Raw genomic sequence first — 72089 nt, forward strand, 5'->3', positions numbered from 1 at the left:
TTTCGTTTTGTTGTTTTCTTTCTTTCTCTCTTCTTTTTTTTTTGTTGCTACTGATTCCGAACGAGAGGTATGAAAGAAAATAAATAAGGCTCAAAAGGGGTAACGAAGGATAGAGTGTTTGGGTAGCAGAACAAAATGCCTTCGTCATTCCAGTCTTTAAAACATGCCAAGTGCAAACAACACAATTAAACAATAGATTTATAGTCTCTTCCGATGGTGCTGGACTTGACAATTATGTTAAGCATTTTATCTTTCCTTTGTCATTTCTAAAACACCGTTGGGCGACACTCTCATCATCATGACCGACCCTCATGCCAATTTTGCGAATCTTGCTTTTAACGGTTTTCTTTGTGTTTAACTTGCCCCAGTTCCACATGACTCGAGCTCTGAATAATCTCAAACCGTCCTTATTTTCTTTAAATGGTCTGATCGCCTTTTTGGGGTTTTATGATTAACTTTAAAGACTAGGCCCAAACTGTGTGCACATGTCATGTCACTAGAATCGGCATTGAATAAAATGACAAAAGAACTAAACAAAGAGATGACTGGAAATAATAAAAGACCGGATTTGCTTTAGACTACCGGCGAAATGGTTTGAATAATAAAACAAACAAAACAAACCAGAATGAAATCCTAAAACAACCTGGACAAATTTAAACAAACCGCTATGACAAAACGGAAAGATAAGCGGAAAGATATTGACACAAAACAAAATCCGAATTACAATCCTAATAATCCGAACAAACAGAAATGACAACAAAATAAGCCACCACAAGCTTCTCTCTTGCTAACCAAGGAACGGAGCGTTCTCCCACTTTATCAAAATTGGCATCTTAGCCACTGAGCTTCGTATCAGTATTGTCCAGACCATTGCCAACTTTAATATCATCAACTTCCGTCAACAAGTTCCCGCTAGGATTCAAGTGCTTCTGTTATCAGGCCTGATCCCCGCAGAGTGTGTATCCTTAGGTGAAAGTAAAGGATCTTGGGTGTCATTGTCCGGCTTACCGCAAACCAACCACCTAAACTTCATTTGCGAAACAAACAGGTTAGAATGGACTCAGTCGGTCCTCATTATTAATAACATCTTTTTTTTCCTTTTTTTCTTTTTTTCGATTTTTTTTTTTCATTTTTTCCTTTTCTTTTTTTCTTTTTCTTTTTCATTCTTTTTTTTCATTTCTTTTTTTTCATTTCTTTTTTTTGCTTTTCTTTTTGTTGTGGTCGAATCTTATGGAGATTGCCTACGTATCATGACCCCGCATGAATCAGACCTTGCGTAGTTCGTGCCAATAAAAGATAAACAATAATGAACATTGTTTTTCAATTTTTATATTAAAACAAACTGGGTTTCAAGGATTTAAAGATGACCCACAAACTTGAAAATCAAACAACCCGCATATTCTAATCAAAAGATTTACAAACTCAAAACCAAACGGCCAGCTTCCTTTCCCCGTTTGACAAATGCAACTGAACGGTTATTTTTTGCAAGCGTGGCCCCCTCCAAATTTCACATGAATTTGAGGCCGGGGAGGATTATTTTGACACTTTACAAACTTGTCCATTCTTTTACAAAAATAACCTTTCGACAACTGAAAAATACTCTAAGGCTATATCGGTAAGAACGGTTTAAGACGCGGCCGAAGCTGGCTCGGCTTATTTTTGACTAAAAAAAATTCAAACGGTATTCATCTAACCGCTGACTCTTTTTTTTTTTTAAATTACAGTGAAAACGTGATGTTGCAAACACGGCCCTTTAGCGCCTCGGGGACGAAGATTATTAAGGCTGTGTGGGTCAATTGGATCAAAAATCCTAAACATGACCCACAAGGTGGCCGTTTATGCAAAGTCAGCCTTCTGGCGTCCCTTTCGGGAACATTCGGCTGTTTATGACAAAACAGCATCACCTGACCTATTCACGACTCTTTTTATCGTTTTTCAAATTAGAAAACTCAATACTGCAAACACGGCCTTTCAACGTCTCGGGGACGAAGATTTTTAAGGTTGTGTGGGTCAACTGGACCAAATCTTAAAAAAATGACCCAAAGATGGCTGTTTATGCAAAGTCAGCCTTCCGGCGTCCCTTTCGGGAACATTCGGCTATGTCTTGATAAAACAGCGTCACCCGACTTCTTTATGAAATTAAAATTTTGACATGTTTTTATTTATTTGTTATTTTAGCAAAAGGTGGGGTTGGACATCACCCGACTTATTTATGACATGTTTATTTATTTATTTATTTATTTATTTATTTATTTGTTTGGCTTTTTAGCAAAAGGGGGGGTTGGACCCGATGAGGGTTGCCTACGTATCTCACATCCGGTGAGAATCAAACCCGCGTAGTTCGGGTAATCAGGAATAAGTAGATGAACTAACTCCTTTTTTTGTGAATTTGTGAAAGAACTGCTTTAAAAGAAGAAATGAAGTATATTTTTTTTTGGATTTTTGATTGATCATTTTTTTTTTTTTGAAAGAAATACTTCTAAGATATATTTTTGAATTTCATTTGCTTTTTTTTTATTCTAAAGAAGAAGAAGAAAATATTTTTTGGAATTTTACCTTTAATAAAAGAAATGCCTAAAAAAATATATTTTTTGAACTTTGAATTTTCTTTTGAATTTTTTTTTTTTGGATTATACATATATTTATTTTGGAACAAATAATAAAATCACGTTCAACGCCCGACTCTTTTTATATTTTTATTTATTTATTTTTGGCATTTTCATAGACAAGCAAAATAAAATAAAAAAAATATTTTAAAAACCAGGCTCTTTTTCATTTTCATTTAATGGCAAAACAAACTATTTTCTTTTCAATATTTTTGAAAAAAAAAACAAGACAGAACAATGATGATTTTTTTTCTATTTTTCCTTTACTTTCAATATAACAAACATTTTTGGATTCCACAATGATAGACATTTAATGACAGACATTTTTTTTCATTTTCTCAAAATTTCGGCAGAGTTTCGATACTACTCGGACATTGGTTTCTTTTTTCTAACAATAAGTAGCCACATCTCTACACTGTTATTTTCTCCTTTTTTCCACTATTTTCTCATTTGTGGATGATGAAAACATACACGATCCTTTTTTTTTGAATTTCCAATGCTTCTTTCTATATATATACATATATATTTTATTTTTTATATTTATTATATTTTCAAAAATGTGGCATGGGGGACATAGGGAATTTCAAGACTTCTTGGATTCCGCAAATGTTCCCCATGTGCTTTTCCCAAAAATGAAGCGTGGGGGACATAGGGAATTCCAAGACTTCTTGGATTCCACAAATGTTCCCTAGGTGCTTTTCCCAAAAATGCAGCGTGAGGGACATAGGGAATTCCAAGAATTCTTGGATTCCACAAATGTTCCCTAGGTGCTTTTCCCAAAAATGAAGCGTGGGGGACATAGGGAATTCCAAGGCTTCTTGGATTCCACAAATGTTCCCCATGCTTTGATTAAAATAACACCATGCTGGAAATGACCAAATGACCCATTCGCCCTTGACTAAATACAACATGTAGCACATAGGATGCCAAAAGCTGGTCTATTATTTTCAGGTTGCTTGTCCTAGACGGACCCAACCCCTGTGTTGAGTCCCCTAAGTCAAATGCACATGATGCAAATAAACGTTCCTACTAGGGATCCGGCATGTGGCTTTGTTATACTAGGTTCAGACCTGGGTGTTTGTTCTAGACCTGGCTTACCCGAGCGGACAACTCCAGCCGAGGGGGGGCAGCGTACCGGGAATACAGAAGCTTCACCGGCTTAGCAACTTGTCCGAACCTCGTTCTAAATTAGGATTTGACACTATACAGAAAAGAAGTCGTACGAAGTACACCCTTCTTCATGATTTAGAAGACTCAGAAAGGATATGGGTTTCGGCACAGTTTATATACAGTTCACGTAATATCAAAGCGGTAAAAGGCAACCAATTAGCACATTAAGCACAGATCATGTAACAAAATCAGATAAAGCTGAACATAACAATGGCTACATTGGCTGCATCCTGGAAATAAATCTCACTCACTGTCTCCTTAGCCATCTGGAATCTGATAGGCTGAGTTAGTCCCTCAATAAACCTCCTCACCCTCTCTCTCTCTCGGTGGAAAGTATAATAAGAGCATGATGGGCCAAGGCAATAAATCTAGTCTCGTACTGAGTGACGGTTGTCACACCTCCTTTTTCCGCACCCGTGGGGGTACAAGGGAGTTTTTTTCAATTAAAGGACAATCGAAATGGGATTTGTTTATTTAGTTCAGAGTCGCCACTTGGGAGATTTAGGGTGTCCCAAGTCACCAATTTTAATCCCAAATCGAGGAAAAGAATGACTCCATATTACAGTCTGCATACCAGAAATCCGGATAAGGAATTCTGTTAACCCGGGAGAAGGTGTTAGGCATTCCCGAGTTCCGTGGTTCTAGCACGGTCGCTCAACTGTTATATTTGGCTTATTTATCTGATTTTTAATACAATATGAACTTATGTGCAGATTTTATCTTTCAACCGCTTTGTTATTATTGTTTTTAAAAGAAATGTGAACATCGCTTAAAACACGTCTTTGGACTGCATCACATGAAATGCACCCACAATCCGGAACACATTTTATTTGATGTTTTGGGATTTGGATACGGGTCGCATGAAATGCACACCCAGGCTTAAGAAAGTAAAATATTAAACACGCGCCTAAAGAGACTATCGCATTGTTATTTTGGGGAAGCCATGAAATTCGCTAAACGACCCTCCTGAATTCTAAGTAATTTTAAACAAGTATTTACTGAGGGCCCTGCAATTTGTATTTTTATTCGGCGAGGCTCATCTCATTCTTATTTTTTAGAGGAATTTGCAACGTCGTGGACATGCATCTCGAACCACGTTACAATCAATGTACCCGCGATTTTAGAGACACATTTCAACTCCGCTGAGATTTGGATTTGGGTCACATAAATGTGCACCCGAGTTAGGGAGAATAAATTATTAAAGGCGCGCCTAAAGCAACTAGCGCATTATTATTTTGGGTGGGGCCGTGAAATCTGCTAAACGGCCCGTCCCGGAATCTAACTATTTAATATATACATTTAGAGGGCCCCGCAGCTTGTATTTTCTATTTGGCGAGGCTCGTCTCATTTTTATTTATTTATTTATTTTTCTTTTTTTTTCTTTTAGAAATAGGACAAGGCTAAAATAACTATGTTTTGTGCTACTTCGCGAGATCATAGGTTATAAATTGAACTTATTTGATGAAGCGAGTATTTTCCCGCGGAATTAAAATTGCTACTATAATTTCAACATTACTACCACATGTATAAACAATTATTAAGACAAACTAAATAATTAACACCTTTCAGAATATGTGCAAACCCCTATTATGACAAATATTTGGATAACAACAGTTTAACACGAAGAAACAAAATGGCAAATAGCTACTTAAAATAACGAAACAACGGAAAAGAACTAGGATACCATACGGAGTTAATTATCAAAAATAGCAATTCGCAATCATCATGTATATATGTCTCGCGCAATTTCGCGTACTATCCGCATGAACTAGGATTGTATTTCAACAAAACACATGTACATATTACTAAACAACAAATATGAAGGACACGGACAGAGATGACCTACTTGATATTATCGTCTGATGCGTTGGACCTGCGACGAAACCTCGGACAACAAACTTGACGTACCGGACCTCGACGAACCAAAGGCGACCTCAACGGACTGCACGACGACAGTGAAAGAACAACGATAACCTGGGCTGGTTGGTTGTCGCATTTGGACAGTACAGCTGGAGCAGTGGTGTTTGGACGGTGTTCAGTGGTCGTTTGATCCACTGCTGGGCGTGAGGAAACGATGGGGAGACTGGTGGTGGCGTGAAGTCGAGCTGGAGGTTTGGTGGTGTACGCCGGTGGTCGACGAGGCTAGGTAGCAGGTGGTCGTGGGCTGCTGTTTGACGGACGTGCTGAAAACGAACAGCAGCAACAATGGCTGCTGCTCGACCGACGCAGCAATGGGGTCGACGATGAACCTAGGAGGATGAGGAATGGTCGTGAGCTGGTGGTTTTTGACTGTAGGGTCGAGGGTTATGGAGGCTTGGAGGCGAGGAGGGTGACGATGAAGCTGGTTCGTGAGGGATGGTGGGTTGTTGATGGTGGTCGCGAGACGGAGAGGGAGCTGGGGCGACGACCGGGAAAGCAACAGTTGTTGTTGCTTGACAGATGCTGGACGCAGTGGAGGAAACGGTTAGCGGCAACAATGGTGGGTTTCACGGAGGTGGTTTGGTGGTGGGAGTTGGTTGCGATGGGGGGATGGAAGGGTCTACTTGGTGTAAGGTTCCGACTGGGTTTTTGTTTGGTGGTCGTGAGGGCAATGATCGACGGAGAGCTCCTAGGTTTTTCTCTTCTTCTTCTTTTTGAAGAAGATGTACAGTACCCCAAAAATTTCCAAAAAATTCCCTCCTTCTTCTTTTTCAAAAGTCCCCCTTTTGTTCAGCAAAATGTCCGTGTGTGCCAAGAAAAATGAGCCCCACGCGTGGTGGGGTTCAAGGCATATGTCCCCCATGCGTGGTGGGGTTCCCCACGTGTCGTGGACTCGGTTTATTATGGGCTAGGTCCGAAAATTAGGCCTAAAACCGGGTAGTTTGAACCCGAATATTATTCTTTTGCCCGGACCCGAGAAATAGGAACACGACGTTGCTTAACTAGTCCTATATAAGCAAAATAGCTACTAAAATAAGACTAATTATTTAAAACAAAACTATATTATTATTTTCTTAATATTTTTCAAGATTTAAAATAGCTACAAAATATTAATAAAACTATTTTTTGTAATTTTCATTTTTTATATAAAGATAAAATATAAAGTAATATTTTTGCATTTTTTCCAAATTAAAATGACTACAAAACCTTAATAGAATTATATTTTTTTTGTAATTTTCGAAATTATATAAAGTACAAAAATAAAGTGCAATTTTTTGATTTTTTCAAGTTTATGAGGGATACATAAACTAAAATTTATATATATATTTTTTGTAATTTTTTCTTTTGCGAGAAAAATAAAGTAAAAATAGTCAAAATAGCTATATTAGTCCTAAATTAAATATTTAAGCTAAGAATGTAAAAATTCCCGGGGAGGGTCAAAAATCACGTGCTTACAACGGTCATAGAACCTTGTTGGAGAAGTTCAAACTGCCTCCGATAATCCTCCCTCTAAGTGATAGGAAGAAACTTCTCCAGAAATAGCTGAGAGAACTGGTCCCAAGTCAAAGTTGGTGACCCAACTGGTCTAGCCAAACAATAATCTCTCCACCAAGTCTTGGCGGAACCTGACAGACAAAAAGCAGCAAAGTCAACCCCATTGGTCTCCACTATCCCCATGTTCCGCAGAACCTTATGACATCTGTCCAAATAGTCCTGAGGATCCTCTGAAGATGTACCTCCATAGGTAGTAGTGAAAAGCTTGGTAAACCTGTCCAACCTCCACAAAGCATCAGCAGACATAGCTGCTCCATCGCCGGTCTGAGCTACAACACCCGGCTAGACTACTCCAACTGGCTGAGCTGCTGGAGTCTGGAACTGACGATCCATTTGCTCCGGAGTGCGAGTATCGGGAGTCTATTCTCCTCCCCCAGCTTGAGAGACGGCTGGTGCTACAGGAAGCAAGCTGCCTGGGTGACACTCTCCATAAGGCCCACTAGACGGACTAGAGTATCCTGGAGTACCGGGGTAGCGATGAACCCCTATAGAACCTGAGCTAGCCCTGCTAGAACGATCTGGGCTGGAACCTTATGATCAAACTCTACCTGAGGCTCCGCCGCTGGTGCTGTTGCTCTAGGCTGAGCCCTGCCCCTACCTCGACCTCTAGCATAGCCTCGGCCTCATCCTCTGCCCCTCGTAGGAGTTGTCACTGGGGGCTCGGGCTGCTGATCAGTGGATGAAGAAGCACGTGTTCTAGCTATCTGCGAAAGAATAGAGTAGAAGTTCAATTAGCATTGGGAAGTCAAATCGCACGACAGAGATGAATATATGTGAAGTTATTCCTAAACTCTGTAGCCTCTAGGGGATAAGCACAGACGTCTCTGTACCGATCCCTCAGACTCTACTAAGCTCGTCCGTGAATTGTGATACCTAAGCAACCTAGAGCTCTGATACCAACTTGTCACGACCCGAATTTCCCACCATCGGGACCGTGATGGCGCCTAACATTGAACCTTTTAGGCAAGACAACATTTTTGATTGTTTTATCTTTTTCCTTTGTCTTTAACAATTTACAGATGATATAAGAAAATCAGCGGAAAACAAAATGCGGAAGAACAGAATTTAATAGTTTAACTGAATACTAATACGAAATCCATAATAAAACTCCACCCAAAACTGGTGTCACAATTTCACGGACTGTCTACGAATACTACAAACAGTGGTCTGAACAAGAAAATACAAATTTGTCTCAGAAATAGATAAAACAGAAAGGAAATATGATAGAAAGGAATGCCAAGGCCTGCGGACGCCTGCAGGACTACCTCGGGTCTCCATTGGACTAAAGGCAGCAACCTCAAACTACGGTCCGTAGGGTCTAGTACCGGGATCTGCACAAAAAGTGTAGAGTGTAGTATCAGTATAACCGACCCCATGTACTAGTAAGTGTCGAGCCTAACCTCGACGAAGTAGTGACAAGGCTAGGACACAACAACCATATAAACATGTGCAGTTAAATCATATACGAGAAGCAATAATAACAAGAATTTAGCAGAATAAGACGGGAAAATGGGGAACATGCTGAGGGGGATATCAGGTTATGACAATAATAAAGTAAAGCGACAAAGTAAGTATCAAACTTTAAGCAACGGAAATAATAACACAATAACAAGTGCACGACATCACCCTTCGTGCTTTTACACTCGTCCTCACCATGGAAATCAACAAAAACGGCACGACATAACCCTTCATGCTTTTACTCTCTCATAATCATGGCACGGCATCACCCTTCGTGATTTTACTTTCAATAATGTGGCACGGCATCACCCTTCGTGATTTTACACTCACATAATCGGCACGGCATCACCCTTCATGCATTAACACTCACTCACGATATCATGCACGGCATCACCCTTCGTGTTTTACACTCGTCCTCACCCAAACAACAGAAATAATAACATCCCGGCAAGGAAATCAACAATAGAAACAATGTCGTCCCGGCAAGGGAGTCAACGATAGAAACAATATCATCCCGACAAGGGAATAAGCTATAACCAATCTAGTTTCAACAGTTACTTCACAAAATAAACCTCAACTTGAGCCAATACTCGACAATGGTCAATTACCAAGAATTTATCATAAGTCTTGTTCCATAATGCTAATCATCAATTTAAGCATGAACAATACATAATAAAAATCATTACAATCCTAGTATAAGACTCACGGGCATGCTTGACACCAACGTATAGATACTCGTCACCTCACCTATACGTCGTACTCGACACTTGCACATAGCAAATAAGATACAACACCTATTCCCTCAAGCTAAGGTTAGACCAAACACTTACCTCGGATTCCACGGTCAAACTTAAGCCTCAAATACCGCTTTCCCTTTAGATTCCACTTCCAATTCACTTGTATATAGCCATAATTAACTTAACAACATCAATAAATGCTAAAGAATTCAACTCCAATGCTTAGTTACAGATTCTTTATCATTTCACCCAAAAAGTCAAAAATCGACCCCGGGCCCGCTTGGTCAAAACTCGAGGTTTGGACCAAAATCCGATTACCCATTCACCCACGAGCCCGAATATGTAGTTAGTTTCGGAATTCGACCCCAAATCGAGGTCTAAATCCCCAAATTTGTAAAATCACCAATTCTCCAACCTAATTTTTACCCTTAAAGAACAAGATTTAGGCCTAAAAATCTAATGGGTGTAGATGGAAAATGAAAGGAATGAGTTTAAGAACACATACCTATAATTTTGTGTTGAAATTTCTCTTCAAAAATCGCCCAAGGTCGGATTCTATGGAAGGAGATATGAAATTTTGAAGAAATCTCGACCTTAGTTCTGTTTTAAATTCGCTGGACAGGTCTTCTTCGCGTTCGCGAGAAGCCTGTCGCATTCGCGAAGCATTGGCTAGAACAGCCTTCGCGTTCCAGAGATATTGTATGCGTTCACGGAGGTTCACCCCCCTGACTTTCGCGTTCGCAAGCCATTCGCCGCGTTCACGTAGAGTATTTTCCCCCTACCCTAGGTCTCTGCCAAAATGGCCTTCGCGTTCGGGATAGCCAGGTCGCATTCGCGAAGGGTAACGCCCCCAATGCTCCGCGTTCGCGATCTGTGCCTCGCGTTCGCGTAGAAGGATTTTTCCTTCAGATAATTTTACTCTTCGCGTTCGCGGGAGTTCTTTCACGAACGAGAAAAAGGAAACATCCGTGCACCTGCAACAGCAAAACAACAGAAATCTCTAAGTCCAAAACATTCTGAAACCTATCCGAAACTCACCCAAGCCCTCGGGGCTCCCAACCAACATGCACACAAGTCTAAAAATATCATACGGACTTACTCGTGCGGTCAAATCGCCAAAATAACACCTAGAACTGCGAGTTTAGCATCAAAATCAAGGAAAAATCTCAAGAACTCTTAAAGTTTTCATTTTCACAACCGAGGGTCCGAATCATGTCATATGAATTCTGTTTCTTACCAAATTTTACAGACATAACTTAAATACCATATTGAACATGTACCGGGCTCCGGAACTAAAATACGGGCCCAATACCATCAAATTCAAATATCGCTAAATTTCCAAAAACTCTTATATTTTCAGTTAAACAATTTTCTTCAAAAATTCATTTCTCGGGCTAGGGACCTCGGAATTAAATTCCGGGCCTACGCCCAAGTCTCATATTTTTCTACAGAACCTCCGGGACCGTCGAATCACTGGTCCGGGTCCGTTTACCTAAAATGTTGACCGAAGTCAACTTAAATTCAATTTTAAAGGCAAAATTATCATTTTCCTCAAATTTTCACATAAAGGCTTTCCAGATATACACCTGGACTGCGCATGCAAATCGAGGTGAGACAAAAGGAGGTTTTAAGGCCTTGGAATACATATTTGACTTTTAAAACAAGAGATGACCTTTTGGGTCATCACACCTAAATACATCTGAAGTGAATTATTTTCCCCCTTAACAGCTGATGTGGCGAAGAAAAAAATGAAAAAAATTTGAAGCACGTACGTAATAGAAAATAAAAATAAAAAGGTGGGGGCCATCTTCTTTCTCCTTCTTCTTCCTCACCCCCTCGTCCCTTTCTTCTTCACATGTAGTACAGTAAAATTTTGAAGCTTTAGAGGAGCAGTAGAGGAAGCATTTGATGAAGATTCAAGCCAAAGGGAGTGTTGTTGAAGTATTCTAAAGATCAGAGCGCTTCAGTCGTTTTCCGGCTGATCCACGACGAGTCGAGGCAGACGAAAACTGTCTTTCTACGGCTTGTGGTAAAATTATGGGGATGGCGATAGTGTTGTACGCCAGATATCTGAGATGGAGGACGGTGCGAAGGTTCTTGGAAGATCTTGGATCGGTTAGCGATGAGGAGAAAGAAGTGATTGAATTGGCGATTAAGCATATATATTCTCCCGATCTGAAATATAGGTCGGGTACTCTTGTGGTTCAAGAGTTGTAGCTGTTAGCTAAGAAGGAAGATCGAGAGGCTCTCGACTCGGCCATTTCTGAGCTTGTTCAGCTCAACAAGCAGCGGTAATTTCCGACGTGGAAAAGAGAAAGAGTACAAATTACAAAAGAGAAAAAATTCCTGACGTGGCGATGACATGGTGCTGATGTGGCGCGCGTGAAAAGCACCTTGTATTGTGAAACTGTTATTAGTGTTTCAGGGAGGAAAATAATTCACTCCAAATATATTAGGGGGGTAAAGAAACACCCATTTAGTTTAAGTATTTTATCCAATTTTTTGGACAAGTTCGGGGGACTTTATGTATTTTCCCTATATATTACCATTTCAAAACTCAAAGTTCAAAACTGTAAGGAGATTTAGTTGATGAAAACAAACCTTCTGGGCGGTAAGTGTATTTAAAAATAATAATGAAAGCTAAAGAAATAGATTTTTCCAATATAAAAATCTATCTGTATACTCACACCAAACAAACATCCTCACGAGGCTTGTTTATTTTAAAATTTTGAAATAGTTTAAAATTTGACAATTAATTGACATCCAACGCCAGTTAAGCTCTTAATATAAAATATAAATCTATAATTAGTGTATATTTATTTAGAGAAGTTCTAATTTATGCAACGACAAAATAGAAGGTTTCCATGCTACTTCCTAAGGTTTTGCGAAATTTCACTAATAGGAATTCATCACTAATTAATTAATATTTGAAGTTGAGTTGGCATTTGTGGAGCTGATAAAGCATCACAATATTCAATCAAGGGCGTGATTTTTATAATGTAAAATGATTTCGTCCATGAAACTTTAATTTTTTTTAATTGTTTGGTTGAATTAAGTTATTAAAAAAAATATTTCTAATAAAAATATTTTACATTAAAAAGCAGAAAGTGATTTACGTAATTTTTGGGTGAGTACAAATTATATTGTGCAATTGCTAGGTTGCTATTATTCAAACAAAACTAGATTTGGTATTAATTAACCAGATTTGAGTTAGTTACACAGTCGAGTCCATGTCATTGTCGTTGAGAAATTGAGATGTCTCACCATCAACTCAAGTTAGGTTAACTCGTGTATGGTTGAAAATGCAATGTGGTTCAAGGAATTATCTAACATGTCTTGACAATTCAAGTAAATATCAACAAAAACATCAGTTGCATTTTTGGGCATTGAATTGACATTAATGTATCCTATATAAATATGATTAGTTACAGACGAAACTATCACAACATGAGAGGAAAAATAAATTCATGTATAAATTGGTCTCTAAAGTCAAACTTGATTTTTACCATATCACTAGCAAACCTTACTCGTATTTATGGATTGGAATTTGATAAATTATTTATCTAGTCTTTCTCTCTATATATATATATTTAAATAAAAATCTCTTAATATCTTTTTTCCCCACATAGTTAATGAGAAGAAAGGTTCTGTTAGTCTGCAGTAGTCAAGATATTACTGAGATTTAAATTCGTGATATTACTATTTGAATTGCACCTCATGATCACTGAGATGGTCCCTTAATTGTGCCCCTTGTGATTAATTAATTGTGGGCAAAAAACATAAATAGTTACTCTCCCGTTTCAATTTATGTGAACCTGAGCAGCACGGGGTCCAACTAAAAATGAAGATTTTTGGAATTTGTGGTCGTAAACAAGTTAAAAATGGGTTCAGAGTATTTTCATGGTTATAAAAGCTTATCATTAAGATAGAATTGGAAATTTAAGTTAAATTATTTCCAAATTTAAAAATGAGTAATTCTTTTTGGAACAGACCAAAAAGGAAATAGGTTCACATAGCAACTAAATAATTATATTCCTAACAAACACCTTTAAATCATGTACCTATAATCACGCACCAAATGCATTTAATTTCTTAATGAAAACGTTCTAGTACTTTTAAATATTTTTCCTATATTTTTTTTTTGAAATCAATCCATAACATATTTAAATGGTAATATCTTTTCCTATTTTTTGTTGAAAACTAATTCATTCCATAACAGATTTTCTTCTTCCTATACATGGATCGTTTTACTATAAAAATACATGTACCTTTTTATACAACATAAACTCTAGCAAAAGTACACATCTTTATATTTCGAAAAAATAAAATACATATATTTCATGAAAATTGTAATATATATTTGAGGTATATATACATTATAAACCATGTAAATTTTTATCATTGTTATACTAGGGACTACTTTCTTATTAAAAAGATCAAAGGTATATTATTACATTACTATACATAGTATTTCTCAAAAATATCATTATACTAGTTATATATAATGTTATAACTTAATACCATTATAATACATAGTATTTCTCTAAAGAAAATATTGTACCAAATATATATTATTATAATTCAATAAAAGTATACCATGTATATTAATACATTATATACAAAGAAAACTGCTAAATTTTTATACTATGTATAGAATACTTTTAAGGTATTTACTGAGTATCAAGAGATTTGGAATATAAAAATAGAGAATAAGAAGATGAATCATGAAAATGTTCACAGATGGTAGAATAGGCGAAAAATCTCCGAGAGATTAAGGTAATTTTTTGTTTATGTAAGAGTGAGAAGAAATCAAATTAATAATATTTATATAATGAAGATAGTAACCAATTCATCATTTTTAGTGGGGCAGTGACGCTTATATAGTAGTTGTATTAAATGTAGATTTTGTTTTAAATGCAATATATCACGTTTTGGTTGAATTTGTGCTTTAGTACTTATTTTGAAAATCACATTTAATTCTTTAAATTGCTATAAATGTAAATAAATCTATCATTTTTGAAATAAACCAAAAGTTGTGTTGTTTACATAAAAAAGTTTTAAAATATGACCAACCGCACAAAAATCTCTAATTTTAAAATTATGAAACGAATAGCGATTGGCAATTAAAGGGACCTCAATTCAACTTGCTTGTTGTTGGGCCTTAGGAACTTGCTCAAAATTATGTCAAAGTTAGGCCCGGGGGGGGGGGGGGTATGCTTCAAGGCGGTCAAAGTTATGTCACTTCGTCCTATCTCTTGCAAATATTTAAAATAATGGACAAAAGTTAAATACTTGCCCTCAAAAGGGACACCGACTGGCAAAGTTTTGGGTGAAATTTAAAAATAGTCATATTTATAAGTGGTAATTGAAAAATAATCACAATTTTAAAAGTAATCTAAATTTCTGTGTATTGGAGTTCCAGCATAATATGCTGGAAGTTCATGCACAAGTGTATCAATCTCCAATATATTATACTGGAACTTTTCGTGTTGCAATTAAATAGTAGCTATTTTTCAATGACTTTGCAAACAATGATTATTTTTTAATTACTAATTTAAAAACTGACTAGCTCGTGCTGTTTTCACCAAAGTTTTGGTCCCCATATGCCATGGAGAGGTTGGGCCAACACATTTAAATTCTAGCCCATTTTGAAATAGAAGGTCTAGCGTCTATTTTATCCCATGGGGCAATATTTGTTCGAGCAGGCCAAAACTTAAGCCTAAGGATGGCATGTGGGCCGGTTAGGTTCAGGCTCGGCCCAGGCCCGCGATCCCATATGAGTAGTGGGCCTAAACAGGTCTAACCGTTTAAGCTTGGACTAGGGGGTGGGCCTGCTAAGTGGGCCGGTTCTGTTATGAAGCCCGTTAGGACCGGACCATTTGGGCCCGGGATCGGGTGCTAAGTGGGCCGGTTCAACCGGTCCTAAACGGGATCAAACGGGCCCAACGGCTATTTTTTTTAAACCGTTGCAACATTTAAAATATGACCGTTGGCCTGCAAAAATAGTCGTTTAGGCTTTGTAAATAGCCATTTAACCCGCCAACTTTGTTTTAAGCTCAAACGTTTTATAATTACACTTTTTTCCTATTTTCAACTATAAATACCCCTTCATTCTTTTATTTTTCTCACAAAATCATCAATCTCTCTCTAATTTTCTTCTATAATTGGTTACTTTATTGTTGCAATTTGTGTGAAAAAATGTGAAGTTGGTGAATTGAAATATTCAATTCTTCAACGATAATTAATTTTCAATAAGTTGTTCGTCAATTCGGTAAACTCGTTTGTGCTATTTATTTACTCATATTAATTATCGTGTTGCTATTACTACTGATATTGGTAGAGGTGGCAATGACTGTGATTATCTTACTGTTACCAGTCATTGGATTGATGAGGACTGGATAATGCAAAAGCGCATTATTGCTTATAGAATAATTAATTCACGTCACACAGGACAGTTTATTTCTAGTACGGTTACAGATATTTGTAGATATTTTTGCATTAGTGATAAAATAATGTCAATTTCAATGGATAATGCTACTAGTAATACTAATGTTGCAGCCTTGCTTACCACTACACTAAATCCTGCATTTAGTAACATTTTTCATGTTAGATGTATTTGTCATATTTACCATTTAATTGCGGGTGATGGTATGAGAATTTTAAATGTTGAAATTGAAAAGGTTAAAATGGCTCTTCACTAGCTTTTTTATTCAAACCGTAGAAGTAAACTTAGAGAATATTTTAAAAGATGCAGTGAATTTGGCCTAAGAGAAAGAAAGGTTCCTAAACCTAGTCCAACTAGATGGAATTATATGTATGAAAGTTTAGTTGTTGCATATGAATATAGAATGCTTGTAGATTTTTTTAAAAAAATTCATATTGCTACAAATGAATTTTTTAGGCAATATTATCCTACTATTTCTAACTGCTTAGTTTACCTGCAAAACTTGCAAATTTGTTTGCTTATTTTTCAGAGGATGGGGAAATTTATAAACAAGCTATTGATTCTATGAGAAAGAAATTTAAAAAATATTTTTTTTCCTATTTTCCCTATTTCTGGTGTTGCTGCATTGTTAAATCCTACTATGAAATTAGGAGGTCCCAATATTGGTATCAATCTATTTACCATGGTTTATCACTTGAAGATGAGGAGTTGTCTAGACTTTCGGACGCACAAGCCTCAATTAAAATGAATGCTCAAACTATTTATAGTGCTTATCAAATTGCAGTAGATAATGCTAGACCAAATGTTCCAACTCTTTCTTCTTCTAGTATTAATCATCTAAAAGAACTGCGGGAGCAAGAACATTTACTGCTTGGGCCAGGTTCAGGGGTTCTCAAGGTTCTAGTACTAGTGATTGTTTACAACTAAATGAGCTTGAAGTTTATTTGTCACAGGGAATTGAGGAAGTGAATACCGACGACTCCTTTAATATTTTGGAATGGTGGAAGGACAAAGAAAAACACTTTCCGATTCTTTCAAGGATGGCCCGAGACATTTTAACCATTCAAGCTTCAACAGTGGCATCAGAGAGCACTTTCAGTCAAGCAAGACTTCAACTCGGTGATTATAGAGCTTTTATGAGGGAGAGCTTGGAAAAATCAGTACTTTTCATAGATTGGATCCGTTCGGAACGAAGAAATTTTGGACTTGCTGAATCACAACCAGAGGTAGACAAAGCTTACGAAGAAATGCTAGCTGAACTTGCAGAGGATGCAGCTTCGCTGGGAAGCGATGATGAACAAGCTTCTTTTCCGCCACCACCAACGGAAGTTCCTCCGAACCTTGAAGGATTTATGAAATTTGTAAGAGATACCATGTAAAATTAGTGTATAACTTGTATTTTGGCACATCTTGATTAGTTTCTTTTTCTTCTCAATTGTGGTATTAACACCTTGTTGTGCTCATTCCATTGGGGGAGGGGAGGGGGGGACTAAGAAAGATTGAGCCATGTTTTGTTAATGTCATAACAATAAAAATTATAACGCATTCCTTTGAATATCTCTTTACAATATTTTGTGTTTTAAATTTGAATTAAATTTTTTTAAGTCACAACTATATAATATAATTTACAAGAAATTGCTTTAGATAAAAAATTTAAAAGAAAATAGGCTAGGCCCATATATATATAAAAGCTATATAATTTACAAGAAATTGTCTTAGATAAAAAATTCTAAAAAAAATAGGCTAGGCTCACTTAAGCCCACATAGGCCGGGGACCGGCCCACTTAGCCCGAGACCATTAGTTCGTGGTCCAGATCCGGTTCCTACCAATAGCCACGAAACCCGGGACCGTTTAAACCCGGCCTACGAAGCCCGGGCCCACATAGGACCGGCCCACGAGGCCCGTTTAGGCCCGGCCCCGGCCCCCTGCCAGCCTTACTTAAGCCTTTGCATAAAGGGGAAGTTTAGCAAATACCCATGGGGCGGAAAGTATTTACCCGCCCCCTACCCATACCTTTTCCCCTTATCCATTTTTGTTAATACTCAGTCAAATGAAGCAAATTCAAGATACAATAAACCAAATCAATTCAAGTCAAGCCAAATCAAGCTAAGCTAAGTCAAAATGGGTAAAAAAAAAAAAAGATGGATGGATAGGTAGGGTAATTAGTTTTTAACTGGGTAAAAATATTTTGTAGTAACTAATTTTCAAATAGGTAGGAAAAGGTAATTAGTTTAAGCTCAATGAATATTTTACAAAAATGCTCTTGCTTTAAGAGCCTTAGACCTGGAATAACGGATGAAAATGTAAAAAGACCGTTATACTAGCAATATATATAACTTAGCGAAATTGTTTTATAGCATTTGTCCTTAAGATCGCTAAGTAATAAGTTGTACTTGCATTTGAATCCCTTTACTTTACCGGGATATATTTACACATCATCAAATTATAATTATGTTGGAATTTTTCATAACGTGACATATCATCTAGGCTTGGACGTCATTCGTCACAATTTATTCAAAATAATTCACATTTCTTAATTCTCACTATCACCATTGTATTAGCTAACAATCCAAGCAGCAATAATAAAGAATTTGGAGAAAGATCTCTAATGGTTTTATATTTGCAAAATGATTGTTATCAGGAAATATAGGATTAGATATGGGTTTTGTCTAGTCTGGTTGTGTACATATAAATTTTCTTTACTTTTTGGATAGAGAAAATCTACAATACATAGGAGAACGATTTTCTTTCATCATTTTACAGTTAATACTACAAATTATCCATTTTAGAAGTTCAAAAAAAAAAAAAAATCTTGGAAAGCCACTCTCCTTGATTAATAGTTAATACCGTGAGATATCATGAAACGATATGGTAAATAAAAATTTCTGTTGTTAACTCGATAAACTAAGAAATTTAAGGAAAAAATAAAAAGAAAATATAGAAGAAGTGTATGATTTTCTCCCTTTGATCAATCAACCTTTTATTGGCAATTGACCCAAACATACAAAATAGAGGAGTTCAAAAAATCTTCTCATTACCTGAAATTCTGCAACTTGTAAGTAATAAATGATTTTACATTCTGTTTGTTTTTAATCTTTCCTATTCTATCAGTTTACTGGAATTTGCTTTCGGGATACTCTTAAACCAATTTATTTGTCGTTTATATACTGATAACTATACAAATAACCTTCCTAATTGTAAAATCCCATTTGTTTACTTCGAAAATACGAGTAACAATTAAATTTGGTTTGTAGTTTTAAAGATATGTGATTTAGTTCAATACCAATTAATAATCAAGAAGTATGAAGTAGAAATAAAAGAGACAAATGAATCAAACCAATGTTACTCAGCAGCAGTGACCTCGAGCCCAGTGACCTCGAGGTAGGCTTAGAATAATAAGAACAATTAAGCAATAAAGGTAAAATAAGAACAGTAGAGCTAAATGACAATGCTAATGAATAATAGGCGAAAAGGTAGAGAGTATATTATTTGCTCAATCATAAGATGATGTCACAAATGATTGGGGTCCCCTTTATATAATAGGGGAATCCCTAAATAAATTATATTTCTATTTACAGTAAGGAATATTCTTGGTACATCTGTCTAACCGCCTAGTACGGAATCGTACAATCTTGTTCCGGGATTTGCGCCATGATCTTGGGGACGTGGTAGGAATCTAGCTCACTCTGTTACAAACCCATAACGGTACTATTTCGGGGTCGAGCACATTGGCCTCGGTATTCCTCGAACTCCTATCTCCGGGCATTGCACTTTGTCTTCGAGCTCGAGTCTGGTTCACCGGTTTCAAACTCGACCTCGGTCGGACTCGGCCCTAGGACGGAACCTCTAGCCTATATATCGGAGGCATATAATTTTGATTGTATACAGATAATCCCCGCGTTTCTCAGAGTAATATGATAAGAAACGATTTGAACCTCGATTTTTCCGAGCCTCATATGATGACGTCATACCCTGACGTAGGAGCTTGAAGTGATCGGAACTGTCATGTCAGCACGCTTCCCCAAAACATCAAATGCGCGCCAACACTGGTCGTCCACTTGTGCCGCCGAACCGTCGTCGCCTTTCTATAAATATGAGGCTGCTCTGTTGAACAAAGAACTGTACTTATTTCATTTTCATCTACTTTGATCATTTCCCTTCTTTATTTCTTTCTCTAATCATCTGATTCCATGGTTCGAACCTGCGACCTCTTGGTCGCATGACAACAATTTTACCAGTTACACCAAGGCTTCCCTTTTCAAAGCTTTGATTCGAAACAGCGAGAGAAGGGCGCAGAATCCTTCCCGCATCAAAATATATGCAAACTTCATCATGTCGCTCATCTCTCTTAAATTCAACCGGGTGTGGCACTTCATTCCTTTTGCTTTCCATGGAGTAAGGTGGCACTATTATCTAATAACTTTTGCATCCTACACAAGTACAATGTCCCAAGGATGAATATTCTTGGATCGTTGCTCGTGTATCGTGCAACCTTTTTTGTTTTTTCTTGTGATAGAAGGTGAAGCTACATCTTCTTGCCTTCCCTTCTGATCTTTTTCTTTTGCCGCTCTTTTTAACGGATTATGGCCCAAAATTTCAACAGACTGCTCAATCTCCGCTGTTGGAAACATTTATCGAGGGTTTTCTGTCCTAAATTTCTTCAAGCACACAAATATTTCCAAAGATTAAAATGGGGTCCCCGGGAAGGAGGTTCCCGAAGATGCCGCTCTCGAGGACGTGGCCCTAAAAGTAGATTAGGTTCTTGGCTTTTGTTTTTTGCTTTTTTGTTCCTGTATAAGGATCCTTCGTGGATATTGTAAATATATTTTGTAACCATCCCTTGGAAATATAAAAAGGATCTCTTTGTCTCATTTTTGGCTTGTGTTGAATTTCATTCCGTCTTTATTTGCGAAAAATTTGATTGCATAACTTTAGAGATTAGTCCGAATACCGGACTTAGAACACAATAAACCCTTAGGTTTTTAATTGATCAATACGATACCCCTTAAGGTTTTGTTAATCCTCGAGCCAAGCTTAAATTGATTTGATGCGAGCTCGGGATATCGGGACTCCTGAGTCCGAGTTGAGTGAGAGCAAGGTTTCACATTTGAAATAAAGTTAGCCCTTAGGCTTCGTAGACAGTCCCCGAGTGAGAATTTCCTCAAAATCGGGTAGCCCTTGGGCTTAGTAGTCGAGTGAGCACTTGCTCGAACTCAAAATAAAGTTAGCCCTTAGGCTTTTTTATAGTCCCCGAGTGAGAATTTTCTCGAACTCGGGTATCCCTTGGGCTTAGTAGTCCAGTGAACACTTTTCTCGAACTCGAAATAGGTTGATAAGAAATGAATTAATCTTCGACGCCTAGATCCTGATGCCAATCTCGTGACGTCATCAGCTGAAGTGACTGAAAGGTTGCTTTTCGTGCGGTTCCCAAAGTCATTAATTGGAGTCGGCTGACGGTCGGTTTTTTAGCTTCCTCAGTACGCTTAAATGACCTCTATAAATAGATAAACTTCACAATCTTGCAAACTTTATTCTCATATTGTTCTCAAAGTCTCATTAGCTCTTTCAATTTCTCTGAATTCTCCCTTCTCTTCTATTAGCTTTTACTTCATTATCAACATTCTCCATTTTCTTGAATTTCAGTATTATAATGGCTAAGACCTCTAAATCGGCTCCCCAAAAAGAAAAAAGCTTTTTCATCTTCTCGACCGACGAAGAGCAAACTGGTAGTGCCCCTCGTATTGAAGAGTGCATTCCCCCGCCATGTGAAATAACATCCGATTTCAAGATCGAGAAACCTGTATCGACACTAGGTAGATGCGAGCCCATGTCTCAATATGTCTGTTTGATAACCAAGCATGATCTCGTGCAAGTAAAGAAGGATTGCAACTGGGAAAGATGTGGTGACTCCTTCCTCGGAAGAGGACATCACTACTCATAAAGCGGGGTACTTAAGCGTGTACACCTACCCATTCACGCTGGGTTCTGTAGTTCCAGCCCTGGGTCCCATAGACCCAATTATCCTTGATTTCTGCCAACGATACCAAGTGACGCTCAGCCAGGTCTACCCTTCATTTTGGATTATCGTCAATTTGTTTAGATACTTTTCGAGCCAAGTCGAGGGGTGCATTTTACCCTCGACCATTTGATCAGATTGTATAGCCCTCACTTTTATCAAGGTGGCTTGATAAAGCTGCAATGCCGATCTTCGAAATCTTTTTTCTCCAGCATCGATGAGGACAAAGATCGAGGGTGGATGAGTCGGTTTGTCTGAGTCAGGACCTCCGGCCTAATTCCTGTTGAGAGGATGCCATTCCTCGAGAATGGAACATGAAACGTAAGTACATGCTTTTGATAATAACTTGCTATCTTGTTTCCTCTTTTCTTTTTCGACTTTGCCTCTAACTCCTTTCAAATGGTGTATTTGTTGCTTGGTTTCCTGGCGCGGTCCTAGACCTCGAAGGTTGGGTCCGAAAACTGGTCTCTACTTTCTTATATGCAGAGCACTGCTGGCGTGATCTGGCCAAGGGTCGATGGGAGGCTAAAAACCATGGTGAGTCCCTTTGTTTGTTTACTTGTGTTTCTTAGAGAAATACTTACTTTATTTTATATGTAGGCCTTGGAGACGCCGTTGCCATGCGGCCACCCCCACCTGGCGAAGAAGAGACATCAAAGCCTTCCAAGGAAAAGGAAAGAAAAAGGAGGTCGCCTGCAAATTCCTTAAGGCGAAAGAAAAGTAAAACTCGATAGCCCAAGGTTGACACCGTCGCCCTATCTCCGAAAATAGCTCAACGCCTTCGGGATCAGGAGGAAGAGGAAGAGGATGATGACTTCCTGTTGGTAGCTTGGGAAAGAGGAATCTCTGACGCTCCAAAGGTCGCGAAACTGATGGCAACGGAGGCGGTTCAATCTCAAACCGAAGAAATTTCAAAGGGGAGCTCGAGCAAAGTCCCCGAGCCATCAAACAGAAAAGGTGCACCTTGTCCCGGGGGACGCTTGGTTAATAAGCTCGAAAAAACTAACTCCGAGGCTCTACAAAGACATGATAACACCCCAAGTGAATCACTTGGGATAATCAACATAGATGACTCGCTGCAGGGCCCGGTATTTTCTGAAGGGAAATTCTGAGATGCCTAGGACATGGGGACTCCCGATGTGGCAGCGACTCATGAAGGGAACGATATTTTTCGGGAGTATCTCAAGGGAATCGAAGAAGGTCCCGATCCCGATGCCTCATTTATTCTTGAGGAAGCCTAAAAGCTCCTTAAACAAGTAAGTATTGTCTTTCATTATTTCGAGTTTAATCATCATCTTTCGGATTCTGACCTCCTTTTCTTGTGAGAAGGACATGTCTCTTCACCGACAAGCATTCTCCAAATCTCGGACTGAGCTTACCCGATGCGAAGCCGAGCTTAAGAAGATCGCGGAAGAGAGGGATAGTCTTAAAATCCTTTATGTCAAGAAAGAGGGGGAGATCAACGATCTATGAGTTGAATTGATGAAGGCTTGACAAGAATGGGCTGATTTTGTTGAAAAGGTAATATAGACTTTGAGGGTCTGTTATGTACTTGATTGTTTTGACGACTAATACTTTTAATTTTTCAGTTTCATCATAAGGGCGAATTGGTGATGCAGCTTCGGGAGGAGCTTAAGATGAAAGAGGCCGAGACCTTGGGGTGGAGGCAAGGCATGGACAATCTTGTCTATGAGAAAGAAATTCTTCAAGAGCAGCTGGCTTCACTCGAATTCCAGTTTCAAAATGTGAAGGAGGAGAGCCTAACTCGAGGCCACGAAATCGAGGAGCTTAAAGCTAAATCCGCTACTGAGCTGGCCAAGGCCAAATCTGACGCTGAGGCAATTATGTCTTCGTACCAAACCGATGCTGAAGTAGCTAATGCTCGGGCAAAGGAGTTCTCTTCTGCGGCAGAAGTTAAGTTATCGAGTGCACTTGACCATGCTAGGCGACAATCCTGGAGGGTAACCCTTAAGGAGGTACATGCTCGCGGCTTCGATCTCTCAGCCGATATTGAAAGGGCAAAGATTTTAGAAGAAGAGGTTGCCGCTCTGCTTTCTGACCCCGAGGGTGACGCTCTCGAAGAAGCGACTCCTGAAGATGCATCTGCCAAAGATGTGACCCCGAAGTAGTTTTAGGTTTCCTTATTTTGTTTTTGTGCAAGTATCCCTTGTGTAATATCTTTTGTAATCATTTTTTGGAAATACAAGAGGAACTTTTTATCTCATCTTTGACTTGTGTTGGATTTCGTATTGTCTTTATTTATGGAATACTTCATTTGTATAACTTGAATGATTGGTCCAAGAATTGGTTTGGGCTTGGGATATAATAAACCCTTAGATCTTTATCGATAGATATAACAATCCTTGAGCTAAGTTTAAATTGATCTGATGTGAGCTCGGGATATCGTGTCTCTTGAGTCCGGGTCGAGTGAGAACGGAGTCTCGAACTATAAGTTTTTGTCCCTTAAGCCTTTCGAAGTTGGTCTTTAGGCTCTTATATATCGGCCCTTAGGCTCTTTAAGTTAGCCCTTAGGCTTTTTAAATTGACACTTAGGCTCTTTAAGTTGGCTCTTAGGCTCTTTAAATTGGGCCAATTCGGCTCTAGAATGGCTATATAATTTTTCCCTCATTTCAGCTAAAAGATTTAGTGAAAATTTAGTTATGTCTTAGCATGTGTTTTTTGTACCCGTTAGGTGTTTCAAAGGTTCGATGTGTCGGGACCTTGTTTGTGTACTGATAATCGAATACCTCTTGAGGTTTCTCCGAAGGCTGATGATTATTGAAGCCTTTAAATTATTTGAGGGCTAAATTTATCGAAGTCGTTTAAATTATTCGAGGGCTAAATTTGTCGAAGCCCTTTATATTTTGCTTTTGCCGAGGGTAGCCTGATTTAACCGGTTTTTACAATGTAGTTGAAGGCCTTTGATTTATAGGGGAAGTCGGACGTCTCCAAGCCGCATTATTTAGGCTGTAGCCTTATGACCGTAGTCTTTAATATGGTCGTAGCCTTTGGGTATGTCAATTGGACTTGTTTCCCGATACCTTTTCGAACTTGTTTGAAAAGTTAGTCCCCGAGTATATTGGCCTTGGCTTTTGTTTCGAGAGGATGCCTATTTGAGGTCTTATGAGTCCGAGCTTTTGGTGACTCGGATGTATTGACTGTCGATGACAGTCCCCGAGTATTCGGGGGTGCTTTTATGCTTTGGATCTTGAGCCGTTTCCCGTAGGATTATAAGTGTAGAGCTCATATAATGGTAGACCTTTTTGAGACACAAAGTGTTTTTCATATAAACAGAATACTTCTTCAAGTAATTCGATACATGCATACATGATCTGCTGTTGGGGCTCGACTATTCCATATGGACACTGTTCATCTGACCGTTTGGCCCATTACAAAGTTTTCCTATCGAGGCCCTCTTAAGTGTGAAGTATTTTCCTTGAAAATATAACCTCCGAGGGTGATTCCCCCCAGTATTCGAGGTTGATTGAAAAGAAGCCTTGATACTGTTAAGTTCTCCTTAGGTAGCACATAATTATTGCCTCATTAAAAACTTTGCCGGTAAAACCCATTTGGGACAAAATTTGATTTAAGGGAAAAAGAGTGTAACACTTGCTTTAAAACCTAAGGCCTTCGTGTAAAAAGGATATCTCCGAGATCTCGCACCTTTGATAGCTTTGATCGAAAATCTATAATAAGTTAGTTTTAAACCCAAATAGGCAAAGGATAAAGTCATACCTTAGCAGTAGTATCGTTTGAGTAATGATATGTTCCAATTGCTTGGCAGTTGTTCACCTTCCATTGTGCTAAGTTTGAAATATCCTTTACTGACAACTCCGAGGACTCGGTACGACCCTTCCCAATTCAGGCCTAGTTTCCCTTCATTAGGGTCTCGAGTATTGAGGGTGACCCTTTGTAGAACTAAGTCCTCGATTCCAAAGTGTCGAAGGTTGGTCATTCTATTGTAGTATCTTTCGATTCTTTGCTTCTGTGCGGCCATCCGAACAAGTGATGCCTATCGCTTTTCATCTAATACCTCGAAGCTAGCATTAATGGCCTCATAATTTAACTCCTCCGACACATGTCAAAACCTGGTGCTGGGTTCTCCAACCCCAACGGGGATGAAGGCCTCAGAGCCATATACTAGAGAACATGGGGTGGCCCTCATTCCTAACTTCGAAGGCATATTTCTCCGAGTTAAGCTTCATGTTGTATTTCCTCAAAATTGCGAGGGTTTTCTGCAAGTGAACTAATAGTCCTCTGCGCGCAGGGACTTAATCAATATATCATTAATATAGACTTCCATTGTTTTTCATATTTGTTCTTCGAACATTTTGTTAACTAGGCATTGATATGTAGCTTCTGCATTTTTTAGCCCGAAGGGCACTACGTTGTAACAATAAGTTCCAAATTTAGTAATAAAAAATGTCTTTTCCTGGTCCTCCGAGTTCATCTAAATCTGGTTGTGCTCGGAGTAGGCATTGAGATAAGTTAGGATCTCGTGGCCAGTAGTGGCATCAATCATACGATCGATGTTTGGCAAGGGGGAAGAATCTTTCGGACATGCTCTGTTCAAATTAACTACGTTGGCTAACCACTCGGGGTACTTTACCTCCCGAACAGATCCTATTTTAATAAGTTTAGTTACCTCGTCTTTTATGAAACCATTCTTTACCCCGGATTGATGCCTCTTTTTTCGCTCCACCAATTTGAACCTGGGATGCTTAGCCAATACGTGGTGATTTCCGGTGGAATCCCTGTCATATCTGTTGCTCCGATTCCATCGAGGCTGGAGGCGGTGATTGATATTTGGTCGCATGCTTACATTCGTTGCTTGATTTCTCCGAGGTTAAAGCTTTTGGTATCGGCGCCACTTCCTCAATTGCAAACATCTCTTTTGCAGCATGTTGCTCTCCGTAGACTATTTTCACTCCTTCATCTGTCAGGAACTTCATCATCTGGTGAAGAGTTGAAGGCACTTCCCTCATTTTGTGTATCCATGGTCTCCCGAGGAGTGCGTTATACCTCATGTCACCTTCGATGACATGGAACTTGGTGTCTTGTACGATCCCGACAATGTTTGCTGGCAAGATAATCTCTCCTTTTGTTGTTTTGCTTGCCATGTTGAAGCCATTGAGGACCCGGGATGCATGCACAATCTGATCTTGTAGGCCGAGTTGTTCCACAACCCTTGATTTGATTTTATTCGCAGAGCTACCTGGATCCACTAAAACACTTTTAACTTGAATTTTATTTAAAAGGATAGAGATTACCATGGCATTATTGTGGGGCTGAGATACGCCTTCTGCTTCTTTGTCGCAGAATGATAGGATGTCCTTGGGCACATAGCTCCGAGTCTATTTTTCCCTCGTGATCGACACCTTGGTGCGTTTGAACACAGGTCGTTGAGGGACATCGACTCCTCCAATGATCATGTGGATTACATGTTATGATTCTTCTTGCTCATTTCTCCTCGCATCTCTCTCCTTGAAGTGATTCTTAGCCTGATCACTTAGGAATTCTCGAAGGTGGCCCTCGTTGAACAACCGAGCCACTTCTTATCTTAGCTGCCTGCAATCTTCTATTCTATGACCATGTGTGACATGATACTTGCACATCAAGTTCGGGTTCCTTTGAGAAGGATCGGTCTGTATAGGCTTGGGCCACTTGGTGTCTTTAATTCTTTCGATAGCTGAGACAATCCCCGACGCACCTATGCTGAAGTTGTACTCTGATAATCGAGGAGCCTCGGTGGGGTCGGCACGCTTATCGAATCCGCTCTTACTCGTAAGTCCCCGAGAGCTTTGGCCTCGATCGTTTTTCCGATCTTTCTGAGGAGCATTCCAACCCGAGCCGTTGTTCATTCGATCGACATACAGCAGATACCATTCTTTGTTGAATCTTGATTCCCGATCTATGTCCCTCGGGGGCTTGGTTGCGAATCTGTTAGGATGAACTGAACCCGAGGGGGCTCCCAACTGGTCATCATCAACCCTAATTTTTGACTGGTAATGATTGTGCACATCTGACCATGTCACGGCTGGATACTCAATCAAGTTTTATTTTAACTACCAAGACGCGATCGAGCTTCTTTCATTCAAACCCTGCATGAAAGCTTGTACTGCCCAGTCATTGGAGACTGGTGGTAATTCCATTCTTTCCATCTGAAACCTGGACACGAACTCCCTTAACATCTCGTCGTTCCTTTGTTTTATTTTGAAGACATACGACTTTCTCGTGGCCACCTTTATGGCCCCGACGTGTGCTTTCACAAAGGCATCTGCTAACGAGCTAACATAGTTAGGAGCTAAGTTGTGATACCAAATCATAGCTCCTTTTGACAGTGTTTCTCCAAACTTGTTTAACAAGACTGATTCGACCTCATCGTCATTCAAATCATTTCCTTTGATTCCACAAGTGTATGAAGTAATATGCTCGTTGGGGTCAATAGTTCTATTATATTTGGGTATATCGGGCATGCAAAATTTTTTGAAAATGGGAATCGGAGCCGCACTCTAAGGGAATGGTTTTTGTATGAATTTTTTAGCGTCTAAACCTTTCAAAACTAGAGGTGCCCCTGGTATCTGGTCTACACGAGAGTTATAGGTCTCCACCTTTTTATCATTGATTTTAATTTTCTTTCCCGGGAGTCGATCCTCTTGGTTAGTCTTCGAGCATCCTCAAAATCGTGGGGTCAGTCTCCCCCATCTCCTATTCCATGTGTTCTTTGGACACCGGGTCGAGCTTCCATGTGTATATTTCCTTTGGGATCCGTGCCTAGATCTGCATTCAAAGCGATGTACGAACTAACATCAACTAGTTCCACATCTGGCACTTCCCCTGGGTTTATCGGTGGTACACTGACCCCTGCGTTACTGTTTACTCCAAGACCTTCATTATCATGAATGGGTGCATTTTGTGAGCTAGACATGTTTCATCCTGAGAATCAAAAAACCTTGACAAGAAAAAACGTAAAAATAATGTGTGTAATGAGAATCAGTAAAGAAATAATCACTATTATATTTAGCCTCACGGTGGGCGCCAAACTGTTTACCTCGAAAATACGAGTAACAATTAAATTTGATTTGCTCTTTTAAAGATATGTGATTTAGTTCAATACCAATTAATAATCAAGAAGTATGAAGTAGAAATGAAAGAGACAAGTGAATCAAACCAACGTTACTCAGCAGTAGTGCTCTCGTGCTCAGTGACCTTGAGGTAGGCTTAGAATAATAAGAATAATTAAGCAATAAATGTAAAATAAGAACAGTAGAGCTAAAGGACAATGCTGATGAACGGTAGGCAAAAAGATAGAGAGTATATTCTTTGCTCAATCATAAGATGATGTTACAAATGATTGGGGCCCCCTTTATATAATAGGGGGCAAAAAGGTATATTTCTATTTACAGTGAGGAATATTCTTGGTACAACTGTCTAACCGCCTAGTACGGAATCGTACAATCTTGTTCCGGGATTTGCGCCATGATTTGGGGACGTGACAGGAATCTAGCTCACTCTGTTACAAACCCATAATGGTACTATTTCGGGGTCGAGCACACTTGGCCTCGGTATTCCTCGAACTGCTATCTCCGGGCATTGCACTCTGTCTTCGAGCTCGAGTGTGGTTCACCGGTTTCAAACTCGACCTCGCCCGGACTCGGGCCTAGGACGGAACCTCGAGCCTATAAATCGGAGGCATATGATTTTGACTGTATAAACCATCATCATCATCATCATCATTATTATTATTATTATTATTATTATTATTATTATTATTATTATTATTATTATTATTATTATTATTATTATTATTATTGTTTCAGAGTTAAAGTTTAGAGCATTAGTAGTATTTATGACAACATACAATATTTATTTTGGTTGCCTTTCTGAAAAATAAATAAATAAAAATCGTTAAGTACTTAACGTCTATATCAATAGAACAAAGCATTGCAAACTTTGTCCGCAAAACAGCCGTTTTGAACGTATATCTTATTTTATTTCTTGGTCAGAGAAACGAACATTTAGAATTTTGAATTCGACACATGCATATGTTCACGCCCAACTCTAGTACTAAAAAAAAAAAAATTACTGCAAATATAATCCGGTTTAAGAGTTCAGAATCAAATCTCACAGAAAATTAAAGTTTTAACTACAATTCTGTCTTATCACTAAGAAGACAAGTTTAAACCTTTTTTTTGGTAAGAGGGGAAACCCGCAGCCGCTACAACCTCTGTCACAGCCTCTACCCTTCGGGTGAGCACTCTGTGGTGAACACTTTATGCACACTAGGTATAAATTATAAAGATTGAGATTTTATTTTTAACTTGTTATTCAATCTGTATTAATATAATGAATAACGAAACAACAAACTTTCTAAAACAGAAAAAAAAACAGTTTCAGAAAGTTAGCAGCAACAGAATGTCGAATTAATTTCTGGAAAAATAATTTCGGAATAAATCGAGCCCACTAAATGCACAATGTGTCCTTAAAGAAATTATTCCCTTCAAGTACCCGAGGTGCTGAAATATTATCCTCCTGGGATAGAACAATTTAACTCACCAGTGTATTGGTACCAAAAACTCTGATGAACTGCAAACCACTCAATGATTGTTAAACACACTGAAAAATTTTGTGCAGAAGAAGAAGAAGATTATAAAATTTTGTAAGGAAAGATTCTGGGATTCAAAGCATATTTATAGCCTTTGTGGCACTGCTTCTGAAAAGGTTTGCAACCTTTCAAAAACAGCCATGGATGTTAGAACAGGTGAGAATATTTCTGTTTGAAATATTGCGGGAAAACGGATATAAAAATAATCCGGGAAAGAAACGGACTGGACCGGGTCGTGTCACGGGTCTTGGGTTATTCCGGGTTGAATCTTCGTTAATTAATTAAATAATTGAAAGAAATTTTATCCAGAAATATTAATCAATCAATCGTTGACCAGATCCGAAACTGAAGCCGAGCAAGAGACGACGACGACGCGAGGCTTACTTTCTTTCCAACCCATTTAACACTGAGAGAAGTGTTTTCTCAATATAAGCATATTCACTTTTTTTCCACTACCAATGAGGGACACTTTGCTCTTTCTAAAGCAAAAGGGAGCTCACTTTTCCTCCACATTCTTCCTTCCATTTCTCATTCACCAATCTTTAAACCCAACAACTAATTAACTAATAAATACTAGAAATCACTCAAATTATCAGCTAATGAGAATGCAACAACAACAATAACAACCACAAGTTTTCACTGGTGGGATCTGGGAAGAGTAGAGTGTATGCAGACCTTACCCCTATCCGGGAGAGTAGGGAGTGTTTCTAAAAGACCCTCGGCTCAAGAAGATAAAAAGAGACAATATATTGATACCTGAACCATAGGCAGCTAATGAGAATGAAGTTGGAGAAAGGGTTAAGGAGGTCCAGAGTTATGATTTTCCTAATTATGAGACATATTTTATAAGTGAAGTATGGTTGTATTCCCTAACCCCTACCTTTTTAAAGTATTTGACAATGAAAAAGAATAGAGGAAATTCAAATTGTAACTATGAAGTTTGATTAAACTTTGGTAAAACAATATTTAGGTGTTTTTTCAATCGTATTTGAACCAATGTGTACATGACGTTATTTTGAAAGTGATTTAAAACTGTTTAATATAGTGTTGGTTGGTAAAAGGAAAATCTATTCCCAAAGATATTAACGAAAGATAGATAACAAAGTCTGCAAATTGAATAGTGTTCTAATAAAAAATTTAAATATTAAAATTGACGATAATATAAAGTATTGGCTTAAATAAGTCATTTTTGAGCTAGAATTAAGATATTTATAAAAGAAATAAGGTACATTCAGACATCTCTATAATTGCATCTCCATATAACAATTATTTATCATAAACACCAAAATTTTTTGGAACCGAGTTTTATATTATGTTATAATATATGTTCTTTATAACAGTGCTTCACTATTGTGCCAAAAAATATCGGAACAAATAAGGCTGTCATAGAGAGGTTTGACGGTATATTGTTCCGAAATTAAGAAAAGCTGGTTATTTACATAATTACATCCAATTAACAGGAGGCAATATGAAAGACAAAAAACATAACAAAAAAAAGGAGAGATTTAGATACTACAGTAATATCTCTAGAACCAACTTAAAGGTACTCTTTCACCTCTTCAGCGGACCTACCCGACGCAAATTCGAATTAGCCAGGTCAACGGGCTTCACATACTAAATGGTTAAAAAAAAAAAAACTTAAAGGTTACTTATTCCTTGCTACATACACTTGTAGATACAGTAGTTTAACTAGCCAAAGTAGTTGGTTCACAACCATCATGCACACAAGCTAAGACATCTTTATAATCTCTTGAGATTGTAAAAGAATCATACACTTTACCATCTCTGCTCTTCTTGTACTCAAAGAGAAGGGAAGACTGGTTAAATGCTGTAAGTTTGACAAATCCATAGTCATAATCTTTGAACACACTCCATGTGGTGTTGATGGTGGTGAATTGATTCAAATGGCTTCCTCCTCCACCAACAACAACATGAATTGTTCCGTTCACTACGCCTGAGTAGTGTGACGTCTCCTTGTTCACACATTGATTCTGCCCATACAACAATTTGACAACAATGAATGAGTGATTTTCAAACATCTAAATGAAATAACACTATCAATTCCACTATTGTCGCAAATTCTAGTTCTTTCACTTTGAAAGGATTGAACTGGATGTGCATGTTTAGTCGGAAAAGGATTATGGTTTCAACAAAAAATCCAAGAATTTTTTTAACTAGAGGTGGCTATCCAAACTCGTTATTCAGATATCGTTAACGTTAAAACTAGCAATATGAAGAAATAATGATGTGTTCTACACATGAAATACTAAAATCATGAAAACAAGTACAAGTACATGAACTGCAGCGTTGACAGATACAATACAACTGCATAGAAATGCAACAAGGAGAAAAGGAGATCAAATTCTAGTATATCTACTATGAAGAGAAGACCAAAAGGAGTAGTGAGTTTTTGCCACTAATTGAATTATATTAAATATAAGAAAAACATGTAATATCAAGTAGAGTCGAAATCAGTAAATAAAAGGGTAGCCCGGTGCACAGAGCATTCCGCGTTCACGCAGGGTCCGGATAAGGGTCGGACCCCAAAAAAGTGTGATGTAGGCAGCCTACCCTGATGCAAGCGTCAATGACTGATTCCACGGCTTGAACTCGTAACCTATGGATCACACGGAGACAACTTAATCGTTGCTCCAAGACTCTCCTTTGGTCGAAATCAGTAAATATTGCGAAAAAGAGCAAAAACTAGGCAAATTCTGCATGTAAGACATTTGCCTGAATAAATCATAGTTCTATAATACCCAATTTATGTGTAGAAATATAATTGCATACCTGGTAAATTGGGCAAACTCTTTCATAGTTATGGACATGTCCAAAGAATGCCATATCAACCTTATATTTTTGCCAGAGTTTTTGTAAGTGCTCCCTGCCCATAGGCTCTTCAAATGAGCCTTCCTTAGCATACCAATCATTGGAAGAGTAACCAAGAACACGATGAGCGGAGAAAATCAACCACGGTTGTTTGTGTCTATTCGCTGATGCAAAGCATTCCTCAATGAACTTGTATTGTTCAGATCCCTCTCTCCAGTCATGTTCAGTGTCTCCTATGCAGAAGTGGAACATGCCATAATCGGCTGCATACCTGTCAACAAGATACACACTCCGTGTGAAAATCGACACGTTGATTAAATTAAACTGCAAAAATAACAACAAATCCAATGTGGTCCCACAGATGGGGTCTAGGGAGGGTAGCGTGTATGCAAAACTTACCCCGACCTTATGAAGGTAGAGAGGCTGTTTCTGATATACCCTCGGCTCAAGAAAAATATGTAAAGAGAAGAAAAAACAAGGGAAAGCAACATGGCGCACTAGTTAAATGAAGGCAGCCGTCTTCTCAAGGACTACTCAAGAATTTTAACTTGTTAATAGAATAAGTCAATTCGGCGATGAATCCATAGAATACCCAAATTGAAGTTAAAGTAGTAATGTGCTGGTAAGGCAAGTCCATCCGGTATCCTGTTCTAGTGCTAGCTGATACAATACTGAATCATCCATTGCAAATATTTATCATTCTCCTCTGCCTTCCAAATTCCAATGATGGCATATCGGATTTAATATAGAAGCAAAATCTACAATATATGGTGAAGAAAATGATGTTTCTTAAATATGCAAAGGATATGTTTCAGACTTCTTAGCAGTGTTGTCAAAGGCGACAAGCATAGGAAAGCACCAAGGTCTATCCGAGCTTTAAGCACAAAATGTAACAAAAGTGAGTATTTTATTACAGAAAGGATTATATCAAGAATATGAATCGCATACCAGAACTTAGCTCTGTTTTCTGCTGGAACGTAGTATAATGTTTCGGCTGGTACACCACATTCTCCACCTGAGTCCAGACCAGTGTATAATGATCCGCTGTTCTCCCAAGTTCTTTCATGATTACCACTGCAAAACAAATTTTCGTCGTAGACACTTAGAATAACAAGAACTATATGAAATACAATATCAAATAATTAAAAGCAGACCATCTGCATTCACAAAGGAATTCTTGACGATGAACACACCTTGCAATCATGAAAGGTACTTTCGACGTTATTGGTTCCACCTGGGCTGTAAATTGGTCCCATTGTGAGATATAGCCATTTGCATAGGGGAGATCTCCAATAAGGAAAACTATATCAATGTTATCAAGGTCCTTAATAAGGGTGTCTGTTGTCATAAGTGAGCCGGGCTGATAATTAGCATATTCATTTGAACCATCGCGCTCTTGCTGAAACAACAAAAAAAATTAAAAAAAATTGTTATCAATCTAATGTACACGAAGTATTTTTAAAGGTTTAAAGTTGAATGATCATAAGCCAAGTACAAGGAAGCTTGGTAATTTAGACTTGGATGCTAATGCAAGAAGTGAAATAATTAGATGCTAGTGCAAGAATCCTCTCTAAGTAAATGCAAGTCTTTTCAGTTACAATGCTCCGGTCAGTCTTTTCTCTTTTGTTTGATAGGACCAACTTATTTTTCATAGTAAACAAACATTTGAATTTTGGATGGCATATTAACATTAATTCTATGTTTGATGCACACGTCTCATCCTCCCATAAAATCAGACATAGTACAGCTATATGATTTCGTTTTCCTTCTTTTTCGTTGATCTGGAAACTGACCATGATGATTTTATGCGTGTATGCTGTTTCATATATCGGAAAACCACATTCTTCAAGATTTGGAAAAGAAAATAAAATAGATTTGCATTGTATTACAAGAACAGGTAATAATAGTAGATTACCTTCCCCATATCTCCAAATATCACAACACGTTGCAGTGACTCTTGTCCTGGAAATGGAGGAGATTTAAATGAATATTGCTTGCTCCAAACAATCGAACCATTGTTTAACAAGTGAGCCAACTTGTATGTGTACCTGAAATTTCACAAATTAAGAGCTCAAAAAGGGATGTATATCTCAACGATGAAGTAACTTTTCGCTAGAGAAATCGGTCACTAGAAAAACTTACACCATGTTTGGCCACAAATCTTTCAGGAAACTAGTATGTATGAATCCAGGATCACGCCATCCCACACTTCTAGCAGGCGTTCCTACAAACGCATTCATAACATTATTCAGTATGAAAAAGCAAAATGAATGCATAATACTAAATCAATTCGAATTTCACCCTCTCCTACTCTATCTTCAACTTCAGTCAGAATACATGAATAAGAGAAGGAGAGTAAAATACACATGAAAAGTGAACATCAGGCATGCCTTTTTCAACTGATTAAAACAGTTGTTGAATAACAGTCCACATACCACACATGCTGTTCCGATGAAATGTCAGTGTCCCTGCTGGGGAGCGTTGTTGAGCTTGGCCCTTCCAACCCCATTCGACGAATGGAACAGCCTCGTCTATGTTGTAACCACTTGTCCATGTAAGGGTCATCTAAAAAGGAAAAAAAAAAAGCCACAAGTTAATCTCAAGATTTGATGCGACCACTGGATATGATGCTTAACAACTTAACATGAATCTCCAATTTGCAGGCTGCAGCGAGAAAAATGGCAGCCCGGTGCACTAAGCTCCTGCTATGCACGGGGATCGGGGAAGGCCCGGAGCAGTGACAAAGCGGAAGCTCTAACAAGGGGATTCAAAATAATGAATCAAGTTAACATGTTCTCCAATTTAAGGAGTTGATAAATCAATTACCTTGACACACTACTACATTCAATAATTGTTACTGAAGGCCCTGTAATAACGGATAATAATGGACATGCATATCTTAATGAAAAAAAATATGCTGAAAAAATCATAGCACGATAAAACTTACTATATCCCATGACTTCCCAAGAGCAAGACGCGGATAAAGAGGCGCTTTTGGATTGGCAAACGCGATGTGATTTGAGATGGCTATCAACTTAGGCTGTAACATACATATGAATCTATTAGTTCAAATCCAAGTCTCAAGAAAGTTTCTTTAAAATATAGCACAAATAAAAACTATAATGATCATTGTCATGAAGTAAAATGTCCTACAAAGCTCAAGTACTTACCCTAACTTGGAGAAGCTGAACTGCTGAAGTGATTAATTTAGACAACACCAGTTTGAGTTTCATTGCTAATTTCCAATTTATAAAAATTCTCAATTAGTTCAAGTTACTTGTCAACTAACACACTTGATTATAACCAAAACAAGAGAAAATACCTTTCGTAACTATACTTTCGGATTTATAAGGTTAAAGTTAATATACAAAAGTTTCAACTAAATCATTCACATATCCAACACATTATACACAACTTGATATCTCATTCTTCAGTAAGGTTTCCTAATTTCAAATGGATTTAAGTTATATACTCTGATGATATGGGTGTTTTAGCGCTTGCTACTAAGGAGAACTTCATTCTCGGGATTCAAACCGAGACCTCGAGTTAAGAGTGGAAAACCTTTACCATCACACCACATCGAAATGAGAGCATAAGTACATTGAGAAATTCAAATGCCAACACACACAATAACAAAATCAATATCAGCAACAACAACCACCACAACAAAAAAAACCCAGTATAATCCCATTGGGGTATGGGGAGTATAGTATGTACGCAAACCTTACCCCTACCAAGAAAGTGGAGAGACTGTTTCCGATACACCCTCGGCTCGAGAAACAAAAATCAGTATCAGCAAAGAAAATATATATATAATTTGCAAAATATGGAAAAACACTTGCATTAGACAAACCACCAGAGAAGAAGGCAAATGAGAAATCCCCACGCTGGTTAATTAGCCTGAACTTAAGTGAAGTTTTCCCAGTCTTTGTGTAATTGACATTGTTGTAATTTGCAAATTTGAACTGTAAAAAAGAAAAGAAAAAGTATAAATCAAGATAATTGGAAGTCCATTAATTAATATGGAAATATAAGTTGTTAGACATACCTTTAAGGGGGCAGTACATAAAAATGGAGCACCAAATTGTTGTTCATCAATTGTTACTGGGTCACAAATTGATTCACTGCAGTTGAACCATTTACTAATTGTTAGATTTACTAATTGTTGGTTTTGCACAATTGCTCCGTCCTTGTGTTGGTGTTAATCATCTATTTGATTTTGAATACAGTAAGGGGATCTACTGTAAGCATCTATTTGATTTTGAATTTCATCTCAAATTAAAGCTTAGTGTTAAATAGTTGGGCTTGGTTTTAATCTTTACCTTATCGCTGTTGAAAAGTGTTTTCATTTTCTTTTGGTGTTGAAAAGTATTTTCCTCGAAATCGAATTTTAACGTTTAAAAACGTACGTCAGACCGTTACTGTTGCCGGCGAACCCTCCGGCAACGGCGACCAGGTAAGTGACCCCGACCCTCCCCCCTCTCTCTCCTCTCTCTCTCTCCTCCCTCTCTTTTCGTTTTTTTTCCCACCTTTTCTTCTTCTCCTCCCTCTTAACCCTAGAAGCAGCCATTTTTTCCGGTGACTTGTCCCCGCGCCGGCGTCTTCTGTTTAGTCCGGTTGCAGCCCAACCCCCTCCCATGTTCTTCTTTTCTCCTCTTTCTTCTTTTCTTCTTCTTTCACAGCCCGCTGTGTCTCTGCAGCGCCGGTGTTCTCCGGCGACGTCAGACCGGTCCGGCGGCAGCCCTGTATTCCTTTATTTTTCTTGGTCCCGTGGTGTATTTTGTGTGTTGCAGGTAGCATTTTTGTGGCCCTTTGGTGGCGGGAGGGAAGTGCACGCGCAAAGCGCAAAAGCAGTAAACCATTCCAGCTGGCAGGAACAAGAGCAGTGCGTCGGGTTTCTCAGCGTACGGTATACACCAAGTCGAAAGTCTCGGTTAGGGACTGTGCCTATTAGCAGTGAGCGGCACATGCGTGTGCCGATGAAAGGAACAACCTCGATAAGGGTCAACAAAGGTCGGCAAGAATTGGATGCGAACGTGCTAGGTGGACGCAACATCGTCATATATATCAAGACAATCCCCAGGTTCTACTCGTGGGAATTGGTATCTCCCCTTATTCATTTTCTTTTATTGTGTTAGTTAAATTATTGCAATCTTTGTTCCTATTTGTTTATCCATCGTATTAGTGCGCTTATAGTTGTAGAGTGTCTTTGTCTAACTTGGTCTGTTGCCTTGTGTGTATTAGGGATTCCCTTAGTCTGTCGTAAGTATAGTGGCTGTGGTCTGGGATGGTCGAGTGAGGTCATGTCCTCGGGGGAGCGGGGGGTGGGGCAGGATGTAGGGCAGGGGTTAGGGGGTGGGTCGGGAGGTAAAGGGAACAACGGTGCCTATAGGTTAAGAATCGGGTCATGGAACGTAGGTACATTGACGGGTAAGTCTATAGAGTTGGCGAAGATTCTCCAGAAGAGGAGGGTCAATATAGCGTGTGTCCAGGAGACAGGGTGGATAGGGTCGAGGGCGAAGGATGCAGACGGGTATAAACTTTGGTACTCAGGGGTCGAGATAGGTAAGAATGGAGTGGGTATCTTGGTGGATAGGGAACTTAGAGAGTCTGTGGTCGAAGTTAGAAGAGTGAATGATAGATTGATGATTATTAAGTTGGTGGTTAGTGAGTACACCCTAAACGTCATTAGCGCCTATGCGCCACATGTGGGCCTAGATGAGGAGGTTAAACGACACTTCTGGGAGGGGATAGATGAGATTGTGCGCCAGGTTCCGCCTGCCGAGAAGCTATTCATAGGAGGGGACTTCAATGGTCATATTGGGGCGACCGCAGGTGGTTATGGCGAGGTGCATGGAGGTTTTGGTTTTGGGGAGAGGAGGAACGGTGGAAGTACTATGTTGTTGGACTTCGCTAAGGCTTTCGGGTTGGTGATTGTAAACTCTATATTTCCGAAGAGGAATGAGCATTTGGTTACTTTTCAGAATGCGGTAGCGAAGACTCAGATTGACTATCTCCTCCTCATGAGGTGTGACAGCGGGCTGTGCAAGGACTGCAAGGTAATTCCATATGAGACACTCGCGACGCAGCATAGACTATTGATGATAGACGTTGGTATTAGGTTAAAGAGGAGGAAACGGACTGCTCAGGGAACACCGAGAATCAGGTGGGGATCCTTGACTAAGGATAAAGCCCAAGAGTTGGAGTTGTAGTTGTTGACTATGGGTGCTTGGAGAAGCAATGGGGACGCAAACACTATGTGGTCAGCAACATCAGACTATATAAGGGCGTCTGCAAGAGAGGTATTAGGGTCTCGACCGGTGTCTCTGGTGGGCATAAAGGAGACTGGTGGTGGAATGAAGTGGTCCAAGGTAAGTGGAAGCGAAGAAAGCAGCATATATGAAGCTAGTGGGGAGCATAGGTGAGTAAGAGAGGCAAGCGTGCATGGAGAGATATAAGGTAGCTAAGAAGGAAGCTAAACTGTCAGTCACAGAGGCTAAGACTGCGGCTTATGGTCGTCTATACGAGGAACTAGGGGAAAAGGGCAGGGAAAAGAAGTTATTTCGGCTGGCCAAGTTGAAAGAGAGGAAGGCTCGGGATTTGGACCAAGTGAGATGCATCAAGGACGAAGATGGTAGGATACTGATGGAAGATGCCCAGATTAAGAGGAGATGACAGACTTACTTCCATAAACTTCTGAATGAAAAAGGGGATCGGGATATTGTGCAAGGCGAATTGGAGCATTCCGAGAGTCACCGTGACTCCGGACACTGCAGGCGTATCGAGGCTGAGGAGGTTGTGGGGGCTATGCGTAAGATGAGTAGGGGCAGAGCAACCGGGCCAGACGAGATTCCGGCGGAATTTTGGAAGTGTAGGGAGAGCAGGTTTGGAGTGGTTGACTAGGTTGTTTAATGTTATTTTTAAGGCGAAGAGGATGCCGGATGAGTGAAGGTGGAGTACGGTGGTTCCATTGTATAAGAACAAAGGTGATATCCAAAGTTGTAACAATTATAGGGGTATTAAATTACTGAGTCATACCATGAAAGTATGGGAGAGAGTCATTGAACCGAGGGTTAGGAGGATAGTGTCTATATCCGACAACCAGTTCGGGTTTATGCCGGGTCCTTCTACCACAGAAACTATACACCTTATTAGGAGGTTGGTGGAACTGTACAGAGAGAGAAAGAAGGATCTGCACATGGTGTTTATTGACCTAGAGAAAGCGTATGACAAGGTTTCTAGAGAAGTTCTCTGGAGATGCTTGGAGACAAAATGTGTGTCGATTCCCTATATTATGGCGATTAGGGACATGTATGATGGGGCCAAGACTCGGGTTAGGACAGTAGGAGGTGACTTTGAGCATTTTTCGGTTGAAATAGGGTTATACCAAGGCTATGCGCTCAGTCCGTTCTTATTCGCCCTGGTGATGGATGCATTAACAAACCATATTCAAGGGGAGGTGCCATGGTGCATGCTATTTTCCGATGACATAGTTCTGATTGATGAGTCACGAGCCGGGGTTAACGGGAGACTAGAAGTTTGGAGACAGACTCTTGAGTCTAAAGGTTTCAAGCTGAACAGAACGAAGACGGAATACCTGGAGTGTAAGTTCAGCACTAAGCCGGGGGAAGTGAGTGTGGATGAGAGGCTTGAATCACAGGTTATCCCAAGTAGAGGCAGCTTCAAGTACCTTGGTTCGGTTATCCACGGGGGAGGGAGATCGATGAGGATGTCGCACACCGTATTGGGGTAGGATGGATGAAGTGGAGGTTAGCATCCGGAGTTTTGTGTGACAAGAGAGTGCCAACGATACTCAAAGGTAAGTTCTATAAAGCGGTGGTTAGACCGGTGATGATGTATGGGGCTGAGTGTTGGCCTGTTAAGAACTCACATATCCAAAAGATGAAAGTAGCAGAAATGAGGATGTTAAGGTGGATGTGCGGGCACACTAGGATGGACAAGATTAGAAATGCTGATATTCGGGAGAAGGTGAACGTGACTCCCATTGATGACAAGATGCGGGAAGCGAGACTCAGATGGTTCAGACATGTACAGAGGAGAAACCCAGATGCTCCAGTAAGGAGGTGTGAGCGACTGGTTGTGGAGGGCACGAGAAGAGGTAGAGGGCGGCCCAAGAAGTATTGGGGAGAAGTGATCAGGCAGGATATGGCGAGGCTTCAAATTTTCGAGGACATGACACTTGATAGGAAGTTATGGAGGTCGAGTATTACGGTTGTAGGCTAGGAGGTAGCTGAGTCTTGCGTTACCTTGTACTGTTGTGAGCCTAGTCTGGTAGGGTTTTTGTCTGAAATAGCTAGGGGCGTTGCAGTGTCGTACTATTTTCTCTTTTCGGTGCAGGACCTATTTACTAGCCATCATTTTTGTTTTGCATTTTTCCTTCTGCATTTTATGTTCCTATTTTTCCTATGTTCTCTGTGGTGAAACTAATATTCTCTCCTATTTTTGTTTTTCTTATTATCTTGAGTCGAGGGTCTTCCGGAAACAACCTCTCTACTCCTTTGAGGTAGGGGTAAGGTCTGCGTACATATTATCCTCCCTAGACCCTACTTGTGAGATTTTACTGGGTTGTTGTTGTTGTTGTTAGATTAACAAAAGATAAGCAAGAGTAAATTTCTAATTGAGCCAATTATGGTTTATTTGGATCTTAAATTTTTTTTTTAACTTTTAGTTTACTCTTTTCGTTTTCGACATAAGTGGCTTAGTTTTGAGATTATAATTTTTGTTTTTACCTTCAAATAGTAAAGAACATGGCACTCAGGGGCGGAGTTATGGGCTGAAAGATTTCACCGGAAAATTATATTGTACATATAAAGTAAAATACAGTTTATAACTTTCTATATTATATTTTGAATCTCATTAACATCCTTCAAAAACATAGCTTAGTGACTTTAGTGACAGTCCCATAACACTTATTCAATAGTTACATTAAATCAAATAATTTAATTGTAATTAAAAATTAAGTGAAAACATATTAATAAATCATAGTTATATAATCAATATGTAAATAAAAATACGTATTTTATATTTATTGATATGATATAAATAACAAAATACGGCTAAACTTTTACCTAGAACACCATTACAGCAGTATGACTAACCAGTGGACTAAATTTTAAGTCACGTGAAAAGTATGAACAAAAAAGTTTGCGTGATAGATAACTCCCAAAATGTTATAACAAAACAAAAAAAAAAATGATTAACCTAAGAAGTAAAAGAGAAAAATGGAATAAAAGTGGCATGTGCACTCCTACTCCAACCATTACTCTTTGCGTCTCAAATTATTTGACATGTTTTTTCTTTTACAGGCCCCTTAAAATAATTAATTAGAAATTTTTTTAGATTATTTTATTATTATTTATGTGTTAATATAGAATCTCTCTTGATTTAACATTTACTCTATTTATGTATTATCTCCATCTTCAAGAACAATTACTAGTAAGGGTAAAATAAAAATAAAAATAATTAATTTTGTCTTGAACTCCTAAAATGACAAATAATTTGAAATATTTATTTTTAAAAATCACGACTAAAAATTTAAGATGGAGGGAGTATTATTTTTTCGGTATTTCCTCTTTTTGGTTGGCTATATAATTTTTTTTTTGTCTTAATCTGCAGCTATTTTTGGAGCAACATGCACTTCAATTATTTTAATTTATTATCTAAATTATTGGGGTTGCTAGTGGAGTAGATGAAGAAAGAGTACAACAATATGATCTTTAATTTCAACTTTTTTTGATTTTTTAAAATTACAATCTAAAGTAGTATAACTTTAGTTCTTTGACTCAGTAACTTTTATTTAAATATGAATAAACGATGACAGATGCACGTGTAATGAAACAGAGAGTACATCCAAACAATAATACTGTAGCAAAAAGTAAAATTAGTACTCCACTAACTTTAATTAAAAAAGGATAATGGACACGTATGAGGGATTAAAGATAGAGTTATCAACTAAACAATAATCAAGTTATTTATATAATTATAATAAATTTATAAATATTATTTAGTTATCAAATAAATGATAATTAATATATCATCACATATATTAATATGTTTAAAGACCATCACATAAATCATTAACCTACTACATTAATAGTGTGATTTTTCTTTTCTTTTTTACAATTTTAGTGCACATGACCAAAATCGAGGAAACCTTAGTACCTTGTGAAATTCAAGAAAATATTCTCTCGTTCAATGATTATAAGCTTTTCCCTTCGTCATCCCTTCGTCATCCCTTCGTCATAAGTCAAAAAAGATATCTTTCATATTGAAAATTTAAAATTTATTATGCATCATTTCTAATTTTTAAAAAATGATTATATTTCATAATACTGGAAGTAAGTTGAATTGGCACTCGAAAGTTTAAAAAAAAGGCGTATAATACTCATAGGCGAATTTAGAATTTTTAGTTTATGAGTTCAGGCTATAATTTATTTACTTATTGAGTTCTAGATAAATTATTTTTACACATCCAAAGAATTTTTTAACACAAATATTAGGTTTGAGCCAAAGCTACTGCCCATAATAGTACTTTGTATAATAAACTTATGTAATTTCCAGAGTTTTGTGAATTATCAATCAATTATAAAAGTATTGGAATATCCAAAGGATTAAAACTTTACTTGAATTTTGCAGGAGAAAATACACCAATCCAGTCATCATTTGTGGGCTTTGCATTCTTGAGGTTTATTGTAACCCATTCAACATCTTCACCCTGTAATCATCCAAAATTTGCATATTATAAATCCACTGACAAAAAGGGAAAAAATGAGGAAGAAAGTATTGAATAATAAGAATATTTTCTAACATTAATACCTTATCCAATATCTTTGTCGAAATATCTAGCATTAAATTTAAAGAAACTTTATGCAGTTTTAAAAGTTTATGTTACTTAAAAAGGATAAACAAGAAAGTTAGTAAAGTTTCCAAAATGACACATATTATAAATTTTCTAGCAAAATTATTTGTAGATTTGAAATTCAATAATCATACTAAATTTTCAATTATAAATAATAAATTAGAATCCTGAAAAATTAGAAGGTGTTAACTTACAATTTCAAGTAAGTCGAGATCAGCTATATGGACATAAAAATTATAATTTTTTGAAAAAATTAGTATTTGGAGTTAAGTTAAAAAATAGTATTTGGTATGTTTGAATATGCATTTCACTTGAAAAAATATTTCAAAATCTACGAACAAACGGTCCTAAAATCTTGAACACCCCTTAATATGTTCAGTGAAATTTCTAGTTTAACCTCTGCTTCAATCCAACATTTTTAAGAGGTGGAAAAAAAAAACAGAGAAAAACAAGAAAATAGTGGAGCTGCAGAATGTGAAAATTACCGTAGAGCCGAGAAGAGAAGATCCAGCAACTTTAATGGAGGCAGATTTACGTAGAGCAAGAACAGTTTTGTGTATTTGAACTCTTGACAATGGCTGTTCCCCTTGGCTAAGGTCATGTTCATGGCGTCCCAAACGAATATATTCGTAGTTATCACCTAAAACAATATTATTCAAAGCCAGCAGCCAAAGTAATAAGTAGAATTTGTTCCTCATTTTTCTCCCTAATTCACTTTCTTTTGTGAGAGGAGGCGACGCAGGAATAGGTGAGTGGAATATATTTACACTTTATAGACATACAAGAAAGAGAGGGAGAGGAAGATTGAATCACATGAATAATTAAATAGTATGAAATTAGGATTTTCACTTGGGGGTTTAAAATATAAGGAAATAAATATAGAGAAAAGTTGTGGGGTTTCAACATTTAGTATATATACATAATAAATAATTTTGATCTTGTATATACAATATAATTTTTAGATGATGTGCATGTGAACCCCTTGCGCTCCTAGCTCCGCCCCTATGCACAGTAACAACAAAAAGAAATTTTACACGTTTAATATATTTTAACCTGTTATAATACGTTTCTTGTCTTATTTTCTAGAATATTAATCCTAATTTTTATGAACAATTTCTTATAATCGTTTTCAGGTGACTTGATGATATAACAATTATTATACACTGTAAGCATATAAAAATTAAACGAATGAATAATTGATGGTTGTTATGAAATAAAAGCAATTTAGTAAAGCATGAACAAGAAATAAAAGCAATTTAGTAAAGCATGAACAAGAAATAAAAACAACTTAGTAAAACATGAACAAGAATAGAGATAGAGAGAATGAAAAGATTTTCTTCTTCAATTGTGTGTATTTTCCTATCTATTACAAGGCCTTTATATAGACATGAAAAGTGAAGAAAATATGTCATGGAATATGTCATTGAACATAGAAAATATGTCATTGAATATGTCATTAACCATTTGAGAGAAAGATCATGGAGGAAGAGTAGACATCCACCATATTTTGATTTTTATCATAACACTCCCCCTTGGATGTCCATAAATAATGTGCCTCGTTAAAACCTTATTAGGAAAAAACCCTATGGGAAAAAAAATCCTAATGAAGGAAAAAGAGTACACATATTTAGAAATACGCCTTTTGGTTGCCTCGTTAAAAACCTTGCAAGGAAAACCCAATGGGACAAAACCTTGTAAGGGAAAAAGAGTACAACGCGTATTAACTCCCCCTGATGAGATCATCAGTTCACATCGTTGAGCCTTCGTATCCCAATCTTGTACACTAGTTTCTTGAAGGTTGACGCCGGTAGATATTTGGTGAACAAATCAGCCATATTATCACTTGAACGGTCCGTTGCACATTAATATCACCATTCTTTTGAAGATCATGTGTGAACAATAATTTAGGTGAAATGTGCTTTATCCTAACTCCTTTATGAATCCTCCCTTTAATTGGGCTATGCATGTTGTATTTTCTTCATACAAAACTGCGGGTAGTTTATCACACTTCAAACCACATTTGTCTCGAATAAGATGCATAGTAGACCTCAACCATACACATTCTCGACTTGCTTCATGAATAGCAATTATCTCAGCATGATTAAAAGAAGTAGCCACGATTGATTGCTTAGTCGATCGCCAAGATATGACAGTGCCACACATGTAAACACATAACATGTTTGAGATCAAGCCTTGTGTGTGTCAGATAAATACCCCACATCGACATAACCAATAAGATCAGTATTGCAATCATTGCCATAAAATAAGCCCACACCGGTAATCCCCTTTAGATAACGCAATATGTGCTTGATTTCATTCCAATTTCTCCTTAAGCGGAGCTATATCTTGCTAAGACATTAACTGAAAAAGTTATGTCATGCCTTGTAGTGTTAGCAAGATATATTAGCGCACCAATTGCATTAAGATATGGTACTTTAGGACCAAGAAGCTCTTCATTATTTTCATGAGGTCAGAGTGGATCTTTATTTATATCGAGTAATCTCACAACCATCGGGGTACTTAATGGATGTGTTTTATCCACATAGAAGCTCTTTAAAATCTTTTTAGTGTATGCTGATTGAAGGACAAAAATTCCATCTTTCATATATTCAATTTGTAGACCAAGACAAAATTTTGTCTTTCCAAGATCTTTCATTTCAAATTCTTTAAACAGTCTACTGCTTTAGGAAGTTCTCTGGGAGTTCTATGATATTTGAATCATCAACATACATGGCGATTATAACAAATTCAAATCCATATCCTTTTATAAGGACACAAGGACAAATTGAATTATTCTTATACCTTTCTTTCAACAAGTATTCTCTCGGGCGATTATACCACATGGGCCCTGATTGTTTCAATCCGTATAAGGATTTTTGAAGCTTTATTTAATAAATTTCTTGGAAACCTTAATATGCTCCAAGACAATTTAAATCTTTCAATGATATCCACTATACGCATATCAAGTTTTTCATATATTGCCAGATTAAAACCTGAAGTGACTATATCCACTATAAGAGAACATGTCTCCATATAATCAATGTGAGGATATTTACTAATTTTCTTGTGCCACAAGTCGTCTTTATGTCTATCGACTTGAACCTTTCGCACAAGAACACATTTATACCTCAATTGACTTTATACTTTCAGGTGTTGGACTATCCGTCCAACTTCACATTTTTCAAGTGAAGTCAATTTCATTGCGTATTTTTTATTTGGCCAATCTTTTATCCGTCCAAATTTCATGACAGATTTGATCTCAAGATCCTCGTCAATATTAATCATATTGAGCGCTACATTATATTAACAATATCGTCGACAATCATTTTATGTCGGTTCCATTATTACCCAATAAAGACATAACTTATTGAGATCTCTTTATTTCATTATTTTCAGGTACCTGAGCCTCTCCCATGAGGTCTTATGAAGTGTTATGTCGTGGTGCTCTTCTAGGGCACTTGCCTCCTTATTATGACCATTTTGAATATTTGCCCCTCTCCTTCTTCAAGGAGTTTTATCTTTGGAACCGATTGGTCTGTTACACTTCATGCGTGCCATAGACTCTGTCCCTCATGGACTTTATTCTATTTGGAGCATTAGCAGCTGAAATATGACATTTAGCTTTGGGTCAGCAAATGCGTCTGGCAATAATTTGTAAATGAATTATCACTTGAACTTCAAGTTTATATTTTCTTGTACGAGGATCTATATGTATTCATAATAATTCATTTCACGTATCACTTTCTCAGCTGCCCATTTTCTCCCCCTAATGTTGGGATCACCAACACATTTCCCAACCATCTTTTTTTAGCATAAATATGTAATTGGGTCTAATATAGTCATTTTAACTATTTTACTTTATTTCGTTGCAAAAAGAAAAATCACAAAAATATATATATAAATTTTAGTTTATGTATTTCTCATAAACTTGAAAAATACAAAAAATTGTACTTTATTTTGGTACTTTATATAAATTCGAAAATTACAAAAAAAAATATAAGCTGTCACACCTCCTTTTTCCGCACCCGAGAGGGTACAAGGGAGTTTTTCCAATTAAAGGACAATCGAAACGGGATGAGTTTATTTATTTCAGAGTCGCCACTTGGGAGATTTAGGGTGTCCCAAGTCACCAATTTTAATCCCGAATCGAGGAAAAGAATGACTCTATATTACAGTCTGCGTACCAGAAATCCGGATAAGGAATTCTGTTAACCCGGGAGAAGGTGTTAGGCATTCCCGAATTCCGTGGTTCTAGCACGGTCGCTCAACTGTTATATTCGGCTTGATTATCTGATTTTAAATACAATACGAACTTATGTGCAAATTTTATCTTTCAACCGCTTTTATCATTTACCGTGATTTTTATCAAGAATTGCAACGTTATAAAATGTATCTCGAACCACGTTACAATCAATGTACCCATGGTCATCGATACGCTTTGACTCCGTTGAGATTTGGATTTGGGTCACATCAATGTGCACCCGAGTTTAAGGAAATTAAATTATTAAAGGCGCGTCTAAAGCGACTAGCGTATTTATTTTGGGTAGGACCGTGAAATTTTACTAAACGGTCCATCCCGAAGTCTAAACAATTTTTAAAGCAATATTTATTGAGGGCCCCGCAATTTGTATTTTATTTGGCGAGGCTCATCTCGTTCTTTATTTTTAATGAATTTGCAACGTCATGGACATGCATCTCGAACCACGTCACAGTCAATGTACCCGTGATTAGAAAGGCATTTCGAATCTGTCGAGATTTGGATTTGGGTCACATAAATGTGCACCCGAGTTTAAGAAGGTAAAGTTTATTAAAGCGTATCCTAAAGAGACTAACGTGTTGTCATTTCAGGAAGGTTGCGAGATTTGCTAAGCAACCCGTCCTGGAAACTAAATGCTTCAATAATATACATTTAACAAGGGCCCCGCATCTGCGCGTTTTGTTTATTTCATCGAGGCTCATCTCGTTCTTATTTTAAAGGGATATCTTATAGCAACTACGTTTCTTGTCGTGTTTGTCTCTACTAATTGAAAGCAGTAAATAGCCCTAATCGATTACATGATTGCGAGCTTACTTATAACAGGATTTAAAATGCTTTTACAGAATAATAAAACGTGACTGCGATTATGGACAACTAGTCGAAAATTATGGGCCCAAACCTAGCTCATGCGAGATGGCCAGACTTGGGCCCCTGTTTTTCGATATGGGCCTAACTGATTTGTTTCGATTTGGGCTCGGCCTTCATGAGATTGAGGCCTAGAACTGATTCTTTGTTCTGTGAAATGAGTTTATCAATTTATATGGGACAATCTGGCAAAAGGAGAAAGAACTTTAACTAAAGTGGATAGTTTTCCTATTTGGCTTACATTAGAGAATATATTACACCCTCAGACTAAGTCTAAAAATACAACTTATTACACTGGGAATGTTTTTCACCTAACAGCACACATACATGACTAGCATTCATTAACCTACATTGATACACTAAGCATGTAGGCTACTTCTATTATCCAAACGAAAATGTAACTACTATATACTACATGACATTTAACACAACAGTCCACGTGTATATAAAAACAATCTGCAGGTCCTCTCTTTTGCATTCATGTTCAAACTCTCAGTTACATTAGTGGTATCGATTGTGTACCTGGTATAGAGAAACAAAAGAAGAAGGAAATGATCAGCTGAGTGGTACGCAGCAAGCACAGCAGCAGCAGATAAATGGCACAACACAGCAACAACCAAACAGCCACAAAGATGAAGTTCACACGTTGGTCGAGCAACAGACTAATAATCCCAGGAAGACAGGATAGGAAACAAAACCAGTCGAGAAAGGAAACAGAATATTTTGTGCTATAGCCACAGAAGTTCAATAACCACCAAGGCTCAGCAAATAACCAGCACAGTTTCGACAATCGAGAAGACTACAACTCAATGTACAGCACACAAAACTCAATGTAGTAGCAATCACAGCTGAAGATACACAGGCTTCTCTTAATGGAACAGTAATCAACCTAGTTAGGATGACCAGCTTGATTTCTTATGCAGTTTTGGACAATATTCAGTTACAGTATTTTCTGGGAATTTCTTTCTGTTTTCTTCACTTTTCTTTAACTCACAATATCCCTCTCAAAACTAAAATTTCCAGCCTTTTCTCTTTTTTTCTGAAGACTAAAAAATCCAGCCTAAGACTCCAAACTCCCCTTGTTTAAGTTCTCAAATGGCTTATTTATAAGCCAAATGAACCAGTGCAGTTAAGCTGCCTTTTTGCTGCAACTTGCAGCCTGCCCATACTCTGTTAAACCCATGCTTGAGCATCTCTTGATGCCAGCCATTGGTTCCCCACGCCTGGCTTTGTTTAATCAAGAGTTATGGGCATTATTGTTTATTCATTTTAAGCCCCATACCCTTGTGTCTTGTTCCCCATTGGTATTAGTTTAATCCCAAATTAGTACCCTACTTGTCAGCTCATTTAAACTAATTATTTCTGTTCTTTTTAACACCCCAGAATACCCCTGTCAACCTTGATTATTACTGCCCCTGCCTATTGCAGCATTAGGGCATTTTTTGCACTGATGAAAGCTCGAGCTCAAGACTGCCTGGGCTGTACCTTTTCAGTCAGTTTTACAGTGCAAACGACCCATTTCAAACAATCCTGGGTCATACAGTCAGTGGCAAAGCTCAATTAGTCATGCGACATTATTAGCTCATTCGGTTTATTAGTTATAGAAAACTAATCGACGACATTTATCGAGTCGACTATACTAATTATAGCAGGTAATAATCAATCGCTCACATAAACAATACATTTAGGGACCTAAAGGGCATCAGACAATTTTTGTTCAATTACTGGGGCCTATATGAGTTAACTTATCTGACGATTAAACTAATCGACGATCATGTTTATCACAGAGTACATTCAGAATCATACACAGAACACAATCGACCAAATAAAAAGGTCTTTACAGAGAAGAAAGAAATTCGGATGAAAAATAACAAAAATAACAAACAAACACAACGAAACATGCTGACCACTTAATCAAAACTAACACAAAAGAAAGGAAAACTTACCGAAAATGTTTAAATCAAACAGACCCAAATCTGATTCAACTTCGAACTTTTGAGGCCGAACAAACTTTAATCAGGGTGTTCTCACATGAGAACACCTTGATTAAGGTCTATTAGACCTCAAACCCTTGTCAAGACTGGCCGGGTTCCCCAGGTGCATGTGTTTCAAGTTCTGGATTTTCAGATCTGGATTTTTAGGAGTTGTGGGTAGATTCGGACCAAACCAAGCTTGGTTTGGTCACGAGGAAGGTCAGGGGGTGTCTGGTATGAAGATGGGGTAACTTGGCATAGGTCCGGGTTCGACTCAAATCTTCAAATGAAGATTCGAGACGAACGAAAGTGATTCGAGGAAAATGGATAGTAGATCCATGTTCAGGAGAGTGAGGGGGTCTTAGGGTGTTCAGGAGGTGGTCACCGGCGTTCGTGCCGCCGGCTTTAATGGCGAAGGAGACTAGGGCGGCTAGGGTTTCTAATGGGAGGTCCGGGTTTGAGCTTGGGGACGATGGGATGGGGTGTTGGTATAGGGGGCGTGGGGTGTAAGGGAAGGCTTATATATGGTCTAGGGGTTTAGATCTGAGCCGTTGGATCAGATGATCTCAACGGCTTGGATCTGTTGGTGAGGGGTGAGACGAAGTCGTTTGGTATTAAAATGGTGTCGTTTGGGTTTAAGTGATGGATTGGGTTGGACCGGCTAAACAGGTCGGGTCACGGGTGAGTATGTGGACCGTTGGATCAAGAGGCTTAGGCGGCTCAGATCGACCTGCTTGAAACGGCGTCGTTTGAATTGGTGCTTGGGCAGGCCGGATTTGGACTGGACTTGAGTGCCTGTTTGGGCCTATTTCGTTTTATTCCTTTTGGGCCCAAACCGATTTTCAACTCTTTTCTTTTTGTGTTCTAATTTTTTTTTTTTTTTTAAAAAAACAAATGAAAAATAACAAATAGGTAATAAAACAAATGGAATTAAAACAAACAACAATGTAGCATTTTAACATAATTATCACACCAAATTAACTTGTTTAAGTAATTTAAATCACAACCCAGAACGAACGATGCACATATATATATTTTTTGAAATTTCTTTTAATGACACATATTTTTTTGTATTTTGTTTGACAATGATTAGATGTAAAATGGACAGGCCCACAAATGACTAACAACACATGTCACGGAAAAATCGAAAAATTTGTACAGCGAAGTCATTTGTCACTATTTTTATTTTCTTTGGAGCGATTGTCCGTGAAGGAAAAATCACGTGCTTACAGCTGCCCCTCTTTGCCCGAAGACACGAAGGGTTTTCGCGCAAAGATAAAGCGAGTGATTTTTGCCCGTCCGAATACTCCGTGTGAAGCATTTTTTTGAAAAAGATTTGACCGAACCTTTGCTTCAGAGGTTTCCTACATATCCTGGGCTGAAACAGAAATCAGGTCAATGTAGTTCGGGAAATTTTGGTAGCTGGGACTACCGTGTGGCTGTAGTGTTTGCTGTTGTTGTGCGCTGTTGCATGCTGCTGTAGGATGCTACTGCTCAACCGATCTCCCTATTACATTGCTTTAAAAGGAAAACAAGAAGCTAAGCTAAACTGAGGATCCTGAAATCTCATCCATCTTCAACTTGTTCTTGCTGCCTTGCTTCCTTGTCGGCTAACGCTTTCCTCTGACGCCTTTATTTTGTGAACTTGGAGATGATGCTGGTCCTTCACCTTTTTTGAATGTCAGTTCTCATCACTTTGCTTGATTTGCTGGGGATACGGCTTTCTTCTTTAAATCTTCCAATGGTTTCTTCAGTGGTATGGCTTTTCATCAGAATTGTTATACTGGGCATGCTACACCGTTCCCAAACTACTTCTTTTGAGACGCGTTCCTTTTTCCTTTTGAATTGCGCGCTTGCCTCTGCAGTTGTCTGCTTCTTGGTGCTGGGGATTTCATTGTTTCCCGTTTGGGGATCTCTGTTGTACCCTTCCGTCTTCAGGTGGGGTGACTGATTCCAAAATCTAGAGCTGAATGTATTCCCGCATTATACTGGTGGGCGACCTAGAACTTAAAAGTATTCCCGCATTATACTGGTGGGCGACCTAGAACTTAAATGTATTCCCGCATTATACTGGTGGGCGACCTAGAACTTAAATGTATTCCCGCATTATACTGGTGGGCGACCTAGAACTTAAAAGTATTCCCGCATTATACTGGTGGGCGACCTAGAACTTAAATGTATTCCCGCATTATACTGGTGGGCGACCTAGAACTTAAATGTATTCCCGCATTATACTGGTGGGCGACCTAGAACTTAAATGTATTCCCGCATTATACTGGTGGGCGACCTAGAACTTAAAAGTATTCCCGCATTATATTGGTGGGCGACCTAGAACTTTAAAGTATTCCCGCGTTATACTGGTGGGCGACCTAGAACTTAAATGTATTCCCGCATTATACTGGTGGGCGACCTAGAACTTAAATGTATTCCCGCATTATACTGGTGGGCGACCTAGAACTTTAAAGTATTCCCGCATTATACTGGTGGGCGACCTAGAACTTAAATGTATTCCCGCATTATACTGGTGGGCGACCTAGAACTTAAAAGTATTCCCGCATTATACTGGTGGGCGACCTAGAACTTAAAAGTATTCCCGCATTATACTGGTGGGCGACCTAGAACTTAAAAGTATTCCCGCATTATACTGGTGGGCGACCTAGAACTTAAAAGTATTCCCGCATTATACTGGTGGGCGACCTAGAACTTAAAAGTATTCCCGCATTATACTGGTGGGCGACCTAGAACTTAAAAGTATTCCCGCATTATACTGGTGGGCGACCTAGAACTTAAAAGTATTCCCGCATTATACTGGTGGGCGACCTAGAACTTAAATGTATTCCCGCATTATACTGGTGGGCGACCTAGAACTTAAAAGTATTCCCGCATTATACTGGTGGGCGACCTAGAACTTAAAAGTATTCCCGCATTATACTGGTGGGCGACCTAGAACTTAAATGTATTCCCGCATTATACTGGTGGGCGACCTAGAACTTAAAAGTATTCCCGCATTATACTGGTGGGCGACCTAGAACTTTAAAAGTATTCCCGCATTATACTGGTGGGCGACCTAGAACTTAAAAGTATTCCCGCATTATACTGGTGGGCGACCTAGAACTTAAAAGTATTCCCGCATTATACTTTCTGCCCCGATTTTTGGTGACTTCCGTGGCGTTGCATCTTGCTGCCCTCATCAATCCTCTGTTCCCCTGCAACAGACAAAAGGATTTGGTCAGTTTTAATCGTGGTGGTAGAGGGTGCCTTTCTGGCGAGCAATTTTCTCTCTTCCTCTTTTCTTGCTCTTTGTCCCCATAATTGGTTGGCGGGCAAAGTTGCCTGTTGGGGGTCTCTAGCCGGCTGGGGATTGGTTTTCAATTTATCCCCTTTTCTTCTTTCTCTTTAAACACATGATGTGGGAGTCTGCTTCTAACTCCTGAAACCACTCCCTTTTGGAGCTTACTTCTTCCAAAATTTCCGGGCACAATCACTGCATTGCCCGGGACCGGCCTTTAAGACTGTTTGTATTATCCTGCACTGGATGAATTCCCCTTTGGTTCCTGGTAGTAAGCTTTGAAAATCCTTTAAAGACACTTTTTAGGAAAAGAAATAAAGATATGGAAAAGAGAAAATCTTTGTGAACCAATATTTTGTGGGAGGAGCTAATCAAAAGAACTTATCTGGAGGACATGACTGGTCCCCGTGATCATGGCGTGCACCATAGATTCCCGACCCAGTCTATTTGTATCAATCGATTTGTCCGATGGTCTGACTTGCTGGGGATGATAAATGGATGTTCATCTTGTTGCGAATGTGGTAGCTTTTGCTGCTCTATCTTGTCGCCTCATAGTGCCCTTCGAGGGGTTTTCACTAATGAGACTCTCTCTTTTCTCTCATCTCCCGGCGCCTTATGGTGCCTGTGAGGGTTTTCACCAATAAGACTCTCTCATTTCATATCCCTCATCTTACATCGCCTCTCGGTGCCTGCGAAGGTTTTCACCGATGAGACTCTCTCATTTTATTTCTTTCGAGGAATCGGGGCGTTGTAGATACGACCCTCTCTTCTGGAGACTCCTTTGGCTATCAATTCATTCCCAGTCTTACGATCCTCTTCTTTGCTGGGGATTGGTGTATTATTCTCGGTCTTATTTACCTGACTCGACATATTTTGAACATTGATCGGGAGGTCTTTTGGACGTTGAATGTTGGTTCTGGTGTGGAGTTAAAGAAAGGCTATGAAAAATGAAAATAATTTGATGGGTGATGTGCTACAACTTTTGGAATCAAACCTTTGTTGGAACTTAAAACATAACCTCTGCCCCAGTTTTCTTGCTTGGGGAATTTATCTTTTATGCTTATGTTGAGCTATGTGCGTTACGCACATTGTGCCTATTATGCACACTATGTACATTATGCATCCTATATTTGCTATGATGCATACTATGACCGAGCCGTGAGGCGCCTACGTATCCTCTTTGAGGAATCAGGTCAAACGTAGTTCCCACGGTTTTATATTCCTTGATTTTTCTTTTCTTTCTTTTCATTTTCTTTTCCTTTTCTTTTTCTTTTTCTTTTCTTTTCCTTTCGTTTCTTTTCCCTTTTTTTCGTATCTTTCCCATTAGTGATTCCAAAAGAGGGGTATTGAAAGAATTTGCTCAAGGCTCAAAGGGGGAAGCGAAGGTTAAAAGTGTTTGGATAGAAGAAAGAATTGCCTCCGTCATCTCATTATCCAATAAATGCCAAATACAAACAAATAAACCAAAATTGCCATAATTTAAAGAAATTACGCATAATATCTCTTGACTGCATCTGAATTGATAGCCATGTCGACACATCTACCTTCGACATCTGTCAAACACAAAGCACCGTTGGACAATATTCTGGTCACGATATAAGGCCCTTGCCAATTTGGGGCGAATTTGCCTTTTGCCTCGACCTGATGTGGGAGGATCTTCTTTAACACCTGCTGCCCTACCTCAAACTTCCTGGGGCGCACCTTCTTGTTATATGCTCTTGCCATTCTCTTCTGATACAGTTGACCATGGCACACTGCTGCCAATCTTTTCTCATCTATCAGGCTCAACTGTTCCAAGCGAGCTTTGATCCATTCATCATCATCAATTCCGGCTTCAGCGACAATTCGGAGGGACGGAATTTCGACCTCCGCTGGTATCACGGCCTCAGTTCCATACACCAACAAATAAGGAGTTGTGCCTATGGAAGTCCGGACGGTAGTGCGGTAACCCAACAAAGCAAAGGGCAATTTCTCGTGCCACTGTCTGGACCCTTCCACCATTTTTCGCAGTATCTTCTTGATATTCTTATTGGCTGCTTCGACTGCTCCATTTGCCTTAGGACGATATGGGGTGGAATTGCGGTGTGTAATCTTGAATTGTTGGCATACCTCTTTCATCAGGCTGCTATTAAGATTCGCACCGTTATCCGTGATGATCACTTTTGGGATCCCAAATCTGCAGATGATATGGGAGTGAACAAAGTCCACCACTGCCTTCTTGGTTACCGACTTGAAGGTTTTAGCCTCAACCCATTTGGTGAAGTAATCAATGGTCACTAGAATGAACCTGTGACCGTTGGACGCTGCTGGCTCGATGGGCCCAATGACATCCATGCCCCAGGCCACAAACGGCCAAGGTGCTGACATCGTATGTAACTCTGTTGGCGGAGAATGAATCAAATCTCCATGTATCTGGCACTGATGGCATTTCCTCACAAAAGTGATACAGTCGCGTTCCATGGTGAGCCAATAACACCCTGTTCGAAGGATCTTTCTTGCCAATACATATCCGCTCATGTGTGGTCCGCAAACTCCGGCATGTACTTCCGCCATAACCGTCGTCGCCTGCCCGGCATCTATGTATCTCAACAATCCCAAATCCGGGGTCCTTTTGTACAACACTCCTCCACTGAGGAAGAAACCATTCGACAAACGCCGAAGGGCTCTTTTTTGGTCCTCAGAGGCATGTTTTGGGTATATCCCCATCCTGAGGTATTCCTTGATATCATGAAACCAGGGTTCGCCATCTGCCTCTTCTTCTACGGCATTGCAGTAGGCGTGCTGATCACGGACTTGGATGTGCAGAGGATCAACATACATTTTGTCAGGGTGGTGCAGCATTGATGCTAAGGTGGCTAAGGCATCCGCAACCTCATTGTGAATTCTCGGGATGTGTTTGAACTTTACCGATCGAAATTTCTTGCTCAGATCATGCAAGCATTGTCGGTATGGTATGAGCTTTAGATCTCGTGTTTCCCATTCACCCTGAATTTGATGTACCAAGAGGTCCGAATCTCCCAAGACCAAGACGTCTTGGACACCCATGTCAGCAGCCAAGCGCAGACCCAGAATGCAAGCCTCATATTCGGCCATATTGTTGGTGCAATAGAAGCGCAGTTGGGCCGTAACAGGATAATGCCGTCCTGTTTCAGAAATGAGTACTGCCCCTATTCCAACCCCTTTTGCGTTTGCAGCTCCATCGAAGAAAAGCTTACAACCCGGTTCCTCGGGTAATTCCAACTCATTCGTATGCATCACCTCTTCGTCAGGAAAATACGTTCTTAAGGGCTCGTATTTCTCATCAACGGGATTCTCTGCCAAATGGTCTGCCAGTGCCTGGGCTTTCATGGCCGTCCTTGTCACGTAGATGATATCAAATTCTGTGAGCAGAATTTGCCATTTTGCCAACCTCCCCGTGGGCATAGGTTTCTGAAAGATATACTTCAATGGGTCCAAGCGGGATATGAGATAAGTAGTATATGAAGACAGGTAGTGCTTCAACTTCTGAGCTACCCAAGTCAGGGCGCAGCATGTTTTCTCGAGTTGAGTGTACTTGACCTCATGCACTGTGAATTTCTTGCTAAGATAGTAGATGGCCTGCTCCTTCCTCCCTGTGTCATCATGTTGCCCCAGTACACAACCAAATGAATTTTCCAAGACCGTCAGGTAAAGGATTAGGGGTTTCCCGGGCTTAGGCGGGACCAATACGGGTGGATTAGACAGATACCCTTTGATTTGGTCGAAAGCCTCCTGACACTCTGCCGTCCAACCTACTGCAGCATCCTTTCTCAGTAGCCGAAATATGGGCTCACAAGTTGCTGTGAGCTGAGCGATGAACCTGCTGATGTAATTGAGTCTACCCAGCAAACTCATTACCTCTGTTTTGTTCCTCGGCGGTGGCAAGTCTCGGATGGATTCAATTTTGGATGGGTCTAACTCAATCCCCCGTCGACTGACGATGAATCCTAGCAACTTTCCTGATGGAACCCCGAATGCGCATTTGGCCGGGTTAAGCTTGATATCATACCTCCGGAGTCTTTGGAAAAATCTCCTTAGGTCTGCCACATGGTCCTCCTGACGCCAAGATTTGATGATCACATCATCGACGTACACCTCTATTTCTTTGTGTATCATGTCATGAAACACAGCAGTCATTGCTCGCATGTACGTTGCCCCGGCGTTCTTTAACCCGAACGGCATTACCCGATAGCAGTAGGTTCCCCATGGCGTAATAAACGCTGTCTTCTCAGCATCCTCTTCGTCCATTAGGATCTGATGATAACCCGCATAGCAATCCACAAAGGATCCGATCTCGCGCCCAGCGCAATTATCGATCAGGATATGAATGTTGGGTAACGGGAAATTGTCCTTGGGACTTGCTTTGTTAAGGTTGCGGTAGTCGACGCACACCCTGATTTTTCCATCCTTCTTTGGGACTGGTACCACATTGGCCAACCACTCGGGATATCGAGTGACCCGAATGACCTTCGATTGCAACTGCTTAATCACTTCTTCTTTGATCTTTACACTCATTTCTGTTTTAAATTTCCTTAGTTTTTGCTTGACCGGAGGGTATGCCGGGTCAGTGGGCAATTTGTGAACCACTAAATCGGTGCTCAATCCAGGCATATCATCATATGACCATGCAAAAACATCTTTGAATTCCCTGAGAGTTTCGATCAATTCTGCTTTGACATTCGGCTCAATGTGGATGCTAATTTTGGTCTCTTGGATGTTATCAGCGTCTCCTAGGTTCACAGCCTCAGTGTCATTTAGGTTAGGCTTGGGTTTCTCTTCAAATTGGCACAGTTCTCGGTTTATTTCTTCGAAGGCTTCCCCTTCGTCACCTTCGGATTCATTATCACAAACGACCTCTTGCATCATTGAGTCAGATTTAGATTGATTATTTAGACTAGGTCGAAGATCCGCTGTGCATGCCATGTCATTAGGACCAGTAAAAAGAGAACTGTTCAGAAAGAAAAAGAACAAAACAAGAAATTAAAATGGGACAAAGAAAAGAACTTTATTAAATTTGCAGGATAAAAAGGGTTCACACTTTTACAAAACGGGAGTAAAATTTGGATTACACCCTTGAATAATCCGATCAAACAAATAAACAAACAAAACATTAATCAAAGCCTACTACCAAGACTCCCCTCGGACAGGAAGAGGAGTAACCGTCCAATTGTTGGTCTTGGCCTCGGGCCCCACGAATTGTATCTCTGCTCTGCTGGAACCCTCTCCAGCTTCCACCATACTGACATCCGCGAATAGTCTCTCAAAACTTTGATTCAGGTCTTCACTTATGCCGATCAAAGGTCCTCGAATCTTTGGGATCGCTGACCCCTTGGCACTAGCTTTAACAAAAGACCTTGAGAGGCGTGGCACTGGTTTAGGCAGAAACCAAACTCTCTTCTTCATTTTTCGCGCTTGCTTCCTGTCTGCTGCGGTTGGTTTGAACCCCAACCCGAAAGTTTCCAGATTCTTAGGAAGGGAGACAGGTTGGACTATCCCTTGAAGTTCAACTCCCAGGCCTTTTCCCGGCACAAACCCATTACCCAGCATTTCTGATATCATCATGACTGTTGCGGCAGCTACCCTAGGGTGCGGGATGATTTCTCCTTCAGAAATTTTGTTGGCCGACCCTGTATCGAGAATCTGGTAGGCCCAGGGACCCTTGTCATCAGTGGTCTCTATGAAAGGCACAATGGTTCCGCCCATGGTGCATGTTGTATCCTCGCCGTGCAATACGACCTCTTGTCTTTCCCACTCGAACTTCACTGTCTGATGTAGGGTGGAAGGCACCGCTTTAGCTGCGTGAATCCAGGGTCGTCCTAACAGCAAATTGTAAGATACTGTGGCGTCCAATACCTGGAATTCCATGGTAAACAGGACCGGGCCAATGGTTAGTTCAAGTACAACATCCCCCACAGTGGCTGTTCCGTTTCCGTCAAACCCTCGGACACAGATGCTATTCTCCCGGATTCTTCCACGGTCAATCTTTAACTGGTCCAGGGTGGATAATGGACAAATATTGGCGCTTGAGCCGTTATCCACCAATACTCGGGTTACCACCGAGTCTTCACATTTGACAGCTAGGTATAGAGCTTTGTTATGCTCCGTACCTTCCACCGGCAGGTCATCATCTGAGAATGTCACTCTGTTCACCTCGAAAATCTTGCTAGCAATGGTTTCCAGGTGGTTTACAGAAATCTCACTGGGTACATGGGCCTCGTTCAATATCTTTAACAGGGCCCGGCGATGTTCCTCGGAATGGAGGAGTAAGGACAATAGTGAGATCTGGGCAGGTGTTTTTCTCAGCTGCTCAACCACAGAATAGTCTTGCACTTTCATCTTCCTCAGGAAGTCTTCAGCCTCTTCTTCTGACACTGGCTTCTTGGTTGCCACTGGGTTGGTTTTTCTTAACTCCACCGGAGCAAAACATCGACCTGATCGAGTCAGCCCTTGCGCTTCACAACTGACTTCTTCCACCTGTTTTCCTTGGTACGTCACCACTGCTTTTTCATATTTCCAGGGCACAGCCCTGCTGTCAAGCATAGGCAGTTGGACCACCGGCTTTATGGTCACCCGTTCTCTACATACCCCTTTCAACATGACTGCCGGTGTGGGCAGGATCCCTGGTATTACCAATTTGCTTGGCTCGGGTTTGCTTGTTATGACGGACGGGTTCTTCCCCCATATTACTACCGGCTTGACGCCTTCTCCCTGCGACTGTACCTTTGTTCCTCCACCGGTTAAGACTTCTTTTGGGGCAGCTTGGATCATCATCACTGTTTGTGAGGGTTTTCTTAATTCTCCTCCCTCACACACCAACTCAATCATGTGAGTTTCGTGGTGCGTTGGCAGTGGGTTTTGGTTGATGTTAGGAGCCTCCGGTGTCTGGACCTCGATCTTATTGGTGTCAATAAGATCCTGTATGGCATGCCTTAACTTCCAGCACTTCTCGGTATCGTGCCCGAGCATCCCTGAACAGTATTCACAACTGATTGAACGATCCAAATTCTGAGGCGGGGGATTTGGTTCCCGAGTATGGACAGGACTAACCAAACCCAATTGCCGCAGCTTGTGGAACACAGCGGTGTAGGTTTCTCCCAGTTCGGTGAAGGTTCTTTGCTTCCGCAACCTGTCATTTCTGGCATCTGGATTTCCCCGGAAACCTGCCCCTGAAGGATTTCTATATGCCCTTGGTGGAGGGTAAGTGTTTTGTGGTGGTGCATATATGTTCTGGGGAGCCGGTGCGCGCCATTGTGGGCGAACCGGGGGCTGAGTGTATACCTGGGCTTGGTGTACGGAACAATGTGGTTCTCGAGGTGGGTAGAAATTTTGTGGTGGGTTGTATGGGTAGTTTGACCTGTGAGGCCTGGGTTGGTTGTAGTGCGGCCTGCCAGCCCTGGCCCAACTGCCTGCCTCGATCGTGGCAACCTCTTCTTTCTTTCTTCTCAGCGCACCTCCCGTGCCGCTTTGAATAGCCTGGGTTGTGGCCTTAAGTGCCGAATAGTTTAAGATCTTGTCCGACCTCAAACCTTCTTCTATCATGACCCCTATTTTGACCACCTCGTTGAAAGATTTTCCAACCGTTGTCACCAAGTGACCAAAGTAGGTTGGATCCAATGTCTGCAAAAAGTAGTCTACCATCTCTCCCTCTCTCATGGGAGGATCGACTCTAGCTGCTTGTTCTCTCCAGCGGAATCCGAACTCGCGAAAACTTTCCCCGGGTTTCTTCCCAGTTCTCAATAACGTGAGACGGTCAGGGACTATCTCTAGATTGTACTGGAAATGACCTGCAAAAGCCTGTGCCAGATCATCCCACGTGTACCACCTGCTGAAATCCTGCCTGGTATACCATTCCAGTGCAGATCCGCTCAGACTTTGGCCGAAGTAAGCTATCAAAAGCTCATCCTTGCCTCCTGCCCCTCTCATTTTGCTACAGAATCCCCGCAAATGTGCCATGGGATCACCGTGCCCTTCATATAAATCAAACTTGGGCATCTTGAACCCTGCCGGGAGTTGGACATCTGGGAAAGGGCACAGATCTTTGTATGCCACGCTGACTTGGTTGCCCAGCCCGTGTAAGTTCCTGAAGGATTGCTCCAGGCTTTTGAACTTTCTCAACACTTCATCCTGTTCAGGGGCCTTAACCGGCTTCTCAACCTCTGCCGGAACTTCCAAATGGGGATTGTAAGCCTGTGGTTCGGGTGCATGGAATGTAGGCTCAGGGGGATAGTATTGTGTATCGTGAGCCTGAAACAATGGCTCACTGGTCGTTCGCTGCAAAGGGGCTGATGCAGGTCCCACAAAAATGGGAATATTGGGTGTTGGGAGAGGTTGATGGGGTGGTGGAGCTTGGGAATCATGAGGGCTTCTTTCTTGATGATAGAGGGGATTTGGGCGGCTTGTGGAGGGGCCAGAGTGAGGGTATTCCGGCATGTGTCCCAGTGTCTCAGGGCTCTTTTGTGTTTTGGCCAGGGCTAGATGCATTGCATGCATCTCTAGTCCCATCCTTTCAATCTTTTCCATTGCCTCTTTTAGCAGCTGGCTCATCGGCCTTTCTTCCTCATTACTATTCTCTGAAGTAGTCATGCTTGTCGCTACCGGTCCTTTGGATCTGGTTTGGTATGAATGTGTTGCCAGAATTCTTTAACAACTAACTGTCTGATATCAGACAACAACAAACTTTGTTAGTGTTAGAGCTTAACAGATTTGATCATAACACATAGAGGATGCAATGCACCTAGGCAGTTAACCGTTTCTACATGCTTTGCTTCAAACCACATGCGTCATCCCGGTTTGTTCATTCGTCTCTTTTTAGAGTATTCTGCGAAACCCCGCGTTTTATTTTATTTACATTTTCTTTTCTTTATTTATAAAAAGCGGTCGAATCTTATGGGGATTGCCTACGTATCACGTCCCCGCGTGAATCAGACCAGGCGTAGTTCTGCCTTAAAGTAAAGACACATAGAAATTCTTCCGGAGTCACTTAATTTCATTATCAAAATTTGCTATTACACATTACTTCAAACAAAATAGCAACAGTACAGACTCCAGGGTTTTAAACTTGGTTTGAGGAAAAGAAAACAACATTGGGGAAACAACAAACAAAACAACCAGGACTCGATCAACAACTAATTTTCCAACTTAGGGACCCACGAGGCATCTTTCGGCCCTTTCGCGGCCCTAGGTGTAAGGTCTCTTTGCAAGCCCTTCAACTCGTTCATAATCCGATGGACGCAGCCCATGATGGAAGCAATGAGGTTTTCCCGAGGTGTCTGCTCGCATGCCAAACATTTTAGGTAGATGTAATGCCCGACTTCGTCAATTCTTGCCCGAATGTTGTCCCTTTCTGCGAACAATTGCCTTATCTGTCGGCTCTTTAACCCTAGCGTTTGTGCATTGGCGGCGAGCTGATCCTGGAATATATCCATTTTCCTTTCCATCCTTGTCATTGCATTGTAATAGCGTCTCCGGTCGGCCTGGGCATCTTGCGTTTGCTTGAAGATCCGCTCTTGCAAAGCGGAATTTGTTTCCTTTGCTGCTTTGACGCTCAGTTCACAATTCCTCATGACTTGCTGTAGGCGCTTTCTCCGGGCCATTGTACCTTCTGCCCATTTGGCCCTCATCCTTGCTATGCAAGCCTCTGATAGGTCTAATTCTAACTGGCTCTGGATGACCTGATTTCTCAAACTGGCTATCAATCTTTCATCGGAGCAACGCCTCTGTCGGTCGATGTTATTCTTACTGGCTTGGCGAAGCCGGGCCTTCAGGGTTTGGTTTTCTTGGGCTAACTTGTCTTTTTCAGCCTGCTCTTGGGCGACTTGTACGTTGTTTTCGAATACCATCCTTTCCATTTGTCGCTTCAGCTTCCTAATTTCAACCAGGTAACCTTCCTCTTTTGCGAGCCAGTCCCATTGTTCTTGCGATGACTCAACAAAATTTCGGAGGTGAGGCCGTTTGGTTGGCCGTTTTACGATGTTCTTCTTGTTCTGCCAAGTGATATAGGCCGGCGAGACTTCACCCCTAGACAAATCATTTACTCGGGTATTCGCCGTTAAGTACTGGCATTCACTCCATATGCAACGAACTGTCTTTTCAGGAAATTGGCCGTCACTGCTGACCTCGACTGCATAAGTGCTGAGATCTTCGTCCGGGTGTAGTACTTGACATCTTCCCAACTGCCTCATTACCCTGTAAGGGGCATAAGGTTGAATACCCCTGAGTCCCATCAAGAGGAAGTGAGGACCAGTGGCGGGCATGTATATGATTTCTTCCACAGAAAGCCAACCCAAAGTCCAGTTTATTTGGTCTGCGGTGATGATCCGGAGATAGGATATCCATTCTTCAAACCCTCCCGGTGATCGGAAACCTGAAACCCTTAGGCTATAACCCTCGATGCAGCCCCCATTTGTAGACATGTAGCGCATATACTGAGGGTGGTGACACAAGTGTTCGATCATCCACATCTGTAACAACAAGTTGCACCCTTCGAAGAAGTCTGCTCCAGCCTTACAAGCCGTGAGGGCTCGGTATATTTCTGACATTATCATGGGAGCAAGGATGCTTTTATCGTTGGTAATCAGGATTCTGACGATTCCAGCCACCTTTAGGTCGATATTTCTATCTTTTCGGGGAAACACCACAAGGCCCAAAAATGCCACCATAAAAGCGAACCGCCTATGCTCATTCCATTTTACCAGATTTCCCCTGCTGCAAACACCACTTTCTGGATCATTGAATCCTCCTATGCTCCCGTACCTCTGGTATATGAATTGTAGGGTAGAAAAACCTTTATCCAGTTCAGCGTATGGGACTCCTTTGCTTATCTTCAACAGATCCATGAATTTGTGTGAATTCACAGCCCTTGGAGCGATCAGGTATTTGTGTCTCAAACCTTCAGTGACGTCCATGTAACCCGCCATTTCCTCTAAGGTTGGGGTGAGTTCAAAATCTGAGAAACGGAACACGTTGTGGGCCGGATCCCAGAATGTAACCAAAGCCTTTATGATGTCGCACCGAGGCCTGACTTTCAACAAATCAACCAAACCCCCCAGGTGCAGTTTGACCTTGTCTTGCTCTGGCCTTTCCAAATCCTCCCACCATAATCGCACTTCCAGGGGGATTTTGCTTCTAACTGTCATCGGCAAACTTGGACTCATGCTCATTCTACAAGTTTATTGGGGTGATTAAGCAAAGATCCAGACTCATTAGACTCAAATACACAAATCGACACACTTTTTTCTAGAAAAACAAAATTTTGGTTGTTTCTGAAAAGTACGATGTTACCTTAAAACTTTCGTTATTTGGTTTGTACCTCTATTTTGAAAGAACAAGTTGAGCCCGATGGGGGTTGCCTACGTATCCCGCATCATGCGTAGTTCGGGCATAAATCGACTTTTGGGGACACCCTATTTTTTTTAAAAAAAATGAATCAAAGACTCCCTTTTTTTTATTATTATTATTTTTTTTTAAACAAATTAATAAGACACCCGTTTTTTCAAAATTCTGGCAGAGCTTTAACCATTTTTGTGACTTTTCAAGAATAAATAATTACCCCCTTAACCGTTATTCCTCTTCCTTTTCCAAACATCCCCGATATTCAGAAACCGATCAGCATGCAAGCCTTGAAACAAGTAAATGCATAAAGCAAACAGGATGTAGCAAGATGGTCTTTATTCTCAGGTTGCCTGTCCTAGACGGACCCAGCCCCTGTGCTGAGTCCCCTAAGTCAAATGCACATGATGCAAATAAGCGTTCCTACTAGGGATCCGGCATGAAGTTATGTTATGCTAAGCTGTGAAACCTAGGTGCTTGTTCTAGACCTGGCTTACCCGAGCGGACAACTCGAGCCGAGGATGGGAGCTGTGTACCGGTAACCAAAAGGCCATCCGACTTTGCAACTCCTCCGAATCCTCGTTCTATTTTGGCATATGACACTAACAGAAAGAAGCCACGACCAGCGTGCGCTCCTCAAGAGAGAAGAGAAGGGTTTCGGCACAGTTTATATATACAGTCCAAATAATATCAAGGCGGTAAAAGCAACACTTAGCACATTAGGCTCAAAACATGTAATAAAATCAGATAATAAATAAAACCAAATAGTAACAATTATTCTAAGCTCGAATTCTTAACCCTGAACCAGTGGTTCTGGGTACCTGATCCCCAGCAGAGTCGCCAGAGCTGTCACACCTCCTTTTTCCGCACCCGAGAGGGTACAAGGGAGTTTTTCCAATTAAAGGACAATCGAAACGGGATGAGTTTATTTATTTCAGAGTCGCCACTTGGGAGATTTAGGGTGTCCCAAGTCACCAATTTTAATCCCGAATCGAGGAAAAGAATGACTCTATATTACAGTCTGCGTACCAGAAATCCGGATAAGGAATTCTGTTAACCCGGGAGAAGGTGTTAGGCATTCCCGAATTCCGTGGTTCTAGCACGGTCGCTCAACTGTTATATTCGGCTTGATTATCTGATTTTAAATACAATACGAACTTATGTGCAAATTTTATCTTTCAACCGCTTTTATCATTTACCGTGATTTTTATCAAGAATTGCAACGTTATAAAATGTATCTCGAACCACGTTACAATCAATGTACCCGTGGTCATCGACACGCTTTGACTCCGTTGAGATTTGGATTTGGGTCACATCAATGTGCACCCGAGTTTAAGGAAATTAAATTATTAAAGGCGCGTCTAAAGCGACTAGCGTATTTATTTTGGGTAGGACCGTGAAATTTTACTAAACGGTCCATCCCGAAGTCTAAACAATTTTTAAAGCAATATTTATTGAGGGCCCCGCAATTTGTATTTTTATTTGGCGAGGCTCATCTCGTTCTTTATTTTTAATGAATTTGCAACGTCATGGACATGCATCTCGAACCACGTCACAGTCAATGTACCCGTGATTAGAAAGGCATTTCGAATCTGTCGAGATTTGGATTTGGGTCACATAAATGTGCACCCGAGTTTAAGAAGGTAAAGTTTATTAAAGCGTATCCTAAAGAGACTAACGTGTTGTCATTTCAGGAAGGTTGCGAGATTTGCTAAGCAACCCGTCCTGGAAACTAAATGCTTCAATAATATACATTTAACAAGGGCCCCGCATCTGCGCGTTTTGTTTATTTCATCGAGGCTCATCTCGTTCTTATTTTAAAGGGATATCTTATAGCAACTACGTTTCTTGTCGTGTTTGTCTCTACTAATTGAAAGCAGTAAATAGCCCTAATCGATTACATGATTGCGAGCTTACTTATAACAGGATTTAAAATGCTTTTACAGAATAATAAAACGTGACTGCGATTATGGACAACTAGTCGAAAATTATGGGCCCAAACCTAGCTCATGCGAGATGGCCAGACTTGGGCCCCTGTTTTTCGATATGGGCCTAACTGATTTGTTTCGATTTGGGCTCGGCCTTCATGAGATTGAGGCCTAGAACTGATTCTTTGTTCTGTGAAATGAGTTTATCAATTTATATGGGACAATCTGGCAAAAGGAGAAAGAACTTTAACTAAAGTGGATAGTTTTCCTATTTGGCTTACATTAGAGAATATATTACACCCTCAGACTAAGTCTAAAAATACAACTTATTACACTGGGAATGTTTTTCACCTAACAGCACACATACATGACTAGCATTCATTAACCTACATTGATACACTAAGCATGTAGGCTACTTCTATTATCCAAACGAAAATGTAACTACTATATACTACATGACATTTAACACAACAGTCCACGTGTATATAAAAACAATCTGCAGGTCCTCTCTTTTGCATTCATGTTCAAACTCTCAGTTACATTAGTGGTATCGATTGTGTACCTGGTATAGAGAAACAAAAGAAGAAGGAAATGATCAGCTGAGTGGTACGCAGCAAGCACAGCAGCAGCAGATAAATGGCACAACACAGCAACAACCAAACAGCCACAAAGATGAAGTTCACACGTTGGTCGAGCAACAGACTAATAATCCCAGGAAGACAGGATAGGAAACAAAACCAGTCGAGAAAGGAAACAGAATATTTTGTGCTATAGCCACAGAAGTTCAATAACCACCAAGGCTCAGCAAATAACCAGCACAGTTTCGACAATCGAGAAGACTACAACTCAATGTACAGCACACAAAACTCAATGTAGTAGCAATCACAGCTGAAGATACACAGGCTTCTCTTAATGGAACAGTAATCAACCTAGTTAGGATGACCAGCTTGATTTCTTATGCAGTTTTGGACAATATTCAGTTACAGTATTTTCTGGGAATTTCTTTCTGTTTTCTTCACTTTTCTTTAACTCACAATATCCCTCTCAAAACTAAAATTTCCAGCCTTTTCTCTTTTTTTCTGAAGACTAAAAAATCCAGCCTAAGACTCCAAACTCCCCTTGTTTAAGTTCTCAAATGGCTTATTTATAAGCCAAATGAACCAGTGCAGTTAAGCTGCCTTTTTGCTGCAACTTGCAGCCTGCCCATACTCTGTTAAACCCATGCTTGAGCATCTCTTGATGCCAGCCATTGGTTCCCCACGCCTGGCTTTGTTTAATCAAGAGTTATGGGCATTATTTTAGTATTCATTTTAAATTCCCATGCTCTTATGTCTTGTTCCCCATTGGCATTAGTTTAATCCCAAATTAGTACCCTACTTGTCAGCTCATTTAAACTAATTATTTCTGTTCTTTTTAACACCCCAGAATACCCCTGTCAACCTTGATTATTACTGCCCCTGCCTATTGCAGCATTAGGGCATTTTTTGCACTGATGAAAGCTCGAGCTCAAGACTGCCTGGGCTGTACCTTTTCAGTCAGTTTTACAGTGCAAACGACCCATTTCAAACAATCCTGGGTCATACAGTCAGTGGCAAAGCTCAATTAGTCATGCGACATTATTAGCTCATTCGGTTTATTAGTTATAGAAAACTAATCGACGACATTTATCGAGTCGACTATACTAATTATAGCAGGTAATAATCAATCGCTCACATAAACAATACATTTAGGGACCTAAAGGGCATCAGACAATTTTTGTTCAATTACTGGGGCCTATATGAGTTAACTTATCTGACGATTAAACTAATCGACGATCATGTTTATCACAGAGTACATTCAGAATCATACACAGAACACAATCGACCAAATAAAAAGGTCTTTACAGAGAAGAAAGAAATCCGGATGAAAAATAACAAAAATAACAAACAAACACAACGAAACATGCTGACCACTTAATCAAAACTAACACAAAAGAAAGGAAAACTTACCGAAAATGTTTAAATCAAACAGACCCAAATCTGATTCAACTTCGAACTTTTGAGGCCGAACAAACTTTAATCAGGGTGTTCTCACATGAAGAACACCTTGATTAAGGTCTATTAGACCTCAAACCCTTGTCAAGACTGGCCGGGTTCCCCAGGTGCATGTGTTTCAAGTTCTGGATTTTCAGATCTGGATTTTTAGGAGTTGTGGGTAGATTCGGACCAAACCAAGCTTGGTTTGGTCACGAGGAAGGTCAGGGGGTGTCTGGTATGAAGATGGGGTAACTTGGCATAGGTCCGGGTTCGACTCAAATCTTCAAATGAAGATTCGAGACGAACGAAAGTGATTCGAGGCAAATGGATAGTAGATCCATGTTCAGGAGAGTGAGGGGGTCTTAGGGTGTTCAGGAGGTGGTCACCGGCGTTCGTGCCGCCGGCTTTAATGGCGAAGGAGACTAGGGCGGCTAGGGTTTCTAATGGGAGGTCCGGGTTTGAGCTTGGGGACGATGGGATGGGGTGTTGGTATAGGGGGCGTGGGGTGTAAGGGAAGGCTTATATATGGTCTAGGGGTTTAGATCTGAGCCGTTGGATCAGATGATCTCAACGGCTTGGATCTGTTGGTGAGGGGTGAGACGAAGTCGTTTGGTATTAAAACGGTGTCGTTTGGGTTTAAGTGATGGATTGGGTTGGACCGGCTAAACAGGTCGGGTCACGGGTGAGTATGTGGACCGTTGGATCAAGAGGCTTAGGCGGCTCAGATCGACCTGCTTGAAACGGCGTCGTTTGAATTGGTGCTTGGGCAGGCCGGATTTGGACTGGACTTGAGTGCCTGTTTGGGCCTATTTCGTTTTATTCCTTTTGGGCCCAAACCGATTTTCAACTCTTTTCTTTTTGTGTTCTAATTTTTTTTTTTTTTTTTTTAAAAAAAAACAAATGAAAAATAACAAATAGGTAATAAAACAAATGGAATTAAAACAAACAACAATGTAGCATTTTAACATAATTATCACACCAAATTAACTTGTTTAAGTAATTTAAATCACAACCCAGAACGAACGATGCACATATATATATTTTTTGAAATTTCTTTTAATGACACATATTTTTTTGTATTTTGTTTGACAATGATTAGATGTAAAATGGACAGGCCCACAAATGACTAACAACACATGTCACGGAAAAATCGAAAAATTTGTACAGCGAAGTCATTTGTCACTATTTTTATTTTCTTTTGGAGCGATTGTCCGTGAAGCAAAAATCACGTGCTTACAATTCTATTAATGTTTTGTAGTCGTTTTAATACAAAAAATATTATTTTATATTTTAGTCTTTATTAAAAAACGAAAATTACAAAAAAATAGTTTTATTAATATTTTATAGTCATTTTAACTTTGAAAAAATACAAAAAATATTACTTCATATTTTATCTTAATATTTACGAAAATTACAAAAATAGTTTTATTAATATTTTATAGTCATTTTAACTTTGAAAAAAAAATACAAAAATATTACTTTATATTTTGTCTTTATTAAAAAACGAAAATTACAAAAAAAATAGTTTTATTAATATTTTATAGTCATTTTAACTTTGAAAAATACAAAAAATATTACTTCATATTTTATCTTAATATTTACGAAAATTACAAAAATAGTTTTATTAATATTTTGTAGCTATTTTAAATTTTGAAAATATTTAAAAAAGATATAGTTTTGTTAAATACTAATCTTATTTTTGGTAGTTATTTTGCTTACATAGGACTAGTTAAGCAACGTGTTCCCATTTCTCGGGTCCGGGCAAAAGAATAATATTCGGGTTCAAATCACCCGCTTTTAGGCCTAATTTCGGACCTAGCCCATAATAATCCGAGTCCACCACACATGAGGGAACACGCGTGGGGAACACGGACGAAACACGATACACGGGGAACACCACCACGCGTGGGGGACACAAGTCTCGAACCCCACCACGCGTGGGGCTCATTTGTCTTGGCAAAAATTATACAAAGGCACTGACAAACAAGCCAAAGAGGGAGGATTTTTGAAAATTTTGTTTTGGAAAAAACAGGTGCATCGTCTTCTTCCTCTCGTTGGCAAACCAGAGAAGCCATACCCAAACAACCACCCTTTCTTCATCCTCATAACCATCGTCGTCAAACCTTCAGCTCCCATCACCACCATCACCCTCGTTCCCACCGTGAAACCACCATAAACAAACCCTACTCACTCCGT

At 39.6% G+C, this 72089-nt stretch overlaps 1 protein-coding gene across 1 annotated transcript; it reads right to left on the reverse strand.

The window, feature by feature from the left end:
* Positions 1 to 31893: 31893 nt before the first annotated feature.
* LOC104225223 (nucleotide pyrophosphatase/phosphodiesterase-like) lies at positions 31894 to 45005 on the reverse strand. The gene is made up of 12 exons (XM_009776988.2): positions 44706 to 45005; positions 43985 to 44076; positions 37390 to 37465; positions 37184 to 37306; positions 36289 to 36381; positions 35777 to 35906; positions 35484 to 35565; positions 35257 to 35389; positions 34535 to 34740; positions 34290 to 34415; positions 33303 to 33612; positions 31894 to 32503 (listed from the first exon to the last, which is right to left on the reverse strand). Exons 1-12 carry the CDS (start codon positions 44916 to 44918, stop codon positions 32198 to 32200), a joined length of 1890 nt encoding a protein of 629 aa, XP_009775290.1. The 5' UTR covers positions 44919 to 45005; the 3' UTR covers positions 31894 to 32197.
* Between the last annotated feature and the right edge of the window lie 27084 nt (positions 45006 to 72089).

The sequence above is a fragment of the Nicotiana sylvestris genome, chromosome 11 (assembly GCF_000393655.2).
Source record: "Nicotiana sylvestris chromosome 11, ASM39365v2, whole genome shotgun sequence".
NCBI classification, from domain to species: domain Eukaryota; kingdom Viridiplantae; phylum Streptophyta; class Magnoliopsida; order Solanales; family Solanaceae; genus Nicotiana; species Nicotiana sylvestris.

Excerpts from the sequence above, each read along its gene's own strand:
- LOC104225223 (XM_009776988.2), bottom strand. The coding sequence starts at position 44,918 with ATGAGGAACAAATTCTACTTATTACTTTGGCTGCTGGCTTTGAATAAT. Across the intron at positions 37,466-43,984 it reads TTTTCTCCTGCAAAATTCAA|TGAATCAATTTGTGACCCAG; the intron begins GTAAAGTTTTAA and ends GTTCAACTGCAG. Across the intron at positions 34,741-35,256 it reads TATTTGGAGATATGGGGAAG|CAAGAGCGCGATGGTTCAAA; the intron begins GTAATCTACTAT and ends TTGTTGTTTCAG.